General features: G+C 53.7%; 4 protein-coding genes across 5 annotated transcripts in view; 1 reads left to right on the top strand and 3 right to left on the bottom strand.

Annotated features, from left to right (window-relative positions):
• RYK (receptor like tyrosine kinase) overlaps positions 1-3,764 on the bottom strand; it is a gene marked incomplete at its 5' end in the record, with an annotated part of 66,203 nt that extends 62,439 nt beyond the window's left edge. The window contains one exon of the mRNA XM_084292123.1: positions 3,645-3,764. Within this exon, the coding sequence (XP_084148249.1) occupies positions 3,645-3,764 (120 nt within the window). The remainder of the gene's footprint in view (positions 1-3,644) is intronic.
• A 1,310-nt stretch (positions 3,765-5,074) lies between these two features.
• AMOTL2 (angiomotin like 2) lies at positions 5,075-12,730 on the bottom strand. 2 transcript variants are annotated; one of them, XM_084291657.1, is made up of 10 exons: positions 12,684-12,730; positions 11,297-12,048; positions 9,744-9,975; positions 8,767-8,911; positions 8,447-8,539; positions 7,411-7,706; positions 7,020-7,312; positions 6,672-6,844; positions 6,354-6,503; positions 5,075-6,174 (listed from the first exon to the last, which is right to left on the bottom strand). In XM_084291657.1, the coding sequence occupies exons 2-10, from the start codon at positions 11,980-11,982 to the stop codon at positions 6,116-6,118; spliced, it is 2,127 nt and encodes a 708-aa protein (XP_084147783.1). In that variant the 5' UTR covers positions 11,983-12,048; positions 12,684-12,730; the 3' UTR covers positions 5,075-6,115. The 2 variants fall into 2 exon arrangements, with proteins under 2 accessions (XP_084147783.1, XP_084147784.1); XM_084291658.1 differs by having other exon boundaries at positions 9,744-9,972.
• Positions 12,731-24,080: 11,350 nt separating this feature from the next.
• SENP2 (SUMO specific peptidase 2) lies at positions 24,081-44,202 on the top strand. Its single transcript, XM_084291662.1, has 17 exons — positions 24,081-24,215; positions 27,005-27,060; positions 28,480-28,613; positions 29,474-29,549; positions 30,092-30,170; positions 31,321-31,465; positions 32,283-32,386; positions 34,255-34,349; positions 35,379-35,436; positions 37,097-37,160; positions 37,849-37,998; positions 39,432-39,563; positions 39,967-40,170; positions 40,321-40,400; positions 41,923-42,007; positions 42,716-42,811; positions 43,436-44,202. The coding sequence occupies exons 1-17, from the start codon at positions 24,094-24,096 to the stop codon at positions 43,496-43,498; spliced, it is 1,743 nt and encodes a 580-aa protein (XP_084147788.1). The 5' UTR covers positions 24,081-24,093; the 3' UTR covers positions 43,499-44,202.
• A 1,990-nt stretch (positions 44,203-46,192) lies between these two features.
• On the bottom strand, positions 46,193-67,559 carry IGF2BP2 (insulin like growth factor 2 mRNA binding protein 2). Its single transcript, XM_084292200.1, has 16 exons — positions 67,260-67,559; positions 66,738-66,798; positions 59,640-59,688; positions 59,132-59,183; positions 58,641-58,704; positions 56,943-57,215; positions 53,157-53,291; positions 52,815-52,937; positions 52,508-52,643; positions 52,198-52,326; positions 50,018-50,086; positions 49,718-49,834; positions 49,340-49,414; positions 49,035-49,166; positions 48,838-48,951; positions 46,193-48,298 (listed from the first exon to the last, which is right to left on the bottom strand). The coding sequence occupies exons 1-16, from the start codon at positions 67,447-67,449 to the stop codon at positions 48,203-48,205; spliced, it is 1,815 nt and encodes a 604-aa protein (XP_084148326.1). The 5' UTR covers positions 67,450-67,559; the 3' UTR covers positions 46,193-48,202.
• Between the last annotated feature and the right edge of the window lie 443 nt (positions 67,560-68,002).

Raw genomic sequence — 68,002 nt, 5'->3', positions numbered from 1 at the left:
GCCCCGGCATGTGCCGTGGGGCCGGATCCTGCCCTGTCTCCCACCAATATTTGCTGGGGAGGGAAGAGATCCGCCAGCTTTCCGGCTTATTTCATTTTCTTAGAATTTCCTCTCTTGGTTCCGTTTTATTATTATTATTATCATTATTCCACTTTTTTTTTTTTTTAATAACAGCTGGAAAAAATAATGTGTTGCCATGGCAACACACTCCGAAACTTTTGATGGCTTCAAGACGTGCCAGGAGTTGCAGGGCAGGCGATCACGATCACGGCGGAGGGGGCTCCCCAAAGCTTCCCAAAAACAGGGTGAGCGCCCTGCGGCAGCACAGGGCACCCACCGGCCTGGCCCCCTTCCCTCTGCAGGCACAGCAGCGCTTACAAATTTGCTTGCATGTACCATGGGATCACGAGGCCAGGCGTGGTATTACTTCATGCTGGAGCCGATGCAGAAAGGCAAAAAAATAAAATAAAATAAAATAAATAAAAAATAAAGCATCGTGCTTTAAGGCTGTAAAAATGTGGGTGGGAATATTTTCCAGTGCGTGTCATTTTCCGCTGAGGCCAAAATCTGCGTTTTGCTGCTCGCTGTTGGTGTTTTTGTCCCTGCAAGTTGGTTTTTCTCTCAAGGTGCTGCTGCTCCTTTCTGTCGCCCCACACCGCCAGCATCCCATGCCCTGCGGGATCCTGCGAGGCTCCCACTCCCTGCCCTTCGCTGCACAACAGCCGGCAGATAACCGCGACTCCCCTGCCCGGCAGCTGCTCGCAAGACAAGTCCTTCTCTCCTTACCTGCCTGTTCACCACCTGCTCTCTGGGTTTTGGTGCAAGAAGAGCCAACAGAGCTCCTCCGAGCACAGAAAAGCAAAGCGTGTTGATCTCAAAGGCCCTTCCAACCCACACCAAGCTCCGAGCTCATGTCCAGCTGGTGCTCGCCTGTCCCAGCTCTTGGCTCAGAAACACAAGTGTGCCAAAACCCAGCTGGAGCATGGAGGGAAAGCACGGCACCTCGGCACAAGGAGCTCACAGAGGGAAGGATGGCATGGCATGGCATGGCATGGGGAGATCCCAGCCTTCACTCCTTGGCTGGAGGTGAGGGGAGAGGAGCACAGCTCCAAAGCATCAGCTTGCAGTGAAGCAGGCTTCAGCTTTTTCAGAGCCAGAAAAGTCGAGGGAAGCAATCCCCCACTGTGACAAAGTTCCAGGAGACCTCATACATTCAATTTCAGGCGTCAGTAGTTAAAAATTCCCCTCCCGTCATTCTGCCCGAAGCCAATTACTTTCCCTACATTTCATGCAAAACATTTCTGTAATTTTCCTAAGCATGAGAACAGTGAAAAATGCATACTTTCTCTTTGATCGACAAACAAAAATTCTTACACATTTGTGGTTTTGGAGAGTTTTAGCTCTAAAGTGGAAAGGGAAGTGCCGCTGCATAGGGACAAGGTGACGCTGTGCAGGGACAAAGCGCTCCCCAAAGCAAAGCCCCTGGAGTTTGTGCACGTTTGTGGGGAGCCCAGCAGCATTTTTCGTGCATGCGTATGGTGGGATGGGAGGAGGGGTGCAACCAAAATATGCTGAGCCTAGCTGAGAAGCCAGGGAAAGAAATTACCGCTGCTCCTGGCTGGGTCACAGCCGTGCTACCCACGGGCAGATGTCATCCGTCCATCCCGACGAGGCCGTTTGTCCAGGCAGCGCTGGCATTGGGGCTGCTCTGCCCCTACAATGCCACCACTCTGCAAAGCATCTCCAGACACCCCACGCAGATGCCAGCACGTTCTGCATCTCTTACAGGCTGCCAGCCTGGTACCACCGCGTCTTTTGGGCTGCTTTTGGTTGTTTTCTAGCCTGGAAGTAGCATCAAGGCAGAAAAACACGAATGTCCCCATTTATCTGAAGTTTCCGGACAGGGGCACACGTTTCTCCTGCTCGCAGCCCCACAAAGGTCTCAGCCTGTCCTGCTCCAGCAAAATCCAGCGAGCGAACACAAAGCCCTGCTCCAGCTGTAGTCGAAATGGAAATTTTCCATTTCCATATTTTCAATGTCACGTTGGAAAATGAGAAGCTTCAGAAAGCAGCCCCTGCCTATTTATCGAAATAAATGAGGAAATAAAGAGGTGTTTTGGGCCGGAGACAACTCCAGCACTGCTGGGGGCAGCGGGCATGGCGTTTAGCTAAAGGAACACACATTTCCCTAAAATCATTTCTCACATTTTCTCACATTTTTCCCTTCCCTTGCTCCAAGTGTGAGCGCTGCGCAGGGGAGGGATGCCCAAACCCAGGCTGATTTCACAGCCCCTCATAATGAAGCAGGAGCTTGAAATTATTGTGCGGGAGCTTCTGGCTTCAAACCTGTTCGAAATCCACTCAGGTCTCCCCCAGACCTGCTCAGGAAGGTCTCTGAAGGAGACCGAGGAGCTCTGACAGTGGAATCCCCCCTAGGAGAAGCCACCTCCCCAGGCTGCCTCCTCGCCCCTTGTCCTTCGGCTCCAGCCTTTCTGATGGCCAGGGGGGACACGTCACTGTGCCCAGCTCAGCTTTCAAGCAGTGGCTGAGGTTGGGGGCACCCCTGGGTCCCTCTGTTCCCCCCGGGGCTCCCTGCAGCATCCCCATGCGGGCACAAAACCGGGCACCAAGCTCGCCCACCGGCCGGGCTTGTCAAGGTCACGGAGGTGGTGGGAAGGAAAGAGAAGAGAGAGCGAGGGGGGGAGAGAAAAAAAAAAAAAAAAGTTGACTCAGAAACCACAGGGAATTTTTTGCCTTTTTAGAATACTGGGAAGAGAAAAAATAGCCACAGTTATTCAAAGCATCCCGGATAATCACAGCCTGTTTACTGTTTGCATGCAAAGATGGCAGGCAGGCAGCGCGGCGCGGGGACGAGGAATGAGGAATTCGCCCGGCTCGCTCCGGCCGCTTCTGCTCGGCCCCAAAAAGCCATCGGCCGCCGTCCCTCACAGCAGGACAGGAGGAGGAGGAGAAAGGCCAGGGGCTGGGGAGGAAGGAGAAGCCCCAGGGTCGGGAGGAACGGGAGCAGGGCAGAGCTGGCGCGGCGGGGAGAGCTTCATTCCTGCCGGCCCCCGGAGCAAGCCGGGACTTGAGATGGAGCCGATGGCGCGCTCTGCCCGACTGGTTTGCTGAGAAGCTGCAGCGCCTGGCAGCTCGCCCCTGCCCGGCCTCCTCCAAATCTTCCCCCAGAAAAACGGGGGCTAGCTGGAAGACAGGCGAAATTCCCTCGCTGCCTAATCCTGGTGGGAAGCCGGGGATTTCTCAGCTTTGTAAAGAGGTGCTTTCCCTCACGGGGAGATCGCGGTGAGCGCCGCTTCCCCCTTCCAGCTGTAGCATTTGGCTCGTGGAAACAGAGAGCAGGGGGAGGAGGAGGAGAAGGGAGCTTCTGGAGAAGGAGGCCAAGCTTCAAGGATGCTCCAAGGACCAAGCTCCAACCTCCAAGGGAGCCTGGAGGAAAGAGGGAAAGCAGGAGACAGGGCTTCAGAGATGCTGCTGGGGAGCAGCGTGGGGGGGGTGAGGCTCTCCTGGTGGCCACAGGGCTGCAAGGAAAATTGGGGGGACACCACTGAACCCCTCAGCTGTGCCCTGACCCATGCAGAGCCCACAGCCTCGCCATACCACAGGAGGGATGGGAACATCCCTACCCGAGCCACCTCCCCTTCACCCAGCAGGGAGCTGCTGGCCCGGCACGCGGTGACTGACTCGAAGCCACCGGGGTGATGGTGGTGGCACTGGGAGCAGAGCCTGTGCTGGCCCTTTTCCATCTTGGTAGCCATCTGCAGCCACCCCTCCTCGGGACACAGGGAGCCAGGGACACAAGGGGCGAGGCACAGGGGCAATGCTGTGGGGACAGAGCCCAGCTCCTACCCTGGCACTGCCTCCAGGGAAGGGAATCGGAGTTGTCGGAGCCAACCTGCCTGCCGCCTCCTCCCCTGTCTGCAAAATTTGGGAGGCATTTCTCAGCGGTGGAGGCTGCTGCAGCAGCATGGGCCCTCAGGCTGGATTGTGGTGGGTTCTCAGCTCCTCCTAACCCACAGCCCTGCTGCCTGAGCTGCATCAAGGCTGTTCCTGCAGCTGGAAAGCAACCCTACCAAAACAAAGCAGCCCCGGCCCTGCTGGCTGCAGCAGCGGGGGACCTCCTGCCCCATCCTGCCTCCTTTATCGGTGGGCTTTGGGGCTTTCCTTCCCCTTCCTTTTTTTTTCTTTTGCAGCTCTTGAAAAGCCGCCTGCAAGCAGCCAGACCTGCTGCAAGGCCGACCTGCATCCGGATTCGGGTAAATAAAGCAGCGGGCGTGAGCGCTGCGGTATGCCAGGAATGCTGCAGCCCTTCCCCAGCGGCCGCTGCAGCCCCTGGGGAGCAGGAGCAGGGGGAGGCAGGGCAGGTACAACCCAGCTCAGGGCTTCCCATCCCTCTGGGCCTCTCCAACCCGCCCCTAAAGGGATGGAGGCTCCTAAATTTTCAGCCATGCTCCCCCACAGCCTTGGGCTCGAGGAGCCAAAGCTCCCCAGCGCGGCATCTCCAAAGCCGCCGTGCTGAGCACAGCAGGGAGAGAGGCCGTGCAGCGGCTGCACATCACAGCGGGATGGAGACGTGCTCACAGGAGGAACACAGCGGATAGGAAGGGTGGCTCGGAGCTCCTGTTCAGCATCACCGTCCCACTGGTACCCACTGTGCTCAGAAGCCACCTTCCAGGGTGGTCCATCAGTGTGACAGCTGCTAGAAACTAAGTTCAAGTGACTGCGGCTAAGAGCATCAAGCCGGGGAGCATCATTTTGTGGCTGTGCAAGTCCTAAGGCAGCCCCATCTCGACCACCAGAACTTCTGGCCTTCTAGAAGAAAAGAGTGAGGAGCCAGGCAGCACGGGAAGGGCTGAGAGGTGGCTGCTGAAGCCCTAGAAGAGCTTGGGGACCAGGAAGGGCTTGAAGACTTGGCAGCGAGGAAGTCACCAAGAGGAAGAGGATGGTTGTGGGGCATCACACGGCTGTGTCCTCCACCCCAACCTCCACTTCCCCGAGTGAGCACGGCATCGCATATGAAAAGAACACTGGGAGGGTCGAGATGTGTGGGTTTTTATTTATTTTTTTATTAAAATATTGTTATACCAAGTGGAATGCTACAGCAATCTCGGTATAGGGCGGCATAACGAAACAGCCAGGTTTACGTTTAAATACTTCAGATAACTTAAAACGCACAAACAAGAACTCGTCGTCTTTGGCAGGAAAAAAAAAGTTCACAGCACGAAATACTTAAAAAGAAATACCAATATTAATATAAAATATATTAAGTTGTGGGTTTTTTTTTTTCTTCTTTCATATTTTGCTTTGTTTTCCACTTTGTAAACAATGCATGAGAACCAAACGCATTTTTTACGTGTCTGGGAGAGAAAATAAAAAATGCAGTTGTCCAGCAAATGCACACGTTTGAAGAAGAAAGAAAAATATATATATATGCACAAAGGGCAAGGCTGGGAAGTGTCTGAGTTCTGAGGACCGAGCAGTCAACATTGGCTACGGGCAGAAGCCAGCTGCCAGTAGAGGAGGGGGCCACGGGGCGGCACGTCCCACCTGGACATGGTGCACGCTTGCTCCACTCCGAGCATTTCATCTCCAGCAGGTTTCTCCTCCACCTTCCATTCCCTCTATTATTGTTGTTTTTTGGTTGTTTTTGTTTTTGTTTTTCTTTTTGTTTTTTTTGCTTAACCAACACTACATTCCCCCCCTTTGTGGAAAAAAAAAAAGAGGGATGTGCCCAGGGCTCTCCCAGCAGCTCCTGAGATGGGGATGGAGATGGGAAGGAGTCAACAAGGGAGGGATGGGAAGAAACCCCAGGGGAAGTGGGGGAGGAGGCTGAAATGATAAATACATTTGCTCCCGTCCTACAAAACAGGGGCATATTTACAGGGGGTCACATCTCCTGGGCCATCAGGCAGCTGCCACCGGGGCCAGGCGCTCCAGCGTCCCCAGGGACACGCGCAGGGCACATGGTGGGGACAGGGGCCAAGCCTGGACGTGGAGGACTGCACTGTCGCCTCTCCTCTTTGGACAGCTCCACCACGGTGACGGCAGCTCTCCCCGGCTGCACTGGGGAAGTCGAGGCAGGGAGGCCAGAAGAGCCTTAAATCAAGATCTCCACCATGTCAGACAGGTCTGGGGCTCTGGGGGCGGCCGAGGTCTCTGCAGAGAAGTGAGGGGAGAACGTGAGGCCTGGAGAAGCAAGCAGGATTTTCTTCCTGGAGCCAGGCTGCTTTGGTTTTAGTGGATTTAGTCTCAGCTCAAAGCCGACAGCCAAACCCAGCCCTGCTCCCTGCACCTCCCGCATCCCTCGGAGCGTCCCTGGGGACCATGGGACTCACCCTGCGAGCCGGCCGGGCACTCTGCGCCCTCGCCCCAGCTCTGCGCCGCCCCGTCTGTCTGTGTGCTGCCATCCTTGCTGCCACACTTGGCGTGAGAGGGTGGAGGGACAGCGGTGGGCGCCGCTGGCACTTCATCTGCAGTGGTTTTGCCTGCCAGAGGAGACGTCATTAGGGATTTGTCAGCACGGGAGAAATCCCACCCAACAGGCCCCCAGACCTCCCAGCTATGGAGAGCCACTTCCAAAATCGCAAGGGGAAATTTTAGGCTGCTCCTTGCTGGGAAGCAGAGGTGAGGAGGGCTGGGATGTCCTCGTTTACCTGCACTGCCCCGGGAGGTGCCCTCTGCGGCGGAGGCGACAAAGACAGATGGCACAGACTTGGCCGGTCGCAGGGAGCCCTGGAGGGCTTTGCTAGGATCCCTCCGCGAGCGCTGCTGCAGGACTTTGATGACAGCGTCCTTCTCCAGGATTTGGGCATGAAGGGCTTTTAACCTGGAGAGGTGAAGAGGCAGAAGTTGAGAAGAGGAGGAGGACCATCGGCCAGCATGATGGAGCCGAAGCCTTAGATGAAGCCTCACTGGGGCCACCCAGCCCACCAGGGATGCTCTGTGACCGCACCGCCCAACGAGCAGCTCGTTGGAAAGCAGGCCTGCTGAGGTGGGACTACCTGTTCTCCATCTCCTGGTGCTTGTGGTTGGCCAGCAGGAGGTCCTCATTGAAGCTGCTGTTGGGCGAGTGTCGCGGCGAGTGGCTGATGAGGGTGGTGTCCCGCTGGGCGGCGGCGGTGGCGGCGGCGTCCATGGCGAACTGCCGCATGGTGCACTCCTCCAGGTACTTCTGCTCCCACTTGGTCATGTCAGCCTCCAGGGCCAGGATCTTCTCCTCCTTCTCCCTCAGCTGCTCGGACAGCCTGTGGGCACTCAGCTCGGGCGTCCCCCCGCCTGCGGCGCCCACTTGCCTCTGAAGCAGACAAAAAAAAGACCCACGGAGAAGGTGAGGAGATGCCGGGATGGAGGTCGCCGGCGCCTCCTGCCACACGGTCCCCAGGATGCCCCCACCTGCTGAGCTCGCAGCATCTTCAGCTCCTGCTCCAGGCGGGTGCGGAGGCGCAGCTCGAGCTGCTCCCGCTTCTCGCAGGCGGCCTGGAGCTGGCCCAGGGCTGCCTGCAGCCGCTCCACCTTCTCCACGTACGCCCGCTTCTTCCGCAGCTCGGCCTCCGCCTTGGCTGCCCGCGCCTGGGCGCTGCCCAGCGCCTGCTCCAGCAGCTCTGCCCGCCGGCGCTGGTCCTCGTTGGCGCTGCGCAGCAGGGAGGCTTCCCGCTCCAGCTTCTCCTTCTCCTGCTGGTGCTCATAGCCTGCAGAAAAACGCAGAGCTCAGCCCCGGAGACACAAAGGTGAGGGAGGAAAGACCGTACGGAGGCCCCTAAAAAAGAGGCCGTGCCTGTGATTCTTGACCCAGCTGCATGGTGTGAGCAGCCCTTGCCCAGCACACGTGGTGTGTCGGTGATGGTTGACATCCCAGCAGCACAGACATCAGAGCATGGACATGTCCTGATGGACACGGCCACAAGCACGGACACTAGCTGCATCAGAAAACCGCCTTTTGGCATATTGCAGCCCAAAATTTGAATTGTGACAGAAAAAAAAAACAAAAACCACAGTCCTGGCTTGTAGTAGCCACTACAGGGAAGAGGATGCAATTCCTCCCTTGTAACACCAACACCATCTCTCTGCTGAAATAACACACAGCAGAAACGTAGAGATGGATTTTGCTGTATTCCCTCCCCCCCCAAAAAAAAATCCCGGCTTGCTCAGGAGAGAGGAGCAAAGGAAGGGCCAGGCGGGCGCGGGGAGGGAGTGCGGACTTTGTGCTGGAAGAGCCGGCTCAGCAGCAGGAATGTGGAGAATGCAGGTCACCCCGCCGGCCGGCCGGGATTAATGGCTCGAGTCCAGCGCCCGGAGCAGCACAGCCCTCCCCGGGGAAGGGCAAAAAGCTCCCACCCGGCCCCCGCCGCCTCCTCCCCCAGCTTAAAGGCTTCTGCACCGAGTCCCTGCCGCAGGGGAGCCAGGTGAAGACGAGCCCCCAGGGACTTACTCTGTGCCAGAAGCTTCGCCACCGTGCCCTGGTTGCTCTCCTGGTTCTCCTGGGTCTTGCTGGCCAGCTGCTTGTTGGCCGATTCCAACCGTTCTGGCACAAAAGTGCAAAGAAAAATTCAGATTTAAAATAATTGTTTTGATCGGATGAAGCAGGAGCCCTCGGTGAAAACACCCAGAGTAATGAAACTTCTAAAAAGAAACATGTCAGGGAAAAGCCATGATGGGGGTGTGAAGGGGTCTGGCCAACCAGAGCCGCCGTGGAAGCGGGGGACACAAGTGGACCACCCCGATGCTCCTGTGGGTCGCAGCCACCCTCACCTTTCAGGTCTCGGTTGAAGTCCTGGAGCCGCCGCATCTCGCCGTCTCTCTTGGTCCTCATGGCTTTCTCCAGCGCTTCCCGCTTGCAGGACGCCTTCATGAGGTTTTCGTAATCCTCCGAGATGCGCTGGATCTCCGTTTCCAGCTGGGGAGGAGGAAGTGACGGGCGGGGGTGAGATATTTGTGGAATGAGGAAAAGGCAGATGTTGGCGAAACATCGCCCGGGCTTCTTGACCTGCCCTAAGCTGCCAACGGGACTCAGCAAACCCATGGGAGTGGCAGCGAGGAACCCCCACCACAGTATGTGTTTGGGGGGAAAAGCTGTTTTTTTTTTCCCCCTGCTTTTAGCTTTGTGGGCACAGAGGGAATTTTCTCACTGGCCCTAGCGTGGATTTGGCTGCGCCGCAGTCCCCCTGTGCTGGCCCAGCCTCTCCCTGTGCCTCCAAGTGTCCATCTGTCCGGTGGGGAACAGCCCTGTCCTTGTGCACAGCCGCACAAAGGGCTTTCTGTGGCAGCCCGAGTGCTACCGGAGGCACAGAATGGGCTCTCTGCCCCCCCTCAGCGAGGACGAGGAGCTGCTCTGCCACTGAAGCACAGCTGTTTGCAGGGCGCAGCCACCAGAAGGAGGGGGCAGAGATTAAAACACAAAAGGGTGGTGAATTTCCCCAGCAGCTGTTTGCCCCAGGCGGCAAGGAAGCAAATGCACGAGCTCTGCCCCAAAAGAGGGGACAAAGCCTCGCTGTGCACACCAAGCCACGCGGGGAGGGGGGACCAGCTCGCAGCCCAACAGGGGTGGGAGGTCACGGAGCCACGTCCCCACCTCCCAGAGGGATGCACTTCGGTGGGCAAAGCCCTGGGTCAAAGCAGAGGTGGCTCCATGAGCATCCACGCTCGCTGCTCAATTCCCAAAGAAATGGCAGGGCTGGGACCCCGCATCCCGCCCCGAGACGCCAACCCCGGCGCGGCGGCCGGCTCACCTTCTGGATGCGACCGGCTTTCTCCGCGCAGCTCTCCAGCTCCCGCCGCAGCTTCTCGTTCTCCCGCAGCAGCCTCTCGTTCTCCCGCAGGACCGCGTCCGCCTGGGCCAGCCGGCTGCCGGCCGAGGCCGCCTGGGCGCTCATCAGGGCCTCCACGCCGGCGGGGCCGAGCGAGCCCAGCGCGCTTGGCACGGGCAGGAACGCCGCGGGGACGGGCGATGGCATCAGCCTGCTGGGAGGAAGGAGCGGGATGCTGAGGGGCTTGGCAGGGAGAAAGCACGCCAAGCAGCTCTGGCACCCCGTGGATTTCTTGTAGCCCCCGTGTTTTGACTCCTCTAGGTGACCCTTGGGGAAGAACGAAGCTCCCGAAGCACCTGCGGGTGCTGCTTGGGCTCGCCAGAGGGATGAAACAGGTGCTGGGTGCCCCCAGGTCTCCCAAAAGGATGAGGGAGGCTCTGAGAGCACCCAGCCTGCCTTCCAAGGCCAGGAAGGGTTTGTGTTCTCTCTCAAGCACTCTCAAATGCAAAGTAAATCCCATCTCACAGCGCTGACTGGAGCTTGAGCACCTCCACAGCCAGGATTTAAGCACCTGAGAACCTCAGGAGCTGGCGGCTGTGCCAGGAGGGGCTCCAGTCCCACCCTGTGACTGGGGATGATGCAGCTAGGAAAATCCTCAGCAATGGATGTGCCTTGAAAGCCTGCAGCTCTACCCTTTTTCCTCATTACTTTCCGGGCAAAGCAAGGGCTCCTGGCACGGCTCCTGGCTCAAAGGCTCACCACCAAACTATTAATACCTCCTCGTTACAGCGCTCGGAGTTCCTCGACATCCCACAGCCGCCTCGGCCACCCCGAGCCGTGTGACCGCCCCGCTGGAGCCCGCATTCCTGCGGGGTGATATAGGAGTGAGGAAGAACAAACGCATCTTCCTCACGGCTCCCCTTCCCCTCTTTGTTCCCTGGAAGGAGAGCGCTTCCTGCCAGAGATGCTATCGCTCTCAGCCCGGGCAGGTCAGCAAGGCGTGGAGCAGCGTGCGTCCCCCTGCCTATTGCAGTTCCCCTCTTCGCCCCCTTTTCAAAACGATGCTTCCAGCCCTCCCCAAATGCCAGGCGACGCCTGAACCTCTGCACCCACGGGTCTCGAAGTGGAGCTGGGCTTTGCTGGAGGAAGAAGTGCTCAAAACTTATCCACGCCAGAGGCAGAGGCCCCAGCAGCTCCCCTGTGGCATGGAGGGGAGCCCAGTGCCAGGGCCCGCGGGCATCTCTGGCTGGGGATTGCCGGGTGGCATTTTCCACCCCAGGGAACACATTTTCCTTCCACACTGGCCCGTGCCTGTTCCGAATTTAGCCATTTCCTGATCTGGTTCCAGCTCCTGAATTAACCCCAAATCCCTCCCAGAACAGCAGGGTTTTCATTGCCGCTTGGAAAAAAATGAACTGCGGTCTGGCTACGCCAGGGAAAACTGGGGCAAACGGTGCTGCCTGGCCGCCCTGCGAAGCCATGGCACCCCCACACCCCAAAAACAGCGTGGCACCCGCGCAGGCTCTGCGGGTTACCTGACTTCAGGGTGCTGGAAGCCGGGACCATCCCGGGAGCAGGGTCGGGGCAGGTAAGCTCCTGCCGCATCCTGGCTGGGGATGATGTAGGGATACTCTGGGGGGGGCCCCCGCGGCTCCGGCCCCTCGGGGCGCTGCCCTCGCAGGGTGTAGTGCCGGGAGAGCTGGGGGTAGCTGTGGGATGAGCTCATGGGGCTGTGCGCTTTGGCCCCATTCCTCTCCAGCGACATCTGCATCAGCCGCTCGCTCAGCGACCGCACGTGGCCGTGCTTCAGGTCCTTCAGTGAGTCGTCAGGGCGCTGGGCGCCGCTCTCGGCCCCCCCAGGCTGCTGCCCACCCCGCTGCACCGCATAGTACTGGGAGTGCGCCTTGGCCTCCTCGTAGCTCGGCAGCTCCTCGCCCTTGTGCTGGGGCTGGCAGAGGCGGTAGCCGCTGTTTTCCGAGTAGAGGTGGTCAGCGTGATGCTCCTGGCCCTGGGGCTCCTGCCTGGTGGACTGCTGCACCATCTGGCTTTCCTCCTGGGTCAGGCTTTCCAGGGAGGAGCGGGGGCTGCCGCCGCTGCCGCCGCGCAGGGCTTGCTGCTGGATGGCCAGCAGCGTGCGGTTCTCCGTCAGGTTCCCATAGCGCAGCTGCTCCTGGATCAGGCGGTGCAGGACCGTCCCGCTCGAGTCCTCCGCCGTCCTCATCTCTGCCGGCGATGCCGCGCTTCCCTCCGAGGAGCTCGCGTCGGGACCTAGCGGCGAGGCGGGCACCTGCGTGGGGAGATGGGGGGGACGTCGGTGGGGAGCGAGGGGACCCGGGGGGGAGCGAGAGGACCTCGGGGGGCAGCTTGGGGACGTTGGTGGGGAGCGAGGGGATGTTGGAAGGGAATGAAAGGATGGTGGAGGGGAGCAAGGGGGCGTTGGAGGGGAGCGAGGGGACGTCAGTAGGGAGCGAGGGGACAGTGGAGGGGAGTGAGGGGACGTTGGAAGGGAATGAAAGGATGGTGGAGGGGAGGAAGGGGACACCGGAGGGGAGCTTGGGGATGTCAGTAGGGAGTGAGGGGACGTTGGAGGGGAGAAAGGGGATGTCGGAGGGGAGTGAGGGGACATCGGAAGGGGGCTTGGGGACGTCGAAGGGGAGCTCGGGGACATCGAAGGGGAGTGAGGGGACGTCGGAGGGGAGCTTGGGGACATCAGAGGGGAGCTCGGGGACAGGCAGGGAGGTTGGGGACGTCGGAAGGGAGCTCGGGGACCGTCGAGGAGCCGCTGCCGCCGCCGGGCAGCGGGAGGAGGCCGGCTCTGCACAGCCCCGAGCTGAGGGGGCTGCCTGTGGGGGCTGCGTCCCGTCCCGGGGGGGCAAAGAGAAGCCCCCTGCCCGCGGGATCCCGGGGCCGGGCGGCACTTACCGGGGCATGGCGAGAGAGCCGAGGCCGTGCTGCTGCCCTCGGAGCGCGGCCGGTGCCGACTGCGGGCCGGGCCGGGCTCTGCTATGCCCGGAATGCGGGGCCCGCCCCGCCGCCATCACCGCCACCGCCGCCAGGGGGAGCAGCGCCCGCCCCGCCGCCGCCATTTCGGGGCTGCTCCCCCCCCTCCTCACACAGCCCGGCCGCCGGGGCTCTGGGGGGTGCTGAGGGGAAAAAAGGGACGGGGGGGACACGGAGCCGGTGCCCGGTGGCCGGGGAGGGGGTGGCAGGCATGGGGGGGCGGGGGGGGAGGTGGCGGCGTGGTGCAGCTGCCGAGCGCTGAGGTGGGGGTCGGGGGCGGCGGGGCTCGGCCGCCAGCTGGCCCGGCCGCATCAATCTTGGTGTGCGATCAAAGCTGCGAGAGGCACGGCATTGTCTGCCAGCCACCCCCAGAAAGGGAAAAAAATAAGTAAAAAATAAAACAAAACACACACACACACACAAAAAGTCCCCGTCGGCCCCATCTGCTCTGCCCTCGTGCTCCCCCCCCTCAGCCATCGCCACCCCCAGCCCCAGGATGGGCGCTGAGGTGCTGCTCGTCAAGGGGTGGAAAGGGTGAGGATGGAGGGGACGCGGCGATGGAGGGTCACAGCGGGGCTCTGTGGCCTTGGGGTGCCCGGGGACGGGGGCTCTGCCCCTTCCCAGCGGGGAACGAAGCCGCTTTGCCCCCACGTGCAGGCCGAGAGCTCCCCGGCACGTCCGCCCGCGGGCCCCGAGACGGCAGATGGTGCGGGGGGCGGCAGGGAGGGGGGCAGCGGAGGGGCAGGTGCAGGGAAAATTGCTAATTAGATACGGGACATTAAGCGCTCTCATTCCGGAGAGAGGGAATTCGGCACCTTCCAAACGCCGAACAAAGGCCAGAGCGGGCCGTCGGGCTCGTCCCCTTCCCATCCCGGGAAGGACGAGGGGCCAGGGAAGCTCCGCTCGGCCAGAGCCCCGCTGCCAGCCAGCGGCATCCTTCAGCCGGGCATGTGGGAGTGTGACGGGTTCTTGCTCCAGAGCCCGAAAAGCAGCCGGTTTTCCCCACGATGCAGGCACTGGGCTTGTTTTTGGCAGCTCACTGACCAGTTCGAGGGCTGAGCAACGCCAGCTTCCAGCCCAGGTCAACGTGGAGACCACGCTGCAGGTGGCGGGGAGGTCCCCAGCCCTGCCGGGGCTTCCCGATGGGATCTGGGGACCCAGCGTGGCAGAGGCCCCGGTAGGAGCGGAGCCCCCCAGCTGCCTCCCCTGGCTCATCCGCCAGCCTTATCTATGCCTGCGTCATCCCGCTTCCCTTCCTATCTCAACACCGCTCTATTTTTGGCAGCAGGAAACCCCTCCTGGGCTGATAACACCACTCTGGAAAGTGATCTGAAGAGGAAAAGCCCTCTGCTCCTCTTTTTCTTTCTGCCACTTGCAGATAGGAGAAGCCTCCACCTTTCCATCTACCCCTGGAGGGGGCCGAACAGCAGTTGGCTATTGAACATCAGGGATCAACCTCGTCCCGCAGACCTGCCCGGCTCCCCACGTGGACCCATCAGAGGATGAGGCATGCAGAAAGGTCGAAGGCAGCCCCATTAACCCAGATTTGGTAGTTTTGCAGGGCAGAGAGGCTGAACTGGCAAGGCTGGGGAGCAGGGACGGAGGCAGGGATGCCGGATAGGCAGTGATGTGCCACATCCTCGGTCAGAGCCAGGGTGCTTGTGATTCGTGAGGGTTCAAATCTGTTTAGCCATCAGATTACATTCCTGATGTGTTATCTCCTCTGTAACGCTTCCCCCCTTTAGGAAAAGCAGGCAGAGCAGCAATTTTTCGGCTGTGGGGAGAAGCAGCCAGGGTTCCCAGCAGCCCCGACCCCAAAACCTGGGGCAGCAGCGGGGAGGAGGTGAGCGCAGGTGCCGGGGCCGCGGGCTCCCTGCATGACACACAGCTCGGCGATGCCAAACCCTGCCACTGACCTCACCGCCCAGCCTTATCGGCGAGGCGTTGGAGCGAGGTGAACGAGCCAAGAAAATGCTCGCGGGATGAGATCACCTCAGCTTTCTTCGCGGCTCCCAGCCGCCGCTCCCGAGCCCGCAAGCCGGGGAGGATGCGCACAATTTGGAGGAGGTTTGCAGCCAGCAAACTGGTCCCGGAGGGACGGTGACAGCGTGCAGGCAGCCAGGTGCCACATCCTGGCCACCAAGCCTTGGGATGTTGAAAAATCCCTCCCGCCCCTCTGCCAAGCTCCTGCTTTAAAGCAAGAAGGAAAAATGGGGCTCCAGGAACCAGACAAGTGCCCATTCCCCATTCCCGTGCTGTTTCCCAGTGCCAAGATCCGTGCAGGCTTGAGCTGTTGGGGCTGCTGACCCATGGCTCGTGAATAGCACGTTGGAGGGACCGCAGGGATGTCCCTGGGGACACAACAAGGGGCTTGTGTCCTACCTGCCCCTGGGGACATCTCCAGCCTGTGTCACCTCGGGTGGCACCCTGCATCCTCAGATGCTCAAAGGGTCCCAGAGGGATACCGTGTCCTGCGGGTCCCCAGGGACGGCAGGTTGCAAACTCACGACCTCCACGACCTTAATTATTCCTGGGATAACGAGTGCCCAGCCTGCGAGCCTCGTGCCAAGGCTTTGCAGAAGGGCAGCATCCCTCGCTGCCTGGAGGGGAACCCAGGCAGCCCCAGTGGGGGAGCAGCTGGAGCCACGTGGGGACCGGGGCTGGTGACGGTGCAGAGGGGCTGACAGGGCTGTCCCCACAGACAGCCATCCCCCAAGACACAGCTCCTACTGTGCTGGTGCTCACACGGGCATCTCCTGCCCCTACGTCAAGGACGAGGTAGGAAATGCGAGGGGTGATGTGCAAATTTTTGGCTAAGCCGTGTGGCCATCACAAGGGGGCCGCTGTCCTTCTCTTCCCCTTCTCCGCATTTTAATTCCCCCCCCCCCCACTCCCCCTCCACCCCATTCTTGAAGTGAGTCATTTCCATTCCTGGAGGTTAACTTGTCCTTTTCTGCTCTGGCCAGCAATAATTCGGCCACTTTCTCACCTTTGTGGCATTTTCGCTCTTTCCTGAGAAATGCGGCGCGCTGGGTGCGATTTCCTGCCGGTGGGAGGGACGGCAGGGCGGGGGGGATCAGGCCATGGGGTGGCACAAGAGCCAGCTCCTGTCACCTCTGCATGCCCCGCGGGCTCCAGCTCACCCCCCCGGGAAGGTTTGGCTTCACAGCCGCTCTGTGGAGGGCTCGAGGTGGGAGAAGATTGAGGAGAGGAGGCAGGCGAGACGAGGGAGACAGCAGCCACTGCCGGGCAGCCTGCTGCTAAATTTTCATGCAAATACCACAGAACAAAACCAGACAGGAGAAAGACCAGCTGTTCTCCCAGAGCCCCCAGCGCCCTCCTCCTCCTCCACCAGGCTGCCTCTCGGGGCAGCTGGGCTGGTCTTTGAGCTAGCAGCAGCTTCTTAACGGCCTGAGAGATCCCAAAATATGGAATACAGGGTGGGAATGGCGGGTGGATGGATGGCTGGATCTTCCTTTTTGCCCCATTTAAATGTCACAGAGATAATGTCCTACCAGAACGACAATTAAATAGCTAAAATCTTCACATTTGCCATTTCTTCAGGGGCTGCAGGGCTACTGGGGGAGAGGGGGAGGTATCTCGGTTCAAAGACGTGTCAGGGGAGAGGCACGAGGAGGAGATGCAGCACGGGGAGGTGAGGGGTGCTCCAGGGACCGCTTTTCAGCAGCACCATCCCATGCCCAACTTGTGCCACCGATGCACACCTGGAGCATCCCTGGGGAAAAAGAAACCCTGGAGACCGGGCTCGGTGGCGTTACTGCCAGCTCTGGCGTGGTGACAGGGAGGGTGACAGCAAGCTGTCACTGCTGAAAGGCAACGGATTGCCGCAGGGCTTGTTACTGAGATGCGGCTCCAGGCATTCAGTGTGCGGGCACGGAGGGTGTGAAATGTCCCGTGACCCTCTCGCCACACATTTCTGAGCTGCCAGGAACCTCCTGGAGTTCAAGACGGGGAAGCTCAAAGTCCTGGCCCTGGGGAGGAACAACCGGAGGCACCAGGGCACGCTGGGGGCACCCAGCAGGAGAGCAAATCTGCAGGAAAAGCCCTGGGGGTCCCGGTGGGCATCCAGGTGGCTGTGAGCCAGCAGCGTGCCCGTGTCCCAGGGAAGGCCAAGGAGTCCGGCAAAGGGTAGAAGAGGATGGAAGAGAATTGGGGAAATAAGAAGGAAAAGAGCGAGAGCGAAACCAAACTCGGCTACAATCGGCCCTGAGCACACCAGGCCCTAGAGTACACTCAACGCCTTGAGCTCCGGCACAGTGCAGCAGCGATGCGGGAGTCCCACGGCCAGCTCCAGGGAAGCGCGGTGCCAACGTCGCGCTGCGCTGTCGGCCGAGCGACCTCCCAGCGGAGCCACGTGCTTCAGCTGCGTGCTCGATGATACAATAGAAAACGCCTCTGAAGCCCTGGCCCGCTGGTGCATTTCCTTAGCTCGCTGGAATTTCCGTTTCTTTCTTCCTCTCCCAGGCTCTTACCGAAAAACGGTGTCACCGCGCGCGTCCCCTGGGCGGGCTCTGGAGGGCGGCCAGCCTCGTGGTCCCTCTGTCGTGCTCCCCGCGGGCGCCAGGTTCGGCTCGCCCGTTTATTAATCACCCAAGGCGACTGCCGATCCAGGGAGAAGATTTACAAGGCGGGCAGGAAGTTCTTGTTTTTACAGGAGTGCCTCAAACACACGCACGCAGTAGGAAAAGCAAACATTCCAGGCATACCGAGGGATCCGCGGGATAAAAATTCCCCAAGCAGCCCGGATTAAGATACTCGCGGCACATGGAAACGCTAAAACCCGGACTCAAGGATTTAATTGTCTGATTTAGCAGGCAGCCCCTGAGCCTGCTCCGTGGAACAACCTGAATTTAACGGGAAAAGCCCCCGCGGAGGGACAGGGAGGGGGGCAGCGGAGGTGCCCTTGCTGCAATAAAGGTCAGGGCAGGCCCCCACCACTCGCCCAGCTCTGTGTGGACACCACAGCCTTGTGGCAAAGCTCAGCGTGAGCTTTCCAACAGGTTTTCTCCTTTGCAGCCGAGGCAGGGCTCACTCCGAATCAGTGCCTGGAGAGCAGCTGCTGTTGCTCCAGGCCAACACACGTTACCTCCCCCAAGGCCCTGTGAAGGTGACCTCAGCCTCACGACACCTCCCGAAGATGAACGACGCCTCCTGAAGCGTTGTTGGGGTCGGATGAGGGCGGAATCAGGTCCCACCAGTGGCTCCTATGAGACAATCCATCTCCTGGGCTGCCTGCCCAGCTCCACCACCAGCTGGGCCCCGAGTGCTGCCACCTGACAAACTCACCAGCAACAATATTTTGTCGTGCATGAGTTTGCAAAGGAACCTAAGAAAAGGCAGGAGGCAAAGTTTCTCTGCAGGAAAAGTAGCCCAAATTATGTGCTTCCCCTTTCTCTTTAGCACTTCCTTTGTCAAAGGATCTGTGCAACGAATTCGAGGTGATGCCCTTAGTCCTGATGACATGTTGGGCAATAACCTGAACTTCCTGAAGGGCTTTGTGTCTCTCTGGGTGAAGAGGAGGAAGAAGGACTGCAGGGCAAGAAAGTGAGACAGGTCAAGAACCTTTGTTGGCTGGAAACGTGCTGGAAGCTGCTGGAAGAGCTGCGGAGGGGAATGATAAGGGATTAAGTCATGAGCTGAAAGGGAGAGTTAAAGACAAGCACATGTGTAAGGACATCCTCGAATAAAATCCACTTTTGCACACTCAGCAAGTCGCCCCCCATGCACAAAGCAGATACGGATTGCCCTGCGTGTTTATCCCACATTGCAGCCCACCTGTGGGCATGAGCAGCGCAAAATCTTGCTGCTGCTTCCCTCCTGCAGCTCAGCAAGGATGCTCGGCAAGATCTGCATCTCAGCAAATCCTCTGAGCACTTTTGTTCTTTACCTCCTCTCTTCCCTGCCTCCATTCATCACCAGCCAACAGCAGCAGCAGTCCAGGAGACCTTTTGCTGCTGGCGCACAGTTTGGATGCAAACACATCCTTCAGAAGTGGATTCTGTCCTGCAACTGCAGTTGGCTTTATCACGTCTCTGCATTTCTTCTGCTGCTGTGTGTGCCTGCATCTGCACCCTTCCACTTTGCCCATGACTTTATCTGTGCTTCCTCATGGTTTTCCCAGCAGGATCCTCCTAACACCGAGTGCAAGCTTGGCCATTCACACCCACACTGCACAGCACGTGCTTCGATTCGCTGCAGGCTCTGTGCTGCACAGGAGCAGGGGCTGTGGCTGCAGATGTGAGAAATCACCGTACAAGCTGCATTTTCCACAAACGGCTCCTGGTGTAGACTAAATCACATCCACAGATCTTACTCAGATCAGTTGTCGTTTCTGATTCCGTAAAGCCTCACTCCCAGCCGAGCCCAGGCGGCCGCAGCAGGGCTGGGGCTGAGCCGTCCCCGTGCTACACCACAAGCCAGCTGCATTTAGCAAACTTAACGTGGCATTACAGAGACGTGAGTCATCATCGCTGGGGCTGTTTTCACAGAGGCTCGCAGCGCAGCTCTGCGCCGCACTGTTTTTGTTTGCCTCTGACCGTAAAAGCCTGACACACGCAGCTCACCCCGTGATAACAACACCTGGCCCACCAGCCACAACCCCGGCTCGTTAGGAAAGGTAAATAAAATCACACCTCGCAGCCAGACAGCCACGACACACTGCTCGGAAGGCGGTGCTGGGGTGAAAGGAGCCCCATGGGGTGACAGGAGCCCCGTGGTGTCCCCTCCCTGCAGGTCACCGTGCTGTCGGGCTGTCTCGGAGCCGTCACCACCCCCAGATATCACCTGGGAGCAGCATCCTTGTTGGCCACGCAAGGGGTGCAGGTGGTGTCGGGGGAATATATGGACGAGGGGATTTCCAGATGGGGAAGCTGGCTGGGAAGCTCTGGGCACTTTTTGCCCTGCCTTCCCCTACACTTAGGCAACGTTAACCACCTTCCCTGAAGGCACTGCGGGATGGGCAGAGAAAGTCCTAAGGCCGCCGCACCGCTGGCACTGGGGCCGCACACTGATCTCCTCGCTCACTGCACTGGCTGGGGTCTGGCTCTCTGGCCTCAGCTGTGAGTGTGGCACCTCGCAGCATGAGTGCTGCCCTTCCACGAGCTGCCTCACCCCAGGAGGACGATGGTGGAGAGATGAGATCAGATGCAGACTGCTCACCGGTCATCGTACACGAGGTTACCCACCCAGACACACTGGGGACGTGGGCACTCGGGTGAATACACCCTGCTGGCTACGATGAGCTACAAAGGCGCACTGCTGGACAGAAATGGGCTCAGATTTATTCCCGTCCCGAGCAGGAAACTGGAAGGGATAATACAGAATTAAGCTGTGAAGTTAACCTTCAGCTATGTAAATTATAGGGAATGAAAAAATGCAGCCAATGTGAAAGAGTATTATAAATGCACCTTAACTACAGGCACTGCATTATGAAGAGTAATCTTGCTGAGCTGGGGCAGTGGAAAACAGCAAGCAAGTTTCAGCCTCAGAGCTATGCGGGGTGAAAAATAAGGCATTTTTCCAACCACATCTGCTGTCACTCACCATCTCACTTGATAGCGACTGTATAAAAAAGGGCTGACCAGCTAAACACATATTAGTCATCAGGTAGCTATGTTGACAAATTGAATCATATTCAGTGGGATTATACCCAAGGCAGAGAATTTGGAAGCTTAGCAAACCAAGCAGTGTGAAAGCTCTGGCAAGCGCACGTTGCCGAGACTCGTACTGCTGGTTTGGGAGCGCTGAGCTCCAAACCCACGCGCCAAGCCCCTCCTCTTCACGACTCGGAACCAATATTTGCACAAAGTTAAGTGAAAGCATGGGCGCTGACAGCAAGATCAGCTGGACGGCCAGGGTTTTATCAGGGTTGTTTTCATAGGGCACAAGGTTCAGAGCCAAAGAACGGCAACGACGTAGATCGTGGCCACGGAGATCACCTGCGGCCCGCTGGCTTCGGAGCAGGGGTGTGGCAGGGGGAACGAGGAAGCACCTTTTTGGCAAACAGCTTTTTGGTACAGCGCTATGCCACCTGGACATCATCCTGAACACACGTGGAACAATGATTTTAATGACAGATTAAGTGTACTACGCTTCATACAGCTAAAATTAGGCATGTCCCTAAAATCACTATTCATTCCTCTATCCCCCAAATTAACTTCTCAGTGGAATCACCCTGTTATCATACCAGTTTGAAACACGCTGCTTTAGCAGCCAGATCCATGAACTACATTGCTTCCACGCTGATGCTGCTCCGAAGGTTGGGACTTTGGGTAATGCACAACTGCCGAGCCTGGATTCTGGAATTACATGCATTTGCTACCGGGATCAGAGATGGGGCACAAGTAACCCCTGTGTATTTAAATGGCCAGTAACAGGATTCTGGATGTACATGCATCAGATGCCATAATTCTGAGTCATTACACACCAATGTACTGAGCAAGAAGCTCACAGGCATTGTAAAGAATTAAGTCATGAAGTTAACCATCAGCTTAAATTACAGGGATTGAGAAATGCAACCAATGTAGAACTGACCTGTAAAGAAGCTGCATGTGTTATGATATATGACCTCTTGCAATCTAGCTATTGTTTTATTTGGAAAACAAAACAAAACAAAACAAAACATAGAAGTGAATCAGGGAGCAGTTGAGGGAGACTGGGGACATGGAAAGGCTTCCAAATGAAAAGAAGGCAGGAGAGCTGGTATGAAATAGAAACCTGCAGATGCAGGAATGCCCAAAGAGAGGGCACCTGCTTCCATCAAATTCAGAGAAGAAACAGTCTGCCAGGTCCTGCTGAAGGTAGGGGCGGCACTCAGTGGCTCAGGACAGTCACAGCTGTACACTGAACTCACAAACCTGGCTGATAAAAGCTTTGGAAGCCACATCTGTGCGTACTCCTGTGTGTAGCCCCTGTGTACTCCTTCTCAACCTTCACACAGTTTGGCTAGCTTGCAAAGTTCAGTATTGAAAAAATATAGGCAAGAAAGAAAAGTTTGCCACGTGTGAAGAGAAGAAGACAAGTGTATTTTATGCAAGGTGCAACTAGACGCCCAACTCCAAGAAGAAAGATTGCTGTCTGGTGGCATCAATTTAATGAGGTTCTATTTGTTTGTTCATGTTTTAGAGATTGTGATGATCTTCCTACCAAACACCAAGTAAAAAAAAAAAGAATTACATCATGAAACTCCACATTAACTGTCCTCATACGTCTGGGACAAAACCTTCAGGCTGTGCAGGTTTATTTGGAGGGTTGGTGAGTCCTGCAGTCACACCAACCCCGCTGTACTGACGGGCGCTTTACCAGCACACTCAAAGTCATTAATGCTGACATTTTGTGAAGGATAAAATCATTGGTCTTGCATTATTCTGGTGAGGATAAGGAGGTGGTTGATATCAGGAGACACAGAGAAGCTTGCTTAAAATAGCAAACAGAATTCCTGAGAAGATTCCCCATGTTTATCTGGACACTAAGCATTATCCTGCAGAGGGGAAACAGTAGAGGGGTTAACCATGCCTTCTGGAGGAATCCTCCAGCCCTGAGGCCGGGTCCAGCTTCCCATGGACATTCACCTATGCCAGGACCTCACGCCTGCATGGTGGGGGTCCCAGGACAGAAGAGAAGGCTCAGTGCCATCCCTGCTCCCAGCACAGCACCTGCAAGGGGTGCAGGACAAGCCGTGCGAGCCTTATGTCTTGGGCCTCTTCCCTATCCTTCCCCCTTCCCAAGACTCCTAGTTTGTGGTGTGTTGTCTCATGGCTTCAGTGCCCATGCCCTCTACCTGCACATTTGGCTGTGCACAGTAACGGCAGGCGCAGAGTTAAGCTGAGAAAAACCTCGCACCTTTCCTGCCGCAGGAATGCAAACAAACTCCCTGCGCCCCCTCCAGCTCTCTGTTGCAGGATTCAGCTAAAACACGAGGGCTGGGAGGAAGGAAAAGCGGCCAAAGAAGCAATTCCCAGCCTCAGGCTCTGCGCAGTGCTGCCGTGCCCTCTGCCGGGCCAGGCTGCCTCTCCGACCACCCTGCCCAAGCCTGCTGCACGCTGCCCTGTGCCCTCACCACCCTGCCCGTACACTTGCCTGCGTCCTCGCTACCTGCTGCCACAGCCCAGCTCGGTGCCCAGGTCCCTGCCACCTCCTTTGGCCAAAGCCCTGAAATCGAAGCGGAGCAGCAATGAGTTTCCTAGAGCAATGAAGACGGTCATTTTAATTAAAATAAGGCTCTGCCAACCCTTCAACTCCCCGCAGGCAGGGAAAGCACGTCCCACAGAAGTGCCAACCCTGCCCTGGGCATTTCATCGGCCCCAGCTTGCCCTGCAGCTCTGTTCTCCTTGCAACACTGACCTCTCAACAGCCAGCGGTCATTTTGGGGCAAAGATGTTTTGTAATACATAGGCAGCACCACACCAGCCCCTGAAATAACAAACAAATAAATAAATAAATAAATGAAGTCTGTAACTAATTGATGGCTCTGAAGGTTGAGCACCAGCAGCTCACCTTCCCGGAACTACAGGTGGGCAAGAGCCTGTTTCTGCACACATCACTGGTTTTGTGAAACTGGAAATAAACCCAATAGCCTCTTGAGTAGGCAGCTGTATTAGGCAAGCCCTTTATTAACCTGAAACAAGATTGCTGTGAGGTGCTGAGCAATGTCCCAAGGGAGAACCTCACCCTGCTCCCACCGGACTGGAGAAGCCCTCTTCACACAAGGAGCAGGTCCAGAAGCAGAGATTTCCACCACAGAAGTGGAACGGGCTAACGTTGTGCCAGGGGAGGTTTAGGCTGGATATTAGGAAGAGCTTCTTTACCGAAAGGGTTGTGAGGCGTTGGGATGGGCTGCCCAGGGAAGTGGTGGTCACCATCCCTGGAGGTCTTTAAAAGATGTTTAGATGCAGAGCTTAGTGATATGGTTTAGTGGAGGGCTTGTTAGTGTGAGGTTGGACTGGGTGATCCTGGAGGTCTCTTCCAACCTAGCTGCCTGTGACTCTGTGAATCGCTGTCGGGACAGCGGGCACCGGACCCTCATTACTCCAACGGGGCAGTGCTTGGCAAGCCCGGGGCTCGCCTCCCCGGACAGGATACAAGGGGTACAGCACCACCCCAAAACACCTCTTTCCAAAACACTTCTTTCAACCCATAGCGGCTGCGAGAAACCTCTCCGGGCCAGCCGCGCCTGCCGGCGACCTGCCCCCTCCACACAGCACTGAGCCCTCAGCCCCCTTCCCGCCGGCGGCCGCCCGCCATTTTCTCCCCTCAGGGCGGCCAAGGGCGGCCCGGCGCATGCGCGCAGTTCCGCCGCCGGCGGCCGGGGCCTATGTACCAATGGCTGCTGGCGGCCCTCGGCGCCCTCTTCCCTGCCGCCCGCCGCCTCGCGCCGCCCCCGGCCCCGGCCGCGGCCCCGGCCCCGCCGCCGCCTCGCAAGAGGCCGCTCCACAGGTCAGCCAGGCCGGAGCGGGCCCTCCTCGGCCGGGCCACGGGGTGGGGGGGGTGGGAGGAGGGCGGGCTGCGTGTGTGGGGGGGCGAAATGGGGGCCCCGGGGGGGGTCGGGAGGGTCCCGAGGCTGCTGCTGAGGGGACACGGGACGGGGCTGGGGGCGGTGAGGGAAGGGAAGCGGGGAGGAGCCGGTACCGGGCGGCTGCGGAAGCTGAGCGGCAGGGAAAGTGGGGCTGAGGATCCGGGGGGGGTGCCGGGGGGCGGTGTGTGCCCGCAGCCGGTCACCGAGAGGCAGGGGGGGGCCCTGAGGTGTTCGCTGGGAGGCTGGGGTGTTCGCCAAAAGGCAGAAGGGTTCCCTGAAATAGTCGCTAAAAGGCCAAAGGTGTGTGTTCCCTGAGGTACTCAATGCCAAAGGTGTTCCCTGAGATGTTAACTGAAAGGTAGAGGTATTCCCCTAAAAGGCAAAAGTATTCCCTGAAATAATCACTAAAAGACCCAAGTATTCCCTGAAATACTCGCTAAAATGCCAAAGGTGTGTGTTCCCTGAGGTACTTGCTAAATGCCAACGGTGTTCCCTGAGATGTTAACTGAAAAGTAGAGGTATTCCCTTAAAAAACCCAAGTATTCCCTGAAATATTCGCTAAAACGCCGAAGGTGTTCCCAGCTCCCACGTGCGAGGCTCTCCGAGGGCAGCCAGGCAGGTGCTCCCTGTTACATCCCGAGCAATGTGCCTGGCTGCAAGCTCGGTGTGACAGCTTCAGCAGACACGTCCCAAACCCCCGAGCCCCACCATGTGCAGCCCCCATGGCAGGGGCAGTGCCGAGTTAACACCAAAGCTGCCTTCTCCATGATGTCTGGCACTCAGTGTTATCCCATAGTAGAAAGGTGAAAAATTGTGGGTAAGGGTGGTGAAACCCATGGGGAGAGTGGTTAAAAAGTAGCTGCTCTTGCAGTGCATCGCTGAAGTATGGCGTGCAAAAATTTTGGGGAGTCAGCCTGTGAAAGGTTGAATTTTTACAATTTTAAATTATATGCTGCAGTGAGCTGTCCTGGACACTGGCGCAGGAGGAGTTTCTCGTAGCTTATTTCTTTCCCTGTAGTTGCCAAGGAGGGGAGTAAAATGTGGGCACAGATGGGTGCTGTCACCTCCAGGGCATGGCGAAGGACGTGAGCGCATCTTTACGAGGAGAGCAGGCTCAAATGACTTCTGCTTTCTGGCGCCCCTCTTTCAGCTTGTTTCAGGTGTTGCTCAACACCCTCTGTACTCACCTGTTTCCCCCAGGCCCTTGGCAAAGCCTCTGGTGCGGTGACACAGACACAGCGTAACCTCCTGGGTTGTGTAGTCCTGTTGCAGGCAGGTAGATGAGCATAGATCTGCCTTTTTTTTTCCCTCACTCCTCCTGTCTTTTGCCTGTTCGTGTTCCCTGGCCTCGCCTACTTCAGGACATCAACGATTTCCCAACCTTCTGAATCACCAGCAGAGAATTCCCTTTTCCATGTGCTCAAGCTGTGTTTGGTAAAGGAAAAAGGACAAAACCACTCTCGCAGGTGTTGGGTGCTCTTCTAAAACTGTAGAAAGATGCACTTCCATTTGAAACCAGTAACTGTCACCACAGTAAGGTGTTTAACCTGTGGTTGTCTCTGAAGGTAGTGTGAAGAGGTGGCATTGTGCTTTGTCTCTGCAGAGGACTGATGCTGGAAAGATTTCACTGAAGACCACTTCAAAATGAAGTTTTGAATGAAGTGGTCTTGATAAAAACTGATCAGGAAGACAGATATTTTTGCTTTCTTCAGTTTTACCTTCTGGAATATCAAATATGCTGAGTAAGAATGTATTTTTTTTAGGAATGCTTTGCATTTAACACCTACCCCCCATTTTTCTGCCTGAGTTTAATAGCATAGCAATGACAAATACCCTCCGTACTGTATGAAAGGTGCAGGTAAGGATAAGAACTCATTTTTGTGCTCCTGCTGCAGAAGGAAAGCATTCCAGAAGTGATGCAATCAGCAGGGTTTGGGAGCATAACAGTTGAAAAGAAATTCTTGTATCTGAGAAGGAGCACAGCATCTTTCGTAGAACCCTCGCCGTGTGTCAGGGTGGTTTTGGAATTGAATAAGAAAAAAAAAAAAAAAGGAAAAGGCACAACCTTTGCTATCTGTTCTCAAAGTTTAAAAAAAAAAAAAAAGCAGCTAGACTTTATCTTTGTATCAACTGATATAATGCTTTAACTAACGCTTAGTAAGGAAGGGTGCAGCTAAGAATGATTTAAAGAACTAGTTCACGAGCACTGATTTAGCAGTAAGTTATTTATGTGGGTGTTCACGAGTTGCTTTTCCACCTTTTATTTCCTGTCCTAATTAAACTTTTATTTCTCTGCAGCTCGGTGTAGGGCACTCAGATGGCTTAGTAATCGTTGGCATGTTGCTTTCCTTGAGGAAAGAGGATATGCAATATATGTAAAGCTTATTACATATTAACTGAAGAATTTTTTGTTGTTAGTGACAGACAGAAAACATGAATTGAATGTGAGAAAGAGCCCTAATGTGCTGGAGGGGGAGAATTAACTGTCTGTGAGTGCTCTGCTGAGTCGGAGCAGTGGGGGGCGTTGGTGAGAGGTGCTTCAGTAGCAGCAGCCGCGTGTTCCTGTCCGAGATGATCCCAGAGATGCTTGGAGGGGAGACTTTTGGGATATGGAAATAAATTTTGGAAGCGTGGGCCCTGCAGAGGGAACTCAGTCTCTCAGAAGCTTATCTGTGCTTGTAAAACACTGTTCTGTGTGTTTTTCCCTCAGTGCTCAGCCACCTCTGGAAGATCCTGACCAGACTCAACCAAAAAAGCAAAAAACAGGTATTGCACATTACCCATGTAATTAATACACCTGGTTTTTCTTAGGTTTCACGTACCTTAGAAAACTCTGGCTTTTGTACTTCAGTGTGATTCCTGAAACCGTGGCTTTTTGAGCCGTTCTCTTGGATGTGACCGTCTGTGCAGCCAGTGGCCTGAGGCTGTATGGTGGGGCCTAGCCCTATATGCGCTGTTATCTATGCTGATGGTGGCAGGGTACAGGACTTCTGCTGCCAGCAGGAGATACCCCAGGTCTCTCTGGCCCATCCACATCAGCAGAGAGCATTTGGCATCGAAGCTGTGTGCCACCTCCTGCCTGGGTTTGTGATGCTGTACCTCTGACAGCTCAGAATAGCTGTGTTTCTCCCAAAAAAAAAACACTTAAGATCTGGGGTGTGAAGGAAGGTAACTCTAAACTGGTGCAGACAGAGAAAAGTGGTATTTCTGAGTGACGTGAGTTTGGAAGAAAAAAAAAAAAAAGTTGAACTGAAACCAGAAGTGGGTTCAGTCTGAATCTGAAAAGTTTGGCACGCGAATGTTTAAAAGATAAATGAGAGCTGAGTAAGGAAGGGTGAAGAAGCAGCAGAGGGTTGGCATGGGAGAGGACAGCAGAGACAGAGAAGTGTTCGCTTCAGTGAGACTTCCTTGGACACCCCCTCTGCAGATTTTATGGGTAAAATTACAGAGCTGCATGCAGCCATTTTGTTACCTCAATGCCAGCTGATTTGGTCATGATTTGAGATCAAAGCTTCCCTTTTTCAGTCAGATAAAAGAGGGAGAAATTGATGCTCTTTAGGCCGTGGGACATCTCCTAGCATACACTTTATGGGGAGACATGGGGCTTCCTACTCACTGCTTGGCCAGCAGTGCTGCCCCTCATCTAATGGTAGGGGCTGCTGAACAGGTATCATGCTTTCCTGGTACCATTTATTCTCAAACACAGCCCCCTGTTAGACAGTTCTGGCTTGTTAACATTTGGGAGCACTGTTTGAGGGGTTGTGTGTCCCTGCTTCAATAATACTCAGGAGTCTTTGCTAAGTTTGGTTTCTAGACCTCAGCAAACAGCTCCTCCAGTAGTCAAGAGCAACATGTAATAAACTGCAATGCTACATGCATGTGTGGAGGGGGTGAGGGAGAGAAATTGCACCGTGTGCTGCTTCCCTGGAAAAAGGGAGTGCTCCCAAGAGCAGGGTGTTCTGGTAGACCTGGCTGGCAGATCTGCGGGTTAGTCGCTGAGCTCGGCTCTGCAGAACTGCCTCTGGAGCCACCTATTACAAAACTCACCTCCAGCTCTGTTGGCAGAAAAGCCTGTAACTAGCAATGAGTTCTGCTGCGGTAGGTGTCATTCAGGATTTCTGTTCACACAAAAACCTGATTTCCCTTTTCAGTTGTGTTCTTACACGGCCTGTCTTTGTTTTTTAGGTTGCGCCACCTCTGGGCCTACAGAGAAAGTTGAAGAAGTTTCTGCTGTGGCGAAGGTGCCGGCTGAGGCAACAAACAAGCACTGGAAAGCTTCAGTCAGCAATGCAGCTCCAATCACAGAGCCCACAGAAGAGGTTAGAACAGAATTTGAAAGTAGGTAGTTATGATATTGGGTGAATCTGTGTGAGATGAAAGGAAGGAGCTTCTCTGCCTGATGCATCTTGAAGCTGGGCCTGCCCTGAGCCCGTAAAGCAGTAGGTCCTTCTTTTCCATTGATAAAAGGCAGCTCTTGCTCTTGTGTGCTGGTTTTGCCTTATTCAAGTCTGCACGTGCGTTTCTAGCACTTGGAACTGGGGAGCTACACTTCTGCTGTCTCCCAGATATTTCACAGGTACTCAGATCTACAGTCTGTGTGTTTGCAAGCTGTTACTCTTTTTCTCAAGCTTGTAGATAAGGAATCAAAATACATCACCTTGCAAGAAAAACTATGTAGTTGGTCCAGGTAAACATCATTCTGCTAAATTCATTATCCACGAGAGGATTCCTGTAGGACACAGGTTCTGTAACAGTGACTCATTAACAGCTGCACTCCGTTGTTTGGTTCAAAGGTGGGATGTTGCCTTTCTTATTGCCCCACTAGGGTAAGAGAGGAATAGGAAGCTGTCGTGTTCTACCTATTTGTTCTTGAGAGAGTCATTAACTCTTACAAAGTGTATTTTTCAAGGACAAGACTATTGCTTTTCAGAACAGTTAGGAGCTGACTGAGGAGAACTTGATGTTAGGCTCATGTTGTTTTACATCGCTGTGTATATGAGTATTAAAAATCAGCGAGCTTGTCAGAGATCCTGCAAATATTTGCATTCTGCTGCAATCTGAACCAGCATATCATGATCCCTGAGTCATAACAGAGCTGCCTAGATTTCAGGAACATTGTGTTTGCTTGGATTTGTATTCAAGTTATACTCACTATGATACTTGTGTGTTTTTATTTAAGACTCAGTCCACTTCGTCTGACCCTTTGTCTAAAAGACCAGCAAGTTCTGCGCTAGAAGTAGAAATGCTACAGATTGGTAAGGCCATCGGGTTACCAACTCATTTCTTTTTCATCCTACATTGTGTGTGTACTCTGTGACTCAGCACAAGGCTTATGAACAGGTTACAGGCACGATATCTAGGTACCATAAGGGATACTTGCATAGGAGCTTTGCTTCTTCCCTGTATCCTTGCATTGCTTCTGGTTTGGGGCCAGACATTTGTCTTGTCATCTCAGCATTAGTTCAAGAGCTGCCTGGGATGCAGTTCTCTACTTCTGACACGGCCACCGTTAGCTTGCCAGAAGTAAATTGTTTAAAACGCTTAATTTTTAGGTAGTAGATCCCAATAGCCCTTTTTTATTTCAGGTTTAGGCTAACAGTAATTTGTGTGCACAAATTTCTGTAGGTGTGAATATGGAAATCTGAGATTATTGTTAATAATGTAACATAATGCAAATAACGTTATGATGCAAGAGAGAAAAATGAAAATAATTTGTTTGGTGAAGTTCTTCACTGTAAACTGATAAAACTTCAGTTTCTTCGTATAGTTACATCGTTAACTTGTGCTCTCCTCATAGATAAGATGCCTTGTGGAACCAACGCTTGCTTGAATAATGAAACACTATCCCTTTCTCATAAGACAATTCCCTGTTTGAGGTAAAAATCCTTCAGTTTCTTTGACATCACTTAAAGACTTGCTGTCTTTCACTTTCTTTGAGCGTTCTGGGTGTTGTCAAACGCTTGTATCTTTGTCCATGTAGTAATAGTTTTCCAAGCTATTCTGGAACTCCAAGCTGCTGTACTGTAGGGAGGTCTCCATCTGCTTTTTTTCCCAACCAATTTTAAACCTTTTTAAATCAAAAAAGGTTTAAATCAAAAAAGGCGAAGAGAGATGATCTGTCTTCTCTGCACTGCCCTGGTGAGGCCATACCTGGAGTGCTGTGTCCAGGTCTGGGCTCTCCAGCATAAGAAAGACGTGGGCTTAAGGGAGCAAGTCCAGCAGAGGTGATGAAGGGAGTGAAGCATATGAGGAGAGGTGGAGGGAGCTGGGAACATGCAGCCCGGGGAAGGTTCAGAGGAATCTCATCAGTGTGCATAAACATCTGATGGGAGGGAATAAAGAAGAGCGAGCTGGGCTTTTCTCAGTGTTGCCCACTGACAGGTGGCAGTGGGCGCAAACTGAAAAGCAGGGAATTCCATCTGAACATAAGGAAGCACTTACTGTACTGTGAGGGTGACTCAGCACTGGCACAGGATGCCCAGAGAGCCAGGGGAGTCTGTGTCCTTGGACATGCTCAAAACCCAACTGGGCACGGTCTTGAGCAACCTGCTTTGGGTTGCCTCTGCTTGAGTGGGGAGGTAGATGAGATGATCTCTAGAAGTCTCTGACCAGAACAATTTTGTGAGGAAAGCAGCTACACTTCTATGCCAGTGTGCTAGCTTTTGGAAGAGTTGAGGGTTTGATGGTAACGTGCCTGTGTGGTTCTCGAGTCTTCTGTGTTGACTCAGGGCTTGGACTGCCTTGGAAATGACCCTGAGAATGGGCGCAGCACTGGTGCTGCATCTGAGTGCAGATCAATCAGCAGCGTATATTCAAAGCAGTCTGACTTTCTATTTTATTTCTCCATACTTTCCCATTAAGTGGTTGAAGACAGCAGGTCTCCATCTGAAAATAATAAACATTTCATGTCTGTCTCCATCATCATCAACGCACATGCTTACAAAACAGTTGTTGGTGGTGCTTGAATCAGAGGTGCTTTTCTGAATATTGTCTTGATGCTATTTCTTTTGCCATTGGTATTTTTAGCACTAGCAGGAATGGCAACCACCATGTCAAAACTACTCCAGAAGACACCGTAACACTCAGGCCACCCATTAAGGAGCACACTACGCCAGAGTCTGCGACTTCAGAAGTCGGCAAAATGGGGAGGCCTTTCTGTACTGTGGAAGAGGTGCGTTGGGTGAGAAAGCTGGCTTTTGAAATAACACAACTCAGTAGTCACATCAGAGCTATGACAACACTGAAGTGACAGTTTGTAACATTCCCTGCAGTGGATATAGTTAATGAAGGAATGCTTCTGAAAACCAGTGCGTGATGTTTTATTTGCTTTTCTGCATATCAAGTGTTGTAAGTGGAAGTATTGCCCTGTCACTTAGCATATCATTGTTGCAGAGTTGTTTTACTATTTGTCCTTACCCCAGCTCAACAGCTGTCTTTACATAGCAGCTTTATAAGGATGATGTAGGCAAAAAACCCCACACACTTGCTGATAATTCTTCCTTGAAGGGCTAAGAGGTCCTTCCCTGTCCTTTTCTTCCAATATCTGAAGCAACTATTGGAAAATATGTGATAAACCTAGCTTACACTGGAGAAGATCTTAAAATGAACTACTGGAGAAGCAGGCTATGACAAGCGGAGGAATATGATTAAGATACCGTGGAGACTCATAGCACACAGTCATTATGTATATTGACAGGAATGCCTATTAGCCCGAATTCTTATGCAAGAAGTGTAGACCACAGCTAGAGAGAAGAGGCCCACGTTTGAGGAAACAGTTGCAGAAGGAATTTTGAGATTGTAGTGGGATGCAAGTTCTTATCGCAGGATAGGAAAAAAATGAAGGTGTAGGAATTTCTGCTAAAATAAACTTGAATTCTGTGCCAGTGTTATGAGAACAACCTGTGCAGTCTGCACTAAATTCAGATTACAAGTATTTGCTTCGTACGGGGTTCTGATCTCATCTTTTTTTTCCCCTTCTATTCTGCTAGGATGTTCTGAGAGGCGAAAAGGAGAAATACAAACAGCTCTTGAAACTAGTAAAGGAAAAATATCCTAGAAGCCGCTCTATCTCACAGCCGACAAGCTTCTGCAAGTAATTATAGGAAAAATAAGTATTAACTTTTTGGTGGTAATGTTGTAGCTTTTGTACATGGGTAAGTGGAGGGGAAAATCATATTTTGTACTCTTAAGGTTGTGGAGATTGTCCCAGAGCAGGTACTGGAGTAAAGTAATTTTCAAAAGGCCATGACGCACTCTTCCCTCCCTGCCTTTACCTTCCCCCAGTAAAGCATGAACATTCTGTGAAGGCGTGTTCTGAAGGTGAAGATTCCTTAGTTGTTAGGGGTTTGTTTCTCTTTTTGATAGCCCTTTCTTGTATTTCTGTTAAGAAAGGTAGTACCTAGTTCTAGTGCTGGCAGTGTAATTTATCATAAAAATCCATAGGAGTGGTTATTTTGTAACACTATTAAAAAGAATTTATCTTCTCATTCACAATAGCCAACTTCTTCCTCAGTCAGTAGACATATTTTATCTGAGAATTGAAATGTAACCTAAACACAGGGAATACTAGGTCTTTCTCTGTTCCTTCCTACCTCCCCCAGCACTTCTCATACAAATCATAGGGAATTTTCTCTTTGCAATACACTAAAATGACGAAATCTTAGTCTTGTGTATGGAACGCCTGTTCTTAAAGCAACCTGCAAGAGGGAACTTGCGTGTAATGCTGATTCATATATACTAACGATGAGTATGTTTGATATGTCTGTAACTGTACCAAGAGGTTGCATAAAATCAACTACACTAGGGAAAATACAAAAATAATAGAAGCTATTACCTTAGTGGAATAGCTACACTTCAAAGCTGTGAGGGACTAATTGTAAAATGCTGATGCCAAAAGGGTGCTAAAATTCCATTGTGCCTTTCTACATAGAAAGACAGTAGGAAGTGCTGTGTTTTCTTGCCTTTTTTTTTTTTTTTTAATGCATTGAAACATAGATTGTTACTGAGGCTTAGAAAAATCCCCATCTCTGGTTGTTCACAGCTAGAAGACGCCTGAACACAAGACTTGAGATCAGAACAGCATGGCCTGTTTAAACATTCTGGTGCATGAAAACGATATGGAAATCAGTATTTCATATAATTCTAGGTGCACCATCAGTAGCTTTTTAGGGTGGATCAAGATTCTGCTTTTGGCATCTAATCTCCTGATCATTGATTATTGTGGTTTGGCTCATATGTCAGAGCAGACCTGAAGGATGTGAAGCAGATTCCTTTCAGGTGATGCTAAATCAAAGAGCATTCCTCCAGAGTGCATCTAGTGTGCTCCAGCTGATAATGAGCATGTAGTCTCTGAGATCCAAGTAGAGCAGATCCTACGTAAAATGTCTCAGAAATTTCTGTTGTGGACACTATTCACATGGTGAACATAATCTTTATTAAATAGATTGAATAGAGTTGGTCAAGGACTATTAAAACGAATGTTGTCTTGTCCTGTAAAATACAATAGCCTCCTCAGGTTAACCTAGATGTTTGTGCAATGTGTAAAGATATTTGTTTTTTAAAGTAAAGCTCCTTGTTTGCTGGTGAAGGGGTAAAGGAATCAATTGTTGTGACTTGCTAGTCTCTCTTGAAATTCTGAAGTGGCAGAAAATGTGACTCCTGTGTCACTAGTATGTATGAGTTGAAAATAGCCAAGATTTTGAATGTAAACTGCCTCTTAGTGAAAATGCCTCTTAGGTTCTGTTGTAAAACTAATGCAAGAGGCATGATGACCCTGTTAATGGATTAAACAGCCTAATTGTACCTAAAACAGTTTCTATTGCTTTACCTGTGGTCTCCAACTCTAGTGTAGACAGTTATGTATGAATAAGCTTTATCCTTTCTGGTGAATTGGTGTGTGTTGATAACACATACTGCCTATACAGACATTCTGATTCTTCTCTGGTATTTTCTGCACCAAAGTGTTCAGGCTTACTCCAAGGAACCAGCGATGGCTGCAAGTCACCTGGATGAACAAAGACGCGGAGATGTCTGTCAATATATGACACTAAGAACCAGTGAGTATCCCCCGTGATTCGTATCTGTCCTGTTTTGCAGCTAGATCTCGAATCAAAATAGGGTGTTTCCTTAAGTCTCGAAGGCATAGTCTACATTAAGAAGAGTTGTCAGTGCTGGTGTATTGTTAAGGTGTGTCTGTGTGTAAGGAAATCTAAGTCAGACAGCGTGCTTATGCTACTATAGCTTACCTCAGTTCTTAGAATGAAATGACCTGTCTCTGGAAGGAAAGAGAAAAGAAAAGGAAAGGGAAAGCAGGAACAAAACCATGGGTAGTTATTGGCTGAAATGGCTTTGTAAGTGGAAAAAGTTTAAAATTGTACTTCAAAGCCATTACTAGGGATGTTCTTGGCTGCAGAAGTAACTGCACTAGGCATGGGAAGTTTGTGGTATCTGACCATACCTTCAGCTTGCTGAAGATAGATAACTAGGGTCACCTTCACTAGCTATCTCCTGCAGAATGGGCTGGTGAAACTGGTTTGCTGACAGGCTATTTTCTTGTATACCAGCAGTGTGTTATAATACTGCGTTTTAATGTGTGTATGTTTAATTTCATTCCAGTTAATTTTTTTTCCTGTTCATTATTTAAGTAGTATTTCATTAGTGCTCCTTTTTACGTATCTGGCTTCATTATGCAGTCACATGGTTGTGAATTTCTGAGCAGGTGCTAGAATTTGGGGAAAGCTTGTTTTGAGGTGAAAAATGACAAGCTATACTTCTGAGTTATTTTCTTCATCTTATTTTAGAAAAAAAATATATTTTATTATATTAGAAAAAAATTATATTAGAAAAAAATTATATTAGAAAAAAAAAGGGTGCAGTCCAGGACATAAAACTTAGCAAATCCCTTGCTTCAATTCTCATACACTTGCCCATGATATTCAGCAGGCCTGTTTGCCCGAGTTTAAACTTCATAACCTTGTGGTCATTATTAGAGGCTTTGTCTTATCGCTCATAAACTGATAGCCATGTTCATCTGATTGTAATTAAAAGCTGACTTCTTGTCTTTCTGTTACTGCTTTTCTGTGCAGATAGCAAGCGTGCAGACAGCTGCAGCACACACTGGTCTCCAAGAAGCGATATAATCAGGTAAAGTCGCGGTTCTTGCTTGGTTTTGCTCTGTGTGTGTATCTGTGTCATCCTCTGGTAGTGGCCAGAAGGAGAAAAATCATATTTATCATCCCAGTGTGGAACGGGAGTAGCTACCTTGTGGCTCTGGAATTGCTTGCCAGCCAGTTCCATCTCAGCTACAGCCTTGCTGTGTAACAAGCAGGGGTTGTGCTGGTGTGGTGTTTGCTGTGCACACAGAGTCCTTTGCTGTGGCAAGCAAGCTATCTGAGGGTAACAGTGGTGGTAGTACCAAGTCGTCCTTTGCTTTGCAAGGAATCAGTTTTCACTTGCGTGTTCCTTTCTGACAAACCATTAATGAACTGCCATTTCATTTTGTTCACTTTGAAACTAGGGTCCAAAAACGTGTGAGAATGAGAACTTGCAAAGCCTGGTGGGACTGAGGCAGTTTTTGTGACGTGCAGGATGCCTTTGGTTTGAATATGAGACTAAAAAGGAAGCATGCAGTTGGGTTATCCACCTGTTTGGGAGGGACTTTGACCAGTGGACTTCTGCATTAACCATCTGAGCTGGCAACAGTACGAGTTCAGATGGCTTTGTGTTGTTGAAGGAAACGTGGTATTGGTTGCAGTAAGTACACCAAGTGGGAGAGGTTTTTTATGGCAGTTTGGTTTGTGTGGCACATGTCTTTTTGCAGTGGTCTTCCCTTAAACAAGAGGGGACAAAGTGTAGATGGGAGCAGAAAAATTTAGTTGTGGTAATTCTTGTAGCTCGTCCTGACCCTGTTCTCCCTGCTTTAACCCCTAACGATATATTTAGCTGTGCAGCCCTGTTCCAGTGCTGAAGTTGTCTGTGGTTCCTCTAAGCTCAAGGAGAGAGAGAAGGAAATAAAATAAGTGATAGTGTTTGATGGGTTCAAGTAAAGGGAACGTTTTCCTGCCTTTTTTGCAGATATAGCTACTAACTGAAGTCATTCAGCAGGGCTTGGGATATCTACTCTTACCATGATGGATTGAATGCCTTTAAAGCACAATGAGTGGGGGATACCATTAGAGTCTGTTGTAGGTCTCCCCCCAAATGAGGAGATCTGTGGTGACAGTGTAAATTCTTGTTTTCGAAGAAGGGACACGTGGACAGCTTTCATGTCTGTGTATTTGCTTGCTCCTCAGAGTCTGCATTATTTTAATGCTAATCCTCTCCAACTGGGGATAGTCACTCTCATGACTAGTGCATGAAAGGCAAGTAAAAAAGTTCTAGCTGTCCTGTTCTTAATTCAGTGTGCTGGTCTTAGTTTCAGTAAGCTAACTATATTTGGCTGCAAGTGTAGTTGCAGATGTTCATGTTGTACCTTGCAGAGTAACACCTAGCTTTCAGTATCGATCATCAGTAGAGCACAAAGCCCTTCATAGAGGAGGTGCTGGTTGCTTCCCTGTTTTCCAAATAACAAAGCTGATAAGCAAAAGGAGTCTTGCACATGTCAATGGAAGAAAATTTAAGCTCCCAGTCCTGCTACAAGAGAACATTGCTGGAAGCTGAGGCAATGTCATCTCACGTTCATGTATACTAGTGAGGCTCTAGTCTGAATCAACATTGAAAAAGCATTCCTTAACCAGAAGATGGATTAAGAATTATGTGGCACAATACTGATACAACCTGCTTCTCTTTCTGTCTCTCCTTGCAGATACTACACGCCAGCAGAAAATTCTCATGAACAGGGAAGACCAGTGAAACAAGCCAGTTCAGGGGTAAGCTTGTGTTATTCATTATTTCACTTTTAAAGAAAATGTGGCTACTTGCAATCCTAAATTTTTGCACTCTTTCCTTACATATATTACTGAGTGAGTAATGTATTCATCCAAGTTGTTTTTCCCAGGGAAAGCAGGAACATGATTTGATGAATGGAGCTATAACAAAGGGTTTTCTGCTGCCACTAATTTTGTTTCTGGACTATTAGGAGCATACCACACTATACTGTTTTTACTCTTCCCCTTTTATCTGTTGGTTAAAGCTTCAGAACCACTAGGGCACAAACTTAGTTGACCTACAGTGCTGGACTGCAGTATCTTTAGTCTTCTCCTGTTTTGTGAGATAGGAGTTGCATCTCTTTGGCTTTAATCTCTGGTCAGGACTAAGAAATACTAATCTCAGTCTCAACTTGATACCTACACACAGAGGTTTTGCTGAGCTTCGTAATGCTAGTTCAAGCCAAATTAACTTTCTGGCTGTCTTGCCCCAATTTAATTCTGTGTAGGTGCATGGCGTTGGTGCACGGCTTGAATGCAGTCATCCATAAAAAGTAACTTTGGAGTTTGCTGGTTGGATGTGTGTACAAAATACCCTTCCAGTTTTATACATGAGCAAGGCATTCTGCCTTACTCCATAGCAAACAGATTTGTGTTTCCTTGCTTGCCTGACTTCCTTTTTTTCTAACAGAGACAGTGTGGAGCTGAAATCTCAGAAGAGGTGTCATTTCGATTGCGTTTGGCACCTGTATTGTCCAGAAGGCCATCTGCCCTTGATGTGGAAGGAAAGAAATTCCCAAGATCAGAAAAACGAGTAGAACACTTTTCTCCTCTCACAGAGGTACTTTTCCTGTCAGTCTTGTTTGAAGCAGAAAGCTGTGAAACGTACACAAGTAACTCCATGTTTTTTTTTTTTTACAAGTGGTTCTTCAGCTGTTTTTAAAGTCTTAAGATTTAACCAATTACTGAGTGTCTGAAGCTGTGACCTCACAGAGCAAGGGTCAGCAGTAAAGTTGGTTTTAAGGCTTTAATGTGGTCCACATGTTCCTTTGGTTGTGTTAACATAACGGTGCGTGGGACTTCTGTTATCAGGACAAAAATTGGTCCAGGTTGAAGAACAGTCTTCTAGAGCAGTGCTGAATGTGCATCTGTTTGCTAACCTGATTTGTAACAGTTGCATTGGCTCTGCCTCTGAACCTGTCATACCACAGCGATAAGAGTGTGCTGTTGCTGATCCTGAGTGTTGCATTGCTCGTGAGGGACCTAAGCATCTAGTGTACGTCCTCAGGATCCCACACTGGCCATGTCAGCACTCTGTATAACAGTGCACAGGAGTTAACCCTGTTTATCAGGGCATGGTTGTTCCAGTTCCCCTACTTCAGTGAATTTTGGCTGCTTTTATTCTTTGGAGCTGTGGTTCTGATGATCTAAATGAGCACCTCCTTTTTGGCCAGTTGACAAATGACTAGAAAAGGGCTAGCAAATCTAGAGTTTACAAGCTGTACAGAATGATGCTCAGTATGAGGCAAAATTTGTGGTTTTTTTTTTTTTTTTTTTTTTTTTTAATTTCGCTAGCCCAGATTCAGCCAAGAAGGAGATGCAGATCAAAGATCTTGCAGATCAGAGATTTTCGTACTAACAAGCCTAGTGGTTTATTTGCATCCGTTAAGCAGACTTAGATGGAAATATCTGTGCTACAGCCAATTATTATAGACAACCCAGACTCATTGCAGGACTCCAGTGTAGCTACCTCAGTTCCCTTTGAATCTCCCCACCTTCAAGTTCTTTTAGGCTCCTGACTTACCTGCTTAGGTATGGAGAATGCCTGCTGTAGCTGGCTTAAACCCCAGCGTTGCAAAGGGTTTAAGCATCATGCAGGGAAAGGCGTTTGCTGTACTGCTGTCTTTCACCCGTTTTTCTGAATTTGCTAGCCAAACTGGTATAGTTTTATACCAGCTTCCTTTGTGAAAACAAACAGAAGCAAATCCAGACTCTAAAGCGCAAAGTCAGGACTCTGAAACAAGAAAAAAAAATAGTCCTATTGCTAACTTAACAAAAATCTGGTTAAGCCACTGATACTCTGCTCTGAAACACTATTGCTGTTACCAAGGTCAAGGGCTACTCTGTCATAGAATCACAGAATGGATAGAATCATAGATTTGTCACAATCATAGAATGTCACTTGAGTCTTACTTGACAGACCTCATTTCAGCTGAAAGCTGCTCACAAGTTGGTGTGCTCACGAGTCCTTTCCCATTTAACTGCTTGTTTCAGGCCATGGAGAGAGAGGTCACAGCTGCGTTTGGCAAAGGCAAGCCAGACGAGATCATGAGCAGTGCCTTCAAACTGAAGGTCACCCGTGAGGACATCCACACACTGAAGAACCTTCACTGGCTAAATGATGAGGTAAAACTAACTGCAGCATGGTGATGTTCTAGTTTGGGATATGTTTAAAAATATGTGTACGGAAGTCTTCTTTTCAAAGTAATTTGAGGACCCTCACTGGAGAGCTTAGAAATATCTGTAGTGTTCTTTTAGGTATTTATGGGCCTTCTGTTTCTAGAAGCTCCTTTATTTTTTGTATTATGCAGTTTCCAGGAGTTAGTCTATGTTACTGGAGTGTGTGCTAGGTATTACACTGCAGAGGTGAGTCAAGTACAAAATTTTCAGAATTAAAACTGAAAGCTGACGCTGCATTTTCTTAGGCATCTGTTTGCTTAAGGGTGGCTAACACAAAAACGCTGCTGTGTTTTTCATTTGGTAAAGCAGTGTCTTATTTTACGTCTTGTGTTTATTCTTTATCATATAGATCATTAATTTCTACATGAATCTTCTGGTGGAAAGAAATAAAAAAGAAGGCTATCCAGCAGCCTATGCTTTTAGTACTTTTTTCTATCCCAAACTTATTTCTGGGGGCTACAAAGCAGTAAGAAGATGGACCAGAGGTGTGGATCTCTTCAAGCAGGACCTCATCATAGTCCCCATTCACTTGACAGTGCACTGGGCACTAGTGGTGAGTCAAGCTAGCTTTTTTTTTTTTTTTTTTTCTTAGTTGAAGAATTAAATGGGGAAAGGAAAAAAGCAAGCAAGAAAAGTCATTTAGGATTTGTTCTGTCAGCAGCACGTGGTCATGCTGTGTCTCACAGTCACCTTTTAATAACAGGTCATAGATGTCAGAAGGAAAACCATCACGTACTTCGACTCAGTGGCACAAAAAGGGGACAAGATTTGTGAAGCATTATTGTAAGTAACTGCTCGGTCAATGCTTTTATGTTGTAAACTCTGAGAAGGTTTTTAGGTTTTTGTATCTGTAACATCACTGGAAATACTAACTTTTTTGTAGGTCAGGAATACAAATCTTTCCAGTGGACTTTCTGTAAATTATACTTGAATTGTGACATTGGCTACTTACCTAGTCTCACATCGCCCCCTCCATCCAGGGCCCTGGGTGCCTGGGTTCTTCCACCTTCCCAGTGTACGTGTGGACAAAGAATCACCATCAAATGTGATAGCCCTGTGGCACAAATGTACTGACTTTGGCCCAGCTTTACCAATTAGTAACATTGAGTGGGAAGAACTGCAGAAACACCTAACAAACTGTGAAAGGAAACACGATGTCCATGGGAGGCATTACAGACTTCCAAGAGCTTTTTAACTCCCTCTTGAGCCCTATTCTTTGCAAACTTTCAAATTACTGCAGCTCTGTGCTGTTAGTGTCCTACGGCGTATTCACTCCTACTTGTGTTCAACAATATAAATACTTTTACTCTTTATTGCTTAGCTCCTTTACTCTTTTTCTTCCCTTAGGATGTTTTTTTCCTCCACTTGTAGTGTTCCACCTTTTTACTGTGGTGAGCTGTGTGACATGCTCCTTCTCATATTTTTTATACCTCTTCTGCTCTGGCTTGGTGTTTTAAACAAAGCCACTGTATTTCCCTCCAGCTTACCCCAGCAGACTGCCCTTGTGCCCTGACTGTGTGTTACTCATATTTCTGACATTCTCATCTTGACGTGCTCATTCAAGACAGATGTCTTGTAGCAAGCACTTCCAGATGTACTGGCATGGCATAAGTCTCAAACATAGTGGGCATGGTTCTTCATATGTGTAGATTTGGGTTGTAACTGTTGTGTAAGCCAGCATCCTTAGATGTCTTCACCACTAGTGCAGAAGCAGCACCACCCGTTAGTCCAACAGCCTTGTCGATGGAGAGCAGGAGAGCAGCTCATGGAGCCAAACCAAGTGTTGCATTAGTCCAGTACTCTCCTGAGCAGCAGATAACAGCAGATGCCTGGGGAAGCGTAAGAACGGGCCTGTATAGAGCAGGGTTTTTTTCCTTCCAGAAGCTGGAAATCTACAAATCAATAGATTTGTATTTGTTCTTCCAGAGGTGTACCCAGCATGTGGGGTTTAGGCATGCTGTGGAATTAGGATTCCTTGCTTGCTTTTTCTGTTTGCTTGAGATAACATGTGATTGCCTTATTTTTTTTTAATTTTTTTTTAAACCCTTACTAAGTAGTAAGCTTATGCTTCTGTGGAAGTCTCTTGGAATCATTGGTGTCATTCCTGACCAGTAACTGTTAGCTCACAGTCTTTCACCGTGTGATTAAGATTTGGGTTTTTCCTCCAAATGTCTTGTATTGGGGTGATGAAGACTTTCTGATGTTTTAATGTCCTGCCATCCAGCTTTCTGTGATCCTTCACCATCTCCTTTTGTTGGCCTAAAATACAGAGATGAAGAGTGGTGTTCTGTTTTGTTTCAAACAGCCAGTACCTGCAAGAAGAAAGCCAGGAAAAACGAAATTTGGAGCTATCATTTTCGGAGTGGATTCTTCACAGCATGGAGTCGCATGTATGTGAGAACTACTTGGATTTGAAGTGTGAACCGTAACTCCTCATCATGAAGGTCTTAAGCTCTTTCTTAATAAGTCTAAGCCTTTAGAGAGCATCCATAAACATCTCATGTTCTTCAGGTATCATCTTGGGCTGCAGGGATGAAATTTTAGGCAGTGCCTCTCCTTGCTGGCTGAATACATTCTATTTTAATTAGTGTACCAATTACAGTGAAGCTGGCTTTGCCTCTTTCAGAAGTCAAATTTCAGAATCTCTTTAACTGTTGTCAGAGAACACCGGCTTCTAAAAGTGGCTTGAGATTTGAGGTGATTATTCTCCTTTGGAGTGCAAATTCTGGCATATGACAAAGCAAAGGGTTGAGGTAATGTTTCTCTACGTATTAGTAGTAAAAAGCAGTATCTAAAAACTCGGTTAAAGAGACAAGATACCGTTGTGCTGGGCATAGTGCAAACCTCGAGACACCTTGCAGGGTGGACTTGCTGCTATTCCTTATCAGCCTGCCAAGAATTTGGATTATAGCATCCAAAAAAGGAAGCAGAGGAGGGTGATGTGTGGTGAATTGGGTGTATTCCTTGTGTCCAGTAAATGCCCTTAGGTTCACAGGTGTCTGGTTAGCACACTGGCAGTGCTGGGTAATGCCTGCTACCTCCAAATTGCTTTTCTTTTAAGATAGAAGAAAACTCTCCACCTTCTTTGCGTTCATTAGGAAATCCCTCAGCAATTGAATGGAAGCGACTGCGGGGTTTTTATATGCAAATACGCAGATTACATCTCCAGAGACAAACCCATGACCTTCACACAGGTGAGCAAAGGTCGTAAATGATTCCTGATTTCTTGCACAAATAGAAGAGCTGGGGAAGTTGCACATCTGTTAATTGTGTCTGGGGCAGGAGCAGAGGTTTTGTACCTTTCTCCATTTTGGGGGTGTAGCGTAAGGGCTGGCACTTCAAAGCTGCCTCAGCAGGGTGTGTGTGCTCCTTCCTTACCTCTGGTATCTGCTTCATAGCCAAACTGATGAAATTCCTCCTGGGCAAGGTACCGCAGCCAGTGGGCTTGTAACATCTGGCCTTTGTATCTCTTGGAGAAATGGGTTTAACTCCTTGGCCAGTTAAAACAGTCGTTATTTTCCGATGCAGTGGTCTTTTGTTAAAGAGCTTGTACGCTGTTATTTAGCCAAGTAAATGTGGTTTTATTGGGTTGTCATGTCTCATACCCACTTAGGTGCTTGGTGGATTAGAGGCACGTTGTACCCAAAGTGGCTGTGTTGACAATGAATGGTTGGACCAGATGATCTTTGGAGGTCTTTTCCAACCTTTATGATTCTATGAATGAACTTCACGTGAAAGAATCAGCTGGGTGTTTATACATATCCTCTGCCTTTTCCTCCTGTGACTTTGTATTTAATGGCTTTTTTTTTTCTTTTCAGAATCACATGCCTTACTTCCGCAGGAAGATGGTGTGGGAAATAATCCATCAGCAGCTGCTGTGAGACGTGCACTATTCGAGTAACACTGTGATCACCTTGGGGTGACTAATTTTTATTTTAATTACTTTTGTAATGCCTTATTTGAAAAGGCAGCAGGCACACAAATTTTCCTCTTTAGGCTATGAAGTAGCGGTTATTTTTTTTCTTGATTTTGGAGACAGTAACTCTCCTTGAAATTAGCTAATGCACCTTGTGTGCAAGTCAGAAAGTTTGCTGTGACCTCGCCAGGGGAGCGGCTAAGAACAAAGGCTGTGAACCTCCGTCACTGGGGTGGAAGGCTCACACCTTGCAGCACACGTGGCTGCGTTATGGACAAATGGGACTCTTGAGCGTGGTGGTAACTGTTGTGTTAGCCCAACTGATCTCCCCCAGCATGGCTACTGTTTCTTCAAGGAGAGCTTTCTTCTGTTTCTGGAATATCTATGATCTACTTGATTCCTAAAACTGGATTTGTGATGACCATAGAAAAAAAAAAAAAAAGAAGTATTTACAATCTTTTGATTTGTAACAAATCCGTAGTGAAGCCCCTGTAGTTGGGGTGGTTTTGTTTTTGTTTTGTCTCCAGAGAATTATCTAATGTGAAGAGAGAGGTATTTATTTCTTTTCTTTATTAAAATAAATATGTAACTTATATAAAGAGCCTTTCTGGAAAGAAACTACTTGCTAATGAAATAATGATATATTTTTTTTTCCTAAGGGGGCTGTGAGCAGGGAGATGAGGAACCAGAACCCCAGTACACTCAGTGAGACAAAGCAGCCTGTGCACAGCAGGGGCTGTCCAGTACTGAATCTGTTTTAACACAAGTCTCTCCACACGGTACTGCAGATTGCTGCTGCTGAATGAAAGGTGCTCCGCAGCTGCTGGTGCTGATGTGCCGGGTTCAGGATGGGTCCAGCCAGACGGGTGGTGGTGCTGGAACGTGTGACAGCCTTACTGCCCCTCTGCTGCTGGTGCTGCCTCCACACGCCTGCTGAGTCAAGTGTCTGGGTGACTTCTGCTCAGACTCCTTGCAGCCAGGCTGAGCCAGGTTAGTTTAGGTGAGCCGAAGTCATTTTGCCCTTTCTTTTGTTCCCTCCCCAGTTTACACTCCAGAACTGGCGTAAGTTTGGGGTCTTTCAGTTCCCCATTTGCTATTGCAGAGGAAAGGCTGGCGTGTAGCAGGCATGCAAAGCAGTTGTCTGAACGCTGGTATAAATAACCACGTCTGCTTGTTTCTGTAATGTTAGATGGCACGGTCTCCGTAATGTGAAGTGATTCCTGGCTGGTGACGAGGTGTTTCCTCTCCTCAGCTCCAGGGCAGATGCTGATTTCTGGGACATCCCCTCTGTCCTTGCTCAGCTTTCACGCTGCTGCTACTCACCAGAGGAGCTGCTCTCCTGGGAGAGCTGCTGAGTTGGTTTATCTGTGTTGTGGGGCAGGAGCTGGCTCAGTCTTTGCTTTCAAACTGATTAGCTTAATCCGTCACAAAATCAGAGGAGATCCTCTGAAGAGACAACTATTACAAAGGCAATCTGTCGTGTTTTGTCCTTACATGAGATATTTAATCCCCCCTGGATTCCCTGAGGACTTGGAAGATTTCATCTGTTGATTAACGTTAGGGCCTGGTAGCTGAATGCTTCAAGTATCCTTTGTGTTAGCTTCACCTCCTGACGTGTGGCAAACATAATTTGGAGGCTGACCCTGTAGTCTTCTGCTTATGGAAGCAGAAATTTGCTTTGGAAAAAAAAAAAGTGACGACAAAACAACCCCCACAGAAGGACTGGTGGTGGAAGTGTGATACGAGGGTGCTTTCCAAGTCCTCCTCGTACGCGCCCCTGAAGGAAGAGGCGGCTCACACGTTAGATGGAAGCAGCAGCGTGGTGCTGGAGGGGCGAGCAGCTGGTGCATTCCCAGTAAGAACTGCAAAGCACCCCTGAAGGGTGCTGTAAGCCTCACCAGGAGCTGACTGTGCTGTGTGTCTGTGGCTGTCGAAAGCCTCGTTCTGTGAGGTCATGGAGAAAACCGTGTGCGTCTCGCTGAATGCCCCCTCTGTCTGCGAGGTCATCCCATGGGATGTGGACCTTCAGCTGTGGCTTGGTTCCTTATGCCCTTATAAGATGTTCTGAGGACATCCCAGGGTGAGAAATCATCCCTTAAGTCTTCCAGTGCTGACTCGAGAGCACGCCGGAGGCCTGCGCCGCAGCGTGAGTAATGCTGTGCGCTCCCTGGGCAGGGAGGAGGGAGAGGGGGGCTGCTCTGCGTCCTGCTTCGTGCGCTTCTGGTGCCGTCAGCTGCCTGCTGACGTGCTCCTTACTCACAGGAAGGCGGCTGGGGGGCTCAGACAGCACGTCTGGATCAAACCCGTCCTTGAAAACACTGCTGAGCGTGGCTCTGCCCCAGAGCCCAGCAGTCAGGGCAGGAGCAGTCGTTCCGGGCTGTCTGGGGCTGGGGGCGTGGGGGCAAAGCACCCACTGGAACCGACCCGCTTTGGGTGAGTGCTTCTGCAGCACCAGACTGTAGGCGGAGGGGGGAACTTTCTGTTCCCTGCACCTTCACGAAGGATGGATGGAGGTGTGACAAGGGAGCTGCTTTGAGCTGGAGGGAAGGAGCCTGATCCCTCACTGCTGCGTGAGTCAGGTCGTTTAATTCTCTTTAGCACCCACCTCCGTGCCCTTGTATTACCACCACCACCCCAAACTAAAACCCAAATACACGGCCCCAGTCTGGGCGTGAAACCTGGCCCAGGGTGAGGCTGCTGCAGCCCCGGAGGGGGATGTGGGAGGTTGGGGCTGGTCCCAAGCCTCTTGGGTCAACTTCAAGCCCCAAGGCCAGCAATGAAGATGCTGTGCACTGGAGATGGTGGAGGATGGGACATGGACCCATGAAACCCCCCACACTTTTGTCATCAGCGCATCCCTGCTGCTGGATTTAAAACAAAAGATTAAAAAAAAAAAAAAAAGAAAAACACCCCCAAAAAAGCCCTCACCCTCTTGTTTATCCCACCCTTCCCAGCCAGGCACCTGCTGCCCACCCCGCTCTCGGCACGGCCATGACCACCACAGGGCACTGGAAAGAAAGCAACGGAGAGCAAGCTCAGGCTCTTGTTAGCTGGATATATTTTTGTTTGTTTGTTGTCGTTGGCTTTTTTCACAGAACACTTTGCAGTAGACAAAAACTGGCATTGCAGTCTGTCAGTACGTCGCTGGCACGGGCTCAGCCTTCAGCACCTTGCCGGGCTCGGGTGGTCGGCCCTGGTCCTTTCTCTTGCTGGTTGGACTTCATTGCTGTTGTTCTTTTTTTTTTTTTTTTTCTTTTACCTGTTTTGTGCTTTTTTTTCCTTTTTTTTTTTTTTTTTTTTTAAACATTTCTCAAGCTTTCTCCGAAGGAATGGCCACTGGCTCTCAGCTAGCAGGAGACTACAGAAGAGCTCTCGGACGCGTGGGCTGGTTTCCTCCTCCCGCCTCGCAGCTGACTTGGTCGAGATCGTTTTCCAACTCGTTTTTATTACAAAAATAAAAAAATGCTCCAACTATCAGTTTTACAAGGCATACAAAAATCTCTAAAAGGGAAACACAAGCGCAAGGTGCTGAGGTACGAAAACCTGAGGTAGTTTTTTTGTGTGTGTGTTTGTGTGTGTGTGTGTGTGTGTGTGTGTGTATGCATGTTGCATTCTTGTAGAAACTTTTGCTAGGTTCTTTCTTCAAGCCCTGGGCCAACAACGTTTTGTAAATCTTTTCCCCCCTTGTTTTTCTCTCCTCTCCCTCCAACACCAAAACTAAAAAAAGGGGGGATTCGTCCCCAAAGAGCCACGGGGGAAGTTTGTTCTCTGCGGGCTGGACCATGGGGCAGGCTGGTTTTTGGGGGGGTGCTAAGGTTGAGCACGGCTTTGTCTGGCGGTGATGGAGAGAAAGACGGACAGATGGACAGGGCGGGGGGGCAGAACAGATGCAAAACCCAGTTTTGGACTCTGTGAAGCAAAGAGGAAAGGGCGTGTGAAAGGGAGAGGGTCCTCCTCTAGGAGACGGTATCCCTTCTGTTGGCTCACACAGGCACTCCCCATGGCACTGCTCTTCTCAAAGCCCTTAAGAAATCGCTTTTTAACACTTGGTTAATTATTTTTGTTCCTGCTGGCAATCCTACAACTCTGCTCTACTGTGCATTAGAGAACCAATGGACTAGCTCCTTTCCTTAAAAGTCTAAAAAAGCCTGCTTTTGCTAAAAACAAACATCGCGTGACCCCTCTGAAATTAAAAAAAAAAAAAAAATTAAAAAAAAATCTTACAAAAATTTAAAATCGGCGTTAGTTTTGTTATTGATATATTAATTCTAAAATATATTACCCTCACGGGCGCTGCACGCCGGACAGGCTCCTCCACTCACCCGGCCACGCCTGGACAGAGAACGGTTTGCGAAATGAGTCGTTTTCAGGTAAAAAATAAAAACAATTAAAAAAAAAAAACACAAAAAATCCAAAACCCTCTGCCTATGTTAGTCCAACTAAAGGGATAGCGTCGGGAGTCGAGTCAGGTGGAGGCTGTGGGATGGAGAGAGCCCGCAGCGCCCCGGGGCGAGCGGCCGAGTGCTGCGGCGTTGGCGCCGGTGCGTGGGGAGCCGCAGCCGTCCCCGTGCCCGTCCCCGCGCCTCGGGGGCTCTTTGGTTTGCTCCCTGCCCGCTGGGTGGCAGGGCTACATTCATCGGGCGGTGCTGGCCGGCACACGGCGGGAGCCTCACTTGCTGTGCTGCGAGGCCGGGGCTCCCTGAGCGTGTTTCTGCTCCTGCTGCTTCACCTGCTGGACGATTTCCCTGATCTTGCGCTGTGCAGTCTGGGGAGAAAGCGAGAGGCGGGGGGTCAGGATGAGGTTGGGGGGCTGGGATGGGGACTGCGGCACAGCCACGGGCTTCTGAAATGAGCACCCGAAGCCCCGAGCAGCTTGAGGGCACCCTGCGCTCCCTCCTGGGCCGAGCAGGTGCTCCCACACCTGAGCCTCTCCCCGCTCGAGGCTCTCAGTGAGGGGCCGGGCACACAAGGAGCAGTTTTGCTCTTGTGCCTCTCCCAGGGCAGCTGGCGAAGCGGTGCCGCCGGCGACGGCTCCAACAGCTGCAAGCTGAGGCCGGGGCCGAGCCTTTACACTGCGGGTTTTCAACTTGTGCGCCTTCCATGGCGAGCCCGAGATGGGTATTTTTAGCTCGATTAAGCCTAGCCTTAATTTCAGTGCTAGCACCACTGGGGAGAGCTGCTGAGACACCGTTGGATGCAAGGCAGCCACCAGGAAAAGGGTGCTGAGGGAGCCAGGCGTGGGGCCGGCCTCCTGGAGACCGAACCCAGGCAGGAACGGTCACATCGATGCGGCAAAGCCCTCACCTGGCTGGCAAAGAAATGCCCGATGATTTTAACGATGACCTCCTCGTTCTCATCTGGGGTTTGGTCTCGTGGCACGATGACTTCTGCGCTCGTTAAGTTCTGCAGCTCGTTCACCTGCAGCAGGGGACAGAGCCCTCATTTTCGGGGTGGCCACCCCCCGGTGGGCCCAGCCCCGCCGCCGCTGCGCCCCCACGTACCGTTTTGCCACCTTTGCCTATCACGCGGCCAGCTGCGAAGGAAGGCACCTTGATGTGGGCTTCAAGCTTCACCTCTTCTTTGGGGTTAAAGAAGTTTTCTTCTTTCAGCTTCCCAAATATTCGCCCCTGGGCCTGCGAGAAGGGGGAGCGATGTGAAATGAAGCCAAAGCGGTGGTTCCGAGCCAGGAGCATCGAGCCCGTGGACCCTGCAGGGTTCTGCCCTGACCCGGGGTGCCCAGCACCAAGCCAAGTGTCCCCCCGCCCTCAGGGGGCTCTCAAGTCATGTCCCCAACACCCAAGCCCACCTTGAACTGAGCCTCAGGCGGCCCCGTGATGATGACCATCCGCTCGCTGGCGTCGGGACCTTCTGCCGGGGCAATCTGCAAAATGGAGGGGGCGCGTGAGAGAGGCTCGCCAAGCCTTTCGTCCCCTCACTAAGCCATTTGTCCCCTCCAGGGAGGGGAAAACCAGCTCAGCGCCACTTCTGGTGCACACCCATCCATCTGGGGGGTTAAACCTGTGCTCGGCTGCTGTGCACCTGCAGCATCCCTGCAGCCCCCGGCCATGGGGACCCGTGCGGAGAGCTGCGGGGAGGGGGCTCGCTGGCAGCAGCACCCCTCTTTCGGGGCACCCCTTCTCCACCACCTCGTCAGGAGCCGCCCAGGCACGAGACCTCAGCTCACCTTGATGGAGGCGCCGGCGAATCGCGCCAGCTGCTTGATGTGCTGCCCCTTCTTCCCGATGATGGCCCCCACCGCCTGCGTCGGGATGAACAAGTTGACAACCTCCTGCTCCGGGAGCTGGCAGGGAGAGCAGAGCGAGGGGTTTTCCTTAATTCTGTCGTTTTCCCTTTCCCCCCTTCCCAGCGCGCCAACCCAGGCCCTAAAATCGCCGGCTAGGTGTGCCACCCCAAGCAGCATCCCTGCCCTGGGGACAGCAGGGAGGGGGCACCCCACAGGGGATGCGGGTGGGGGAGGACTTACGGGGTGCTGGTGTGGGAAGGCACCGACCGGGGAGGCTCCGTACAGCCCCGAGAGGTACGCCGAGGAGCTCTGTGGGGGGAGAGGGGGCGAGAGTCAGTGAGGGCCCTGCTGCACTGTGCACCCTGGCCCCAACAAGGAAGGGACATGGGGACACCCTCAGCTCATGAACCAAAGCCGAAACAGCGCTGTGAGCAGTGTCGGTGCCCAGTGGAGAAGCTTTGGCGAGAACTGAACCCACGACCGTTTCCCTTTTTCAGGGTCAGAGGAGAAAAAGTGAAGGCTGGCGCTGACACTGCCCCAACAGCCGGCAGGACACAGCCAGGCTGGGACAGGGACAGGGACAAAGCCACGTGTCTCTCCCCATGCCTCAAGGGGCCCTCACCAGCACCCTGTCCCAAGTACCCGAGGCCCCGGCGCAGCTCCTGGCAGTAGGCACAGCTCCTCCCTGCACAGCCTCACAGGCACAGAGACCTCAGCACCACCCCAGCCTCCCCCTCTCACCCCGAGCCTCCTTCCCTGTCCCCCACGCTCTGCGCCACTCCAAAGCTCTGGGTTGCCCCCACGGCCATCGCTCCGACACGCGAACCACGGTATGTGGGGGAAAGGAGCCAGCTGGGAGCCTACTTCCCATTCATTTTTCCCTGTTTGGGGTGATGTTTGGGGTCAAGGAGCCTGCACTGGAGGAGGCTGCCTAAAGGGACCTTGCAGCTCGTGGAGCAACAACCGACACCGCAGTGCTCCGACACAGCTCTTCCCAAAGGCTCTCAGAGCATCAGGCAGAGCACCCCCGCTCCACAGGCACACACAGACCGACCGACCGCCCCACGGACACAACCTGTGCTGAGACACCTCCCCTCCTGCTCTGGAGGCTGAAAGCAGAAAGGGAAGGGGCTCCCTCCGCTTTTAGCCCGTTTCACTGCTCCTCTGCCCTGAATTCAGCAACGCCCAGGGGAAGGGGACCCCTCTGGGGCCACCACGCGTGGCCACGAGCCCCGGGGTCGCACTCATCCGCCTCATCGCACCGCGAGCCCGCCACGGGCTCAGCACTCACCGTTCTCCTCCGACCACTCTGCTGCTGGCGGTGCCAGAAAAAGAAAACAGTACAAGTAAATTAACGGGCGCTGAGGCGTCCTCCCTGCATTTCAAGCATCCCAGCAGAAATATTTAGAGGGAAACAGACCGCAGAGCTGGGACAGCTTCGCGGGTTTAAGCCCTGTCACTCGGTCACCCTGAGGGTGCTCTGCAGGTGCTGGGGGACAGGGGAACCTTCTCTCCCCGTCAGCCAACAGGACTGGTGGCTGCTCATCTCCTGCCCACCATCCTCGTGGGCTGCCACACGTGCCTGGCCTGTGTCCCCGCAGCCCTTCCCGGACACGTGGATGTAGGCACCACATCCCGGGCAGCACGGTGGGGCTGCTCCCCAGCCCTGGCTGCAGAAGCACATCGCAGACACACCTCGCTACCTCTCCTTCATGAGATTGCCCCTGCACTTGCAACTTAGGAGACTTCTGCACCACGGAAAGGCCAAAGGGACCTGGATCACGTCAAAAAAAATGAGTTTCTAGCAGCGCATCTGTCTGAAGACAAGCTCTCAGAGGCAGGACCCCCTGAGTGCTGGGGCATGAAGGCACCAAGCCTTAAGGCACCGCTCGCCCCCTTCCCAGCCACGCTCTGCACACCCAGCATGATGCCCGTGGGTCCTGCCATGGTTCAGCCCCTCTCAGGTTGTCCAAGGACTGTGCCCGTGGGGCACAACCCAGCCTGCAGCACCTGGGTGTGAGTGCAGGACAGGGAGCACCTCCACCGCCCCTCCTGCCGGCACCAGCAGCCTCTAGCTCCTGCCTCAGTGTGGAGAATGCAAGCTAAGAGCAGAGAGCCACCCTCCAGAGCTGGCGAGCCTAAGACAGAAGCGAGACCGAGCTCAGCACGACATCGGGACCCAGCCGTTCCACCCAGGGAGCTACGTGCGAGGAGGGACAAGCCACGCTCTGCCTCTGTCTTCTCCACTTGGCTGCTGGGACCTTCCCAAAACAGCCGGGGGTTGGGGTGCTTGTTCAAGGCTCCCCACGAGATGGCCCCTACAGCCACAGCACCCGCCCAAACCCAAGAGCTGGGAGGGCCCAGAGACCACCCTGCTCCCACGAGCGAGCCCCCCACGCCCCAGATTCTCTTGCACTTACTGCAAATGGGTGGTAAGGGGTGGCCGCAGCAGCGCCTCGGGCCCCCGCGGAGGACGGGAGCATGGAAAGCCCTGTCGAGAAGATGCCCAGAGCGCTGAGGTTCAGTCCTGGGATCAGGTTGGCTTGTTGCTAGAGAGGTAAAGACACAGAGAGAAGGGCTGAAGGTCGAGTGGGGTCTTGGGGGTCCTTGGCAAACGTTGTGGCCCTTTCCCTGACAGACTGAGCCCCCCACACCCCCCACGTATTTTTCTGGTTGCCCCAGCAGCAGCCCTGAAGCAGAGGGATGTCGAGGGGCAGGCCGGGGGCTCACATTGACAGCCACAACGTCGTTCTCGTAGGCCTCTCGCAGCTTCTTCATGATCTCCACCTCCGCGTTGGAACACGCTTCCGTGCTGCCCTTCACCGTGATGGTCCGCTCGGGGTTGTAAATGGTCAAATCCTGCAAACTAGCCCGCGCGCAGACAGAAGGGAGATGCTGTTACACGTCTTTTTTTTTTTTTCAGGCCAAAATAAAGAAAAAACGCCAAATGAGAGGAGGGCCCCCCCACCCCAGGGCAGCACGACTTCCCCCCCATGCCACTGCCCGCGGGTTGCACCCGGCGAGCAGCAGGACTTACGGCGAGATGGTGATCTTCGTCCCCGTGTCCTGCTCGATCTTCTTGAGGTTGCGGCCCTCTTTGCCAATCAACCTCCCCACCAGACTGTTGTGAGCTAGGATTTTCAAGGGGATCTCTTCTGCTCTAAAACAGGGGAGAAAGGAAAACCTCAAGGCCCATCCGGCCCGTAAGCCCATCTCCAGCAAGGGGCAGCAGCGATGCGGTGGGAGGAACAGAAGAACCATCTATTTTCTGAGGTGTTGCTCTCCGAGCTTGCCTGCACAGCCACCCGAGCTCCTCAACTCCATGGCAACTGACAAGCAAACCCGAGGGTTTTGTTAAGCCAGCGAACGTCGCACTTACGATTTGGTTTCGTCAGCTTCCTTCTGCATGATATCAAGGATCATGCGACACGCTTCGGAGCAGCCCTCGGGCGTTGCGTGGATGGTGATGGGCTTCTCGGCAGCGCCAGCATTCTCCTTCCGATGGATGTCAACCCTACGGTGACACAACCAGCAGAGAGAAGCCCCCTGAGACGTGGCTGTTGTCGCAAGAAGGCTTTCGAGAGCTCGGGAGCTCAACTGGCTGTTCACCAACAGGCTCCTCTCAACATCTGCTCGGTCTTTGGGCTGAACCTGGGTCCTGCTGACATACGCCTACTGCCAGCACTTGGCTTCAGTTGGCTTGGATCAGGTTTGGCCTACACGTGCCTCTACGGTCTGAGGTCTGCATGGGGACTGCAGGGTGCCAACCACCATCCAACACCAAGACGGGGCAGAACATCTCCTCCACAGCACCAAGCCCTCAGCCACCTGCCCTGTCTTTGACGCCTGTCCCGCTGGAGCAGGAGCCCGGGTTCTAGGTCCCCAGAGGTCCCTTCCAACCTCAGCCTCTCCGTGCACAGCACCCGAGGCTGCTCAGCAGCTGCCACCAGCGCTGCAGGTCCTCTGGGACAGGGACGACTTACCCGTGGCTGTCTGGGCACGGAGTCACACAGACAACAGCGCTCGTACTCACGCCCGTCCCCATGAGACCAGAAAGTTTTCCCTTGTGCACTGGCCAAGGCCATGCTCTGGCTGCTCTGCTCCTTCCCTGGGGGTGGCAGGAGGGAGGCAGGGCCTCCAGCTCGCTCCTCGCTGCACCCCCGCACCCGGCCAGGGCCCTGAGAGAGGAAAGCAGGGCTCTGAGACACGAACCACGTGCCTTGAAGGACATGGGTGATGTGTAAGCAATCTCTTCTCCTTCTCCACCAAGCCTTCATCCTGCTGGAGGATAACTCCATGTGGCCATCCTGCCCTTGGGGTCCCCGTCACACCCAGGGCCGTGCCAGCCCCCATCTTCTGGGGAGGTGCCGTAGTTGCCCCCAGCGCCACGTGTCCGGCTCCACCACCGTGCCCTCTGCCAACGGCCAAGTTCCTGTTCTTGCAAGGGGTCCACGTCCTGACCCCACTGCCCGGGGGTGCTGCTGTGCGAGCAAGGCCGAGGCCGTGGTGCAGTGCCCCCCTGCACAACGCTGGGGCGATGCTGGGTCCTGGGGGGTTTGCAGGGGTCACCTCCTAGATGAGTTCACCGACCACCACGTAGGACCAAGAAGACTTCATCGACAGGGAGAGGGGGAGCAGCAGGGAAACCCTGAGCTAAGGGGAAAGCCTGCCAGCTCCAAAAGGGACCCCAAGGTGGTCTCATCTAAGCACCGGGGAGGGAAAGGGGACACAGTCGGACTGCTGCGTCGCTCCAGCAGATCTTCCGTGGCGTCAGCTGGAGCAGGAGACCGAACACTGGGGTGCTGGAGGCACACGGGGACCAAGCCACGCACTGCCACTCGTGTGTGACACCCTCCGGGATGCTCCCAGCTGTGGAGCTCCATCAGGTTGACTCAGGGGACCTGGTTCTTCAGAGGCTGATCCTGAGCCCCGTGCCATGGGGAGCTCCACTGCCTCCCGCAGCCGGGGGGAAGGCAAGCGTACCACGACGTGCCTCTGAGCGGGTCTGTACCTTGGTCCAGCACGGCTTCTCAGACCCAGAAGCAGCTGAGGATGGTGGAGATGGGGCACACGGCCGTGCCTTGGTGCCAAAGAGGGGCTGAGAGCTGCGAATGAGCTGGACGGAGGCTCTGAAATGCCAAGCATCCCGGAGAAGCACAGGGCCGGGCATGGCCATGATTCCTGCTGGCCTGCAAGCCACCACAACCTGGGCATGAGTTCCAGCTCAGTGTGCAGGGAGGAGCTGGGGCGCCAGGAAGGGGCTGCTGCATCCAAGCACGCCCTGCTCCAAAGAGCAGGAGGGCTGAGGAGGGCTCCAGGCTTCCCAGCACGTCCCAGTGCTGCTGCGGCACGGCTCCAGTCCGATGGGAGGACAGAGGAGAGGACGGCCGAGGAAGAGGATGGTTGACAGCCCAAAACCGAAGGCTGCAGCCTCCTGTGACTGCATGGGCTGCGTGCACGAGGCTGGAGCAGAAGTGGTGGCCCACTGCAGCCTCCTAGGGCTGGCCTGGACAGGTGAGAGCACGAAGCGTGGCCTTCCTCTGCGGCATGGTGTCTTCGGGACGGGGGACCCGGGAGGTCAACCCGCAAGGGTGGAAGGGCTCCGCAGCAGGAGCTGCCCCCAGGCAGCAGCGTTTTGGGAGGAACCGTGTCCCCCATCCTCCTCGCCAGGTGCAGGGTGGGAGTCAGGGCTTGCAAAGGAAAACTTTCCAGTCTCACGTGGCAAGGGCGAGGGCGCACCCGCTGCCGAACGCACCCGGGGACTCACCTGGAGAAGGGCTGGAGGCCCAGGACGGACCTGAGCACGGCGCACGTTGCAGCTGGGAGGGCAGCAGGTGCCTCCACGGCTGCGAGGTGGCCACGCTCCCCAGTGAGCCCGGGCTCCTCACCCTCCTGCGGGGCCACCCCCTTTCCATACAAACCTCTTTTTACCAACAGGGACCTCTCTACAACCCAACGCCCGCGAGCCACCAGAGCAGGGGATGGTGACGAGCAAGGGGAGCAGAGGTTGAGCACTGGGTTCAGCCCAAGGGACACAGGCATGCAAATCTTCAAACATTTCTCTTACCCAGGCTGGAGGTTAACTTTTCGTACCAGAACAGGCAGGCTCGGGCACCGGTCTTTGCCTGCTGCTGGCAGGGGCGAGCACCAGCAAAGAGAGCATCCTCCTGAGCTATGCTGTGCTCTACGCTACTCTGCTGGGCACACCACGGGGCCACGCACGCCGGGAGCCGTGCGGCAAGGCTCAGTAGTGGTCAGCGTGTTTCAGAGACAGCTGAGCACCAGCTGGGTCCGGAACAAATTCGGCTCAAGTGGATGCGCTATTCTGATTTAAGTAATTTCCTCTCAAAGCTTCTCTGAGAGATAGGACGCCCTGGAGGATGTTCTGGTACAGGAGTCCCATGTCCTGTGGGGTCACCGGGTTCAGGATGATGAACATGGGAGAAGACAGCTTTGGGTTAAACACAAACACATCTGGGCAGGAACAAAGCGTGCAGGAAAACCATGCAATCAATGTAAACATCGACATGAGAAACATGGAAAACTTCAACAAGACAGTCCTCATATATTTTTTTTTTTCTTCAAAAATAAAAAACCATTAGATAGCAAAAAAAAGGCTTCAAATTGCTACCTACAAAAAGCCCATTGGTGCTCCCTTTCCCCCTGTGCAACATCTCTCGCCCTTACAGGGCGCTGCAGCATGAGCAAAGCCCAAGGGCAGTGTCACTGCTGCCTCTAGGATCCCCATTATATCCCCAAATCTGCCCTTTCTCTCCAAAGCCTCGTCCCAAGCTATTTCTGCAGGGCAAGAGCTACATGAGCCAAGCAATGCTGGCTGGCAAGCAGCGAGCACACCTGTTTTGGGGCTGGCTCCCGGGCTCGCAGGATCCAGCCTCTCCTGCTTTGTAAAGCATTAGGCTTTAAAAACCCCGTTTCTGGTCATTTTCAGCATGTGCTCCCCCTCCTAACCCCCCAGGCCAGTAAGGATGGGTTGGGGAAACGGGGCTGAGCTGTCTAGACCCCACAGGCTGCCACCCCACGATGAGGGAAGCTCGCCGCCCTCTCCTGAAGCTACACCCCAAAAATACAACGTTCGCTGAGAGCCGAAAGCAAGTGGACCCAACGGAGTCCCGTGGAAGGAAACAAAACCATTCGAGGTACTTACTTGGACTGGGTTTGCTTAGTTAGGTTCTTTATGGTCAAGCCCTCCTTTCCTATGATCGCACCAACAAACTGCGTGGGCACCAGCATCCGCAGTGGGAAATCGAGCTGTTTGGGCTGCGAGGAGCCCCCCGGGGAGGAGCCCTGCTCCCTGGAAGAGTGGCCCCCGCGGCGGGATCGCTGGGGGGGCGGAGGGGAGCTCACCTCTTCATCCGGGATGTAGGAAACCTTGAAGGAATAGCTCTCAAGCTGGTGGCCGCTGAGCTTCTCAATTGCTCTGCAAGGCAGGGAGAGGAGGGGAGGGTGAGAGGCAGGTGGCACCCCCAGCGCCTCTCCTCGCAGGGCACCAGCCCAGCGTCCTCCTTCCCCCCAGGTCCACAGGAGAAAGAAGACAAAACTCATCAGGCAACACACACCCAGCTTTGACTACGTGCTGGGCCAACTCAGGTGGGAAACTGCTGGAGTGTCCACCAGTAAAGCCTCGAGGTCAGACCTACCACACCTCGGGGCATCTGTCTCTGCTGCCATCCTGCAAAGCTGCAGCTTGCATTTCTGACTAACTCTTAGTTTTTTGTACATTTTTCCTCTGCTGGATGCAGCAAGCCTTCAGGCACGTCTTTGCACGGTGCCTACCCCAGGTTCTTCTGTCCTCTTGAGGTTCTTCTTGATGGGTGGCATTTCTTTGGGTCTCCACACAACGCGCCGCTGATTTGCCCTCTGCTGCTCTCAACCCCTGCAGACTGGTCGCTGACCCCCACCTCCCTCTCGCGTCCCTAACCAGTCACTGATGAACCCAAATTCCCCCTTCTCCAGGGCAGGGGGGCGTTTTGGAAGCCTTCTGGGAGCTGCTCAGATGGTTTCACTTAGCTCCAGGAAGCAGGAGTGGAGTCTTTGCGAATCTTGGTCTCTAACTTGACTTTGCCCTAAATGACCACCCCCTCTCCCACCTCCCTCACCATATTCCACCTCTCCAGCTGCTCGAGCCATGTGGCTGTACCAGTGACCACCACAGCACGTTCCCAGTTTAGGTCTGAACTTCCAGTCCAGGAAGATGACTCTGATGGGCTGTGCTTACCTAACCTGACTCTGCTATCTTAGAGTGCTTTGCTCCCTGAAGGCAAGGCCACTGGGACCCCAAAGAGGACCTGCAGGCTTGTAGGAAAGATGGGGTCCAAAGGGAATTGCAAACGACACAGCCAAGAGCCCCTTGGGGGCAGGAGGAGACAGCACAGAGGAAGAGGGGACAGGAAAAGGGCTGTGGGGCGGGCAGCCCTTTACACACTTGAAGCTGAAAGAGCTTGGAAACAACCCCACAAAGGGGAGGGAAAAGTCAAGAAGAAAAATAAAGGATGGTGCAGCCTGGAAAAATGGCAGGGGAACGGAGCTGAACTTCACTGGGGAAATTCGGGTGGTTGGTTGGGAATTTGTCTTGCCTGGAAGGTCCATGAGAGGGCAATGGGGCGTGGAGCACCCCAGGTCTACTCTCCCCTGATGCTTCTACGGAGAGTACCACGGTGCCGAGGACAAAATCTGTCCTCAGCACATGGCCACACCAGCCCCCACCAGGTCTTTGGAGCAGGAGAAAAAGCAAACATGGCTGATGCGGACAACTCCAAGCCCCACGCAGTACTTTGCTGTGTTCCCGGGAAAAATCAAAAATACAGACAAAATGGGAAAGAAAAAAAAAAAAAAAGCCACTTACACTTTTGCTTCTTCTTTCGTCGCATACGTTACGTTGACAACTGCTGTTTCTGTGTCTGTGTTAACTGGGGGAGAAGCAAGACGGGGAGCGTTAGGGGGCAGGAGGAGGTGGCCCTCACCGCTGTTCCCAGCCCCCAGTGCCCCACGCCGTGGTGGAGGGCTGACACAGGGGGTGGGAGCACAACGCCTTTCTCATGGGGGGGCCCAGCCACTGCCTGCGGTCTGCACTTGTCCAGCACCATGGATTTATCTCCTCCCTGGCACGAGGAGCAGCAAAGGAGATGCCCTGTGCTGGGCTGAGGTCGCTACCCAAAGCCTGAGCTGCCAGCAGGCGACTGTTCAAGGAAAACCACCTCAGCCCAGCACAACCCACTGGGACAGCCACATTGCACCCTGCTGGGTTCTGCTGAGAGGGGCTTTTCCAGCACAGGCTGAGCTGGGGCATGGCACTGGGGCTCTCGGGCAGGTGAGGACCGTGCGGGGCCATCTTACCTTGCTCTACATTCTCCACCGTCCCGTACTGGGCTAAGAGGCCATCCAGCACCTGGGGAGAGAGCAGCAGACCAGGCAGGTGAGGCAGGCAGGCGTCCTCTGCCAGCCTGGCTCACACCCTGCCTGCCTCCCAGCACGAAACTCGGGCTGGGCCATCTCCAGCAGGGCTCCTCCGCTCTGCGGTGCCTTGCTTCGCTCTAACCCGCGGGGTCCCACGTGCTCAGAGCCATCCTCAAGACATCTCCACCCGCCTGTAGGGCCACCTTCACCCACCCTGCACCCCGCCAGGCCCCTCTGCTCAGAGCAGCGAGCCCCAGGCAGGTGGGAGATGGAGCCCAGTTCACTCTCTGCCTCCCTACTGGGGATACTGGGAAGGCAACAGGACTCTGTGCAGACCACGTGCCCTGGCAGCCCAAGCTCGTGCTGCGTGATGGAGGAGGTGCAGTGGGGTGCTTTTGGGGTGGCCCAGCCTCTGGAGGGGGCGGGACGGGAGCATGGCGCTGCTTACCTCCCACTGCAGGTGGGGGGGGATGTTTCGGATCTGGATCTTTCTGCTCCTGCAAAGACAAAGCCCCGGGTTACGGTCACAGGAGGGCAGCGACTACTGGAGGCTTTCTGGGAGCAAGATGGTGAGACCTTGAGATGGCACCCCACTTTCCGAGCCGCGTGCTGCTGCTCTCCAGCAGTTCCCGGCATCACCTGTCGGCTTTTAGTGGAGAAACCGAAATGCACGTCCGTGGAGGAGGCACCTGGAGGTGAGCGGCGCTTCCAGCCCCACGTGGTGCCACCTCGGGGCATGGCCAGGGACCCCCCAAGGGGAAAGAGCCACCCAGCACCTCCCCAGACAACCTGCAAGACGCACTCGGGAAGTTTTGGGACAAAACTCACGCACTGCCCATCCCGAGCAGCATTTGCAATCCCTCCTTAGCGAATTTCCTCCGCCAGACTGTTATTTTTTCCCTTTTTGCTGCTATTTTCAGCCAAGAGTGGCTCACGGAGCTGACACACAGCTGCACGACCGCTGAACCCGGGCAGGACAGAGCAGGACCACCTCCTCCAGCAGCGGGGACTGGTTTCCCTGCCAAAACACCTCCCAGCACACGCGGGTTTTGGAAGCCCAGTAGCAGGAGGAGGTCGTGCCCGCTCTGCCCAGCTTTGCCCCTGCTTGAGGAAAACGCACGGCCCCCACCATCCCCCTGGTTCGCAGCCTCCCCTGAAGGGGGCTCTGCCAGCCAGAAGCAATCAGGTGCTGGAAGAAGTGGGGAAGCCAGAGCCAAAGACATCTCCTACAGCACTCCCAGAGCCCACTCCTCCAGCGGCCACGGACCTCTCTGCTCCCAGCTGCCACCAGGGATTTCAGGGCTGGGTGCAGAGCTCGCATGGCAAGGAGCAAGATTCATCTCATCCTGCCCATCCCATCCCATCCCATCCCACCTGCTCTCATTCCACCTATCCAACCTCTCCCATCCTATCCAACCCTACCCATCCCATTTTATCCAACTTTACCTGTCCCATCCTATCCCACCCATCCTACACCCATCCCATCCTATCCCATTCCACCCATCCTACTGCATCTCATCCTACCACAATTCACCAATCCCATCCCATCCTACCCCATCTCATCCTGCTTCATCCCATCCATCCCATCCTACTCCACCCTATCCCATCCCACCCCATCTCATAGGGTCACAGAATCACTAGGGTTGGAAGAGCCCTCCAAGACCACCTGGCCCAACCACCCCCCTACCACCACTGTCACCACTGAACCCTGTCCCCAAGCACCACGTCCAACCTCTCCTTGAACACCCCCAGGGACGGTGACTCCACCACCTCCCTGGGCAACCCGTCCCAGTGCCTGACTGCTCTTTCTGACAGAAATGTCTCCTCATTTCAACCTGAACCTCCCCTGGCACAGCTTGAGGCCATTCCCAGGTCCTATCACTGGTTACCTGTGAGAAGAGGCCGACCCCCAGCTCCCCACAGCTTCCTTTCAGGCAGTTGCAGAGAGCAATGAGGTCTCCCCTGAGCCTCCTCTTCTCCAGACCAACCCCTCCCAGCTCCCTCAGCCACTCCTCACAGCACTTGTGTCCCAGGCCCTTCCCCAGCTTCATAGCCCTGCTCTGGACACGCTCCAGGGCCTCGATGTCCTTCTGGCAGTGAGGGGCCCAGAGCTGAACCCAGCACTCGAGGTGCGGCCTCACCAGAGCAGAGCCCAGGGGGACGATCACCTCCCCGGCCCTGCTGGCTGCACTGCTCCTGACACAGCCAGGATGCCGTTGGCCTTCTTGGCCACCTGGGCACACTGCTGGCTCGTGTTCAGGCGAGCATCCATCAGCACCCCCAGATCCCTTCCCTCTGCACAGCTTCCCAGCCACTCTGCCCCCAGCCTGTAGCGCTGTGTGGGGTTGTTGTGGCCCAAGCACAGGCCCCAGCACTGGGCTGTGCTGATCCAACCCCACCCCACGGAGGAGGCGGTCAGGAGGACCTGGCCCACAGGGGGACCACGGCCATGACAATCCTGTGCTGCTCACCAACAGCCTCCCAACACCAGAACTAGTGAGGAATCACCCCCACTGCACCCCACATGTTTTGCAGCAAGCTGGTATGAATTAATACCACCAATAATCACTAACGACGGGGATACGGTTTATGGAAAAACACCTAATGAGCCCCACAACAGCACATCAGCACAACCCCATCCACAAGCGCGTGAGGCAAGGGCCAAGAGACAAAAAAAAAAAAAAAAAAAAAAAACACAACCCCAAGCACCAGCTTCAAGCATTAAAGAGATGGGAATTCAGGTTTATATCCACCTGGGTCACTGTCTGCTTCCACACGGCGATGCTGCCGTGGTCCCTCCCTGCCCCTTTGGGTGCCAGGCACCAGCCCTCGATGCACAGATGTGAGCAGCCCCAGCACCCTCTCGTTGCTGCTCCTGTTTTTCCCAATGCTAGTTTTTATTTAGGGTTTTTTGTCCAAACGAGGATTTTTTTTCCATTCACGCCGTGCATTGTTTTACTGTTACAAAGCCATCAGGGGGCTTTAGCACCTTCTACGTTGGATCGGTATTCGGGGTAGCTAAAGAAAAGCCCCGTGGCTCCTGCCAAAAACCAAATTTCTAGAGAAATGGGAAACAAACAGAAGGGGGCAATCTGCACACCTCCACCTTACAAAATGTTTCAGTGCTTGCTCGTGAAAACCTCCCAACGTCGCTAAGGCATTTAGGAGGTGCGGGGTTTCACAACTCTCTCTTTGCCGCCAGCAACTTTGCTCCACCTGGAAAAACATCTCCAATGTCCTAGGCGAAAGATTATAATAAAAAACTATATAAAAAAAAATTATGATGCCACCGAAATCGTAAAAAACAGCAGGCGGTACCCAAACTCGTGCCCACCTCAACCGCTCACATCCAGCGATTTGCAGCCGGACACGAGCACGCTCCCCCGGACGACAGCAGCTGACGATTCCCTGCCTCCGTCGGTTTCGTTTTGGGGTCACCTCGACAAATTCTGCGTCCGCCCTGGCTGCCGGGATGGCAGCAGCAGCTTGGGGATGGACGAGCATTAAAACGCTGCCCCAGTTTTGAGCAGCGGCCGAGAGCACCGCGGGTGCGCCTGCTCCGGGGGCTTTGCCTTGACGCTCTTAAGGAATTAAAATATATTCGTGCTAAAGCCCTGTCCTCGGGCGCAGGGGGTGGGGGAAAGGAGGGCACGTGATGAACGCACCCCCGCGACCTGGGGATGTATTAACGAGGGAGCTGAATGGGAAACCGCGTCCATCTGTCACGGCTTTTCAAGATTAAGAGGGAGAAAAAGGGAAAAAAACAAAACAAAACAAAACAAATGTGAACACCCCTCCGCGTTCCTGCTCTGCGTTGGGACACAAGGGGGGACAACAATTATTCCTCTCCTGTCACCGAGAGGCAGCCTGCAGCCCACCCCGAATTCCTGGCATACAAATCCCCCCCGAGTTTCCATTGCAGGAATCCGATCCACAAATATCCTGGTTAAAAATGGGGAACTAAAAAAATAAATAAAACAAAATAAAGGAATAAAAATAAAACCGCTGAACACCCAGCAAACCTCCTTCCCCGGCTGGACTGCACGTCCCCGCGCCGGCTGCACGGTGGGAAGCGGCTCTCCATCGGCTCCCCTGGCTCTCCAGCTTATTCCAGGGCATTTTTTTCAACCCTAATCCTGATGCAACCCTGATTTGTGAAACTCCCAGCTCGCTGCCGCTCTGGGTAATGGGTTATTCCTGGGAAATGCTGTTTTTAAAGCTCGTCGTGCGGTGCCAACCCTGGCCACGTGCTGCGCCCCTGGGAAAGGGAACAAGGAAAGTTGCCCCTGGCCACAGCAGCAGCCTCAGCGACGCACTTTCAGCACTTTGAATTTAATTTTCAACCCGAAGCAAACCACCGCACCATGCCCCAAACATCTCCGGCAGGCTCAATGCTATTCACGAGCAAACTAACCGAAAACCGCAGGTTTTTTCCCCGAATTTAAGGCTGGCGATGAACCCACCCGCTCCTGACACGTGCGTATGTGCAAATCATCCATGCTCGAGGCTTTTCCCGACAAAGCAACGCGCAGAAGCGTCAGTTTGCACAAGGGTTTTCTGTTTTCTCTCCCCTAAACAAGCATCTGCAATCAACACTAAGCAATAACAACAATAATGAGGGAGGGAGATAACGCCCGCGGAGAGATGGAAGAGCTTGTGCTTGGAAGGAAGTAGGGGGGGGAAAAAAAAAAAAAAAAAACACAGAAAAAAAATTATTCCCTCCCCAGAAAGCACACCCGAAGTGCTACAGCATGGATGCAATGAAAAAAAAAAACAAACAAAAAACAAAACAAAATAAATTATAAATGAAGACGATGGAAAGATGAGTGTGAAATGCAGCCGGGTGTGGGAATAAATGGGCGCAAACCCCGCTTGTGGAGAAGCACACCTTGCTGGCAAAAACTCTGCCTTTAGCCCAAAGTGCCAGGGAAAACACCGAGCTCCAAGGCTGACTTCTCACCCCCAAACTCCGCGTCCCAGGCGTGCCGGAGGCGTCCGGACGGTTTTCCAGCGACCCCGCTAAATCCCAGCCGCGACGCCAGCCTTTCCCTCCCCGCCTCGAGCCTTTTTGCGATTTAACAGATTTAAGGATAATTCCTGCTGGAACCGGAGAGCTCCAGCAGCTCCCCTAGGAGCTCATTTCAAACCGATTATTTTCCAGAAGCATCATTTGAAAATTGTTAAATTGGAAAATGACGGCGGGAGCAGAAAATAAAAGGCACTTCGGCCATGCGGAGCCTGGAAATTTCGCCGCGTGGGAGCCACGAAGCGGGGCTCTGGCACGTCGCTGCTCCCGATTAAACTCATTGCTTTCGGCCAGCACTTGTACACGAGCCTGCACGGGGGGCGCTTGGGCTTTGCTGTTAGCATCGCACAAACAATCCTGATGATTATTATTAATTATTATTAATTATTATTATCTTTTTTTTCCCCATCAGCAGGATGGTCAGAGGTCGGAGGCGCAGCTCTGGACACAAAACACCCCTGAAGCCGGGCTCCTTCGCCCGGCTGGAGCTAAACAACAACATTCTCTGTTCCCGGTGAATTCCAAACCGACGTTACCAAAAAAATACATATATTTTTTTAAAATTAAACCCACCGATGCACAGCACAGCTTATACAAACACCAAACAATCACAGTAATTTCCCATCATGCCTGCAGCAGGGCAAACCCTTTGCGCTGCAGCGCGCTGACCGATTTTTAACTCGTGAAGCACAAATTCGGGCAAATCCTGCGCTTCCCTCCAGCACCGTGCGTCCTTTTGTGCCTTCGGAGGCTCCTCGAGGAAATCCCTCCCGGCAGGTTCCCGATGCACAGATGTGTTTTTTTTCGGGCTGATTTCTTATCAAATCCCCTTCCTGCACTGCACTCAAACCCCACCGCCGTGCAGCAAACACCGAGCATCCCCTGTGCACCAGTGTTTTGTGCTGAGCACGTACACGCAGAAAACAAACAAACAAAATATATTTTTTTTGGATATCTATATGTATAAGGCAATAAAAATAATTCACTGCAGATTAATCCCGGGGCAGGGGAAAACTACAACACAACCACGTGAGCCTCCGCTCCACGCCAAAAATCGCGTTATAAAAATCAAACCTTTAATCTGCCGAGGCGACGGCACGGCCCTGCCGGCCGCGGGTGCTAACGTTGAGGCTGGAGTTTTGGGTTTTTGGATGAGAGCAAAAGAGACCCGAAACGAGGTGCCGACGAGCTGGGGAGCCAGGCTGGGTTAGAAAACTTGGAGAGAGCTGAAAACAGTCTACGGCCAAAGAAATAAGCATTTATTTCTGGGCTGTTTAAATGCCTTTTTGTACTCGGCAGGGAAATTACGAGCACAGCAGCCCAATGGGGAACGGGGGTAAGGGCGAACCCCTGCTTTCCATCGGCCATCATGAAGGTCTGACACCCTCCAAACCCCTCTTTCTGCCTCTGCCGCTCTCCAGAAGCGGCCGCCGGAGCGGCACGAGGCTGCCGGAGGAGACTGAGCTCCGAAACCTCGCGGCGGGGAGGCGGGGGGGAGGCTTCGCCTGCTTGGTTGGGAGGTAAAAAGCGCGCGTGCTCCCTGCCGAAGGAATCCCGCTGTCAGAGCCCGCATCCCACCGCGGCACACGTGATGCCAGGCACGAGCTGCTCCCCACCGAGCCCCCATTACACAACGCGCCGTGTTTATGTGTGTCCCCCCCCGGTACCGCGTTGCAAAATTACGTCTCCGGCACCAACCGTAGCCCCGAAACTCTGAATTTGGGACCACCGGCCCCGCTGCCACGAGGTGCTGGGGGGCAAGGCTGCGGGTCGGGGTGTTCCCCGCTCTTTATAAAGCGGCACCGCCGGCGCCCACCTGAAGGGAGGAGGAAAAGTGCCCCGGGAGCGGGTTTTTTGGGAGGCGGGGGGAAAGATGGAAAGATGCGGGCATAAGGATGAAAAATAGAGGGAAAAAAATAGAGAAAAAAAAAAAAAACAAAAAACAAAAAACAGAGAGGTAAAATAATTTTTAAAAATACACGGAAGGACCCGGATCGCTGGACGGAGGGGACGCGACCGCCCGCAGCGCGCAACTTCTCCCGGCGCGAATCCTCGGGAGGGTGCTCGGGGCTGTGCCTGTCGCCTGGATCACTGCTATCGCTGCTGCTATCGCTGCTATCGCTGCTGCTATCACTCCTGCTATCGCTCCCCGTGCCGCTGCTCTGGGTGCCGGGGCTGTTACTTCCCGGCAGGAAGCCGATCCCGGCTGGGGCTGGCGGGGAGCAGCCCCGGGGTGCCCCCAGCCCCGGGCTCCCCATAACGGGGGATCGGGGCTGAGGCCGGGCAAAACATGCGTGGGGGTCCCACGCCCCCCCCTGTCCCCCAGCCCCCAGGGGCGGTGGCGGCGCTGTCCCAGTCGTCCCCCCCAGCTCCCAGCTCGGCGGCGGAGCGTAGCGAAAGTAAAACCCGGCGCTGCTGCCGCTGCCCCCCCACGCGTGTGCGTGGGGCGTGCGCCCCCCCCATTTCGCGTCCCCCCCCCCCCCCTCCCACCTTCCCCCCCGCCACCATCCCACGCCTCACCTGAGCTTTTTGGGCACGGAGTAATCCACCTCCAGCACTTTGCCGTGCAGCTCCGCTTTACCTGCGGGGACAGCGGGCTCAGAGGCGGCGGGGCTCGCCGCCGCCCCCCCCCAAAACCCCCGTTTCTCCCCGGGACGACCCCCCAGCGACCCCCCCAGGCCTTCATCCCCTTCGTCCGACTCTCCCCGAGCCCCCCCGAGCCCCGGAGAAGCTCCCCCCCCCCTCCTCTCCCGCCGCCGCCCGGCTCCGCGCTGCCCCCCCCCAGCCGCCCCTTCGGCCGCCCCCCGCTCGGCGCCCCCGGCGAGTTGGGGCAGGGCACCTCGTAATAAGGTGCCCGGGGGCGAGGGGGTGCCGGGGGGACGGCCGGGGGGGTCGCCCGGCTCTCGGCTGCCCCTCAATAAAATCGGAGAAAAAAATCAGCGAAAAATCAGCCGGGGCCGGAGCCCGCCGGGCCGGGGGGGAGCGGGGCGGCCGGGGGGGGGCCCGGCGGGGGGAGCCGGGGGGGGCCGCGGCTCCGCTCACCCGAGAGGGTCTCGATGGCCCGGATGGCCCAGTTCTGGTCCGGGAAATCCACGAAGGCGTAGCCGGACTTGAGCAGGACCTGGCCGGCCAGGGGCAGCTTCCTGTCCCCGAAGAGCCGCTTGAGGTCGTCGGCGGTGGCGGCGGGGCTGAGGTTGCCGATGTAGAGCTTGTTCATCCTCCGCCGCTTCATGGGGAGCCCCGCGGCTCCTCCCGCCCCGCGGCCGGAGAGAGAGAAGCGCAGCGAGACGGGCACGGCGCTGCGCCACCCGCCCGGCCCGGCCCGCAGCCGCCTGCAACAGCGCCCCGCCGCCGGGCAGCGGGAGGAGCCGCCCCGAGCCCCGCACAGCCCAGCCCGGCCCGGCCGCCCCCGCCCTCCGCCCGCCGCCCGCCGCCGCCAGGGGCCCGGCCCCGGCCCCGCACGTGGAGGGAGCCCCCCGAGGGAGGAGGGGGCCCAGGGCGTCGCGGCGGCGAGGGGGGAACAAAGGGAAGGGAGAGGGGAGGGAGGGAGAGGGGAGAGGAGAGGAAGGAGGAAGGGGGAAGGAAGGAAGGGGGAAGGAGAAAAGGGGAAAGGAGGAAAGGGGAAAGGAAGAAAGGGAACAGAGAAGGGAAAAGAGAAGGGAAAAGAAAAGAAGGGAAAAGAAAAAAGAAGGGAGAGGAAAGGGAGAGAGCAGGAAGAGGAAAGGAAGGAAAAAGGGGAAAGGAGGAAAGGGGAAAGAAAAGGGAAAAGAAAAAAGAAGGGAGAG

The sequence above is a fragment of the Netta rufina genome (assembly GCF_964035555.1).
Source record: "Netta rufina genome assembly, chromosome: 9".
Classification (NCBI taxonomy): Eukaryota; Metazoa; Chordata; class Aves; order Anseriformes; family Anatidae; genus Netta; species Netta rufina.
This window is presented reverse-complemented; position numbering and strand designations above follow the sequence as displayed.

What these genes read in the sequence shown, in the direction of transcription:
- AMOTL2 (XM_084291657.1), bottom strand. Translation starts at nt 11,982, where the DNA reads ATGAGGACGGCGGAGGACTCGAGCGGGACGGTCCTGCACCGCCTGATC. An exon ending in TTCCAGCACCCTGAAGTCAG is followed by an intron (nt 9,976 to 11,296) that starts GTAACCCGCAGA and finishes CCTTCCTCCCAG; the next exon opens with CAGGCTGATGCCATCGCCCG. An exon ending in CACCTCCCGGGGCAGTGCAG is followed by an intron (nt 6,504 to 6,671) that starts GTAAACGAGGAC and finishes CTCCTCTGGCAG; the next exon opens with GCAAAACCACTGCAGATGAA.
- SENP2 (XM_084291662.1), top strand. Translation starts at nt 24,094, where the DNA reads ATGTACCAATGGCTGCTGGCGGCCCTCGGCGCCCTCTTCCCTGCCGCC. An exon ending in ATATATGACACTAAGAACCA is followed by an intron (nt 34,350 to 35,378) that starts GTGAGTATCCCC and finishes TTTTCTGTGCAG; the next exon opens with ATAGCAAGCGTGCAGACAGC. An exon ending in CCAAGAAGCGATATAATCAG is followed by an intron (nt 35,437 to 37,096) that starts GTAAAGTCGCGG and finishes CTCTCCTTGCAG; the next exon opens with ATACTACACGCCAGCAGAAA.
- IGF2BP2 (XM_084292200.1), bottom strand. Translation starts at nt 67,449, where the DNA reads ATGAAGCGGCGGAGGATGAACAAGCTCTACATCGGCAACCTCAGCCCC. An exon ending in CCCCCCACCTGCAGTGGGAG is followed by an intron (nt 59,184 to 59,639) that starts GTAAGCAGCGCC and finishes CTCTCTCCCCAG; the next exon opens with GTGCTGGATGGCCTCTTAGC. An exon ending in CCTTCCCACACCAGCACCCC is followed by an intron (nt 49,835 to 50,017) that starts GTAAGTCCTCCC and finishes TCTCCCTGCCAG; the next exon opens with CTCCCGGAGCAGGAGGTTGT.